Source organism: Trichosurus vulpecula, chromosome 7 (assembly GCF_011100635.1).
Source record: "Trichosurus vulpecula isolate mTriVul1 chromosome 7, mTriVul1.pri, whole genome shotgun sequence".
Lineage (NCBI taxonomy): Eukaryota > Metazoa > Chordata > Mammalia > Diprotodontia > Phalangeridae > Trichosurus > Trichosurus vulpecula.
The window spans coordinates 252,826,341-252,897,169 of NC_050579.1; the positions used below are offsets into that span (position 1 = coordinate 252,826,341).

Genomic DNA, 70,829 nt, shown 5'->3' on the forward strand with positions numbered 1-70,829 from the left:
TTTTCCAGGCTAGACACCTCCCATTCTTTTAATTGATCCATATATGGCATAGGCTCAAGGCCCTTCACTATCTTGATTGCCTTCCTCTGTAGATTCTACAATTTATCAATTGGACATTTTGTTTCAATCATGTCTGACTCTCTGTGACCCCATTTGGGGTTTTCTTGGCAAAGATCCTAGAGTGGTTTGCCATTTCCTTCTCCAGCTCATTTTACAGATGAGGAAACTGAGGCAAACAGGGTTAAGTGACTTGCTCAGGATCACACAGCTAGTAAGTGTCTGAGGCTGGATTTGAACTCAAGTCCTCCTGACTCCAAGGCTGGCACTCTATCCACTGCATCACCTAGCTGCCTGCTAGTCAGAATGACCTATTAGCTATTCCCCATACATAACAAGTCATCTCTTATGTCCATCCCTTTGAACTCACTGTCCCTCATCAATGGAATGCCTTCCCTCTGCCCTTAGAATCCTTTTCTTCCTTCAAGACTCAGCCCTTCTGACACTTTACTATAGTATATTTAAAATATTGCCCAGGAGGGGGGCGGAGCCAAGATGGCGGCTGGTAAGCACGGACTAGAGTGAGCTCCGTACCCGAGTCCCTCCAAAAACCTATAAAAATGGCTCTGAACCAATTCTAGAACGGCAGAACCCACAGAACAGCAGAGCGAAGCAGGGCTCCAGCCCAGGACAGCCTGGATGGTCTCTGGGTGAGGTCTATTCCACACGGAGCTGGGAGCTGGGAGCTGGGAACGGAGTGGAGCAGAGCCCAGCCTGAGCGGCGTGGACGATCCAGACCAGAAGCCGGGCAGAGGGGGCCCTAGCGCCCTGAATATGTGAGCTGCGGGAGTTACCAGACCCCTCGACCCGCAAACACCAAGGACTGCGGAGAAGGTTGGTGGGAAAAGCTGCGGGAGTGGAAGGAGTTCGCGGTTTGGCTTCCAGCCCCGGGGGCAGCGGAGGTGGGGCAGCTACAGCTGTTGTTACTTCCGGCCCCAGGCCCACCTGGTGGGAGGAATTAAGTGGCGGATCAGAGCAGGAGTGCAACAGCCTGCTGAAGATCTAAGCCCAGTCTGGACTGGGGGTCCTTGGGGAAGGAGGAGTGCGGCTCTGACAGAGTTGGCACCTCCCCCCCAAACGTAGAACATAGAACTCGTTAGTCTACAAGCAGTCATACCCCACTGAAAAACTCAAGGGTCAAGTTAGTTGGTTGGGAATATGGCCAGGCAGCGAAAACGCGCCCAGATTCAGTCTCAGACTTTGGATTCTTTCTTTGGTGACAAAGAAGACCAAAACATACAGCCTAAAGAAGACAACAAAGTCATAGAGCCTACAACCAAAGCCTCCAAGAAAAACATGAACTGGCCCCAGGCCATAGAAGAACTCAAAAAGGATTTGGAAAAGCAAGTTAGAGAAGTAGAGGAAAAATTGGGAAGAGAAATGAGAAGGATGCGAGAAAACCATGAAAAACAAGTCAATGACTTGCTAAAGGAGACCCAAAAAAATACTGAAAAATACACTGAAGAAAACAACACCTTAAAAAATAGACTAACTCAAATGGCAAAAGAGCTCCAAAAAGCCAATGAGGAGAAGAATGCCTTGAAAGGCAGAATTAGCCAAATGGAAAAGGAGGTCCAAAAGACCACTGAAGAAAATACTACTTTAAAAATTAGATTGGAGCAAGTGGAAGCTAGTGACTTTATGAGAAATCAGGATATTATAAAACAGAACCAGAGGAATGAAAAAATGGAAGACAATGTGAAATATCTCCTTGGAAAAACCACTGACCTGGAAAATAGATCCAGGAGAGATAATTTAAAAATTATTGGACTACCGGAAAGCCATGATCAAAAAAAGAGCCTAGATACCATCTTTCAGGAAATTATCAAGGAGAACTGCCCTGATATTCTAGAGCCACAGGGCAAAATAGAAATTGAAAGAATCCATCGATCGCCTCTTCAAATAGATCCCAAAAAGAAATCTCCTAGGAATATTGTTGCCAAATTCCAGAGCTCCCAGATTAAGGAGAAAATACTGCAAGCAGCCAGAAAGAAACAATTTGAGTATTGTGGAAACCCAATCAGAATAACCCAAGATCTGGCAGCTTCTACATTAAGAGATCGAAGGGCTTGGAATGCGATATTCCGGAGGTCAATGGAGCTAGGATTAAAACCTCGAATCACCTACCCAGCAAAACTGAGTATCATGTTCCAAGGCAAAATATGGAGTTTCAATAAAATAGAGGACTTTCAAGCTTTCTCAGTGAAAAGACCAGAACTGAATAGAAAATTTGACTTTCAAACACAAGAATCAAGAGAAGCATGAAAAGGTAATCAAGAAACGGAAATTGCAAGGGACTTACTAAAGTTGAACTGTTTTGTTTACATTCCTACATGGAAAGATGATGAGTATGATTCATGAGACCTCAGTATTAGGGTAGTTGAAGGGAATATGCATATATATATGTTTATGTATATATATAAGTGAATGTGTATGTATATATCTATGTGTATATGTATGTATGTGTATGTATGTGTATATATATATGTGTTTATATATATATATATGTAAAAGAGAGAGAGCAGACACAGGGTGAGCTGAGGATGAAGGGAAGATAGCTAAAAGAAATAAAATGAAATTAAGGGATGAGAGAGTAACATACTGAGAGAGGGAGATAGGGAGAGATAGAATGGGGTGGATTATCTCGCATAAAGGTGGCAAGAGGAAGCAGTTCTATGGGAGGAGGGGAGAGGGCAGGTGAGGGGGGAATGAGTGAACCTTGCTCTCATCAGATTTGGCCTGAGGGGGAATACCATACATACTCAGTTGGGTATCTTACCCCACAGGAAAGGAGAGGGAGGAAGATAAAAAAAAAATAAAAGGCGGGGGGATGATGGAGTGGAGGGCAGATGGGGGTGGAGGTAATCAAAACAAACACTTTGGAAAGGGGACAGGGTCAAGGGAGAAAATTCAATAAAGCGGGATGGGTTGGGAAGGAGCAAAATGTAGTTAGCCTTTCACCAACATGAGTATTGTGGAAGGGTTATACATAATGATACATGTGTGGCCTAGGTTGAATTGCTCAACTTCTTAGGGAGGGTGGGTGGGAAGGGAAGAGGGAAGGGAATTTGGAACTCAAAGTTTTAAAATCAGATGTTCAAAAACAAAAAAAGTTTTTGTATGCAACTAAAAAATAAGATACACAGGCAACGGGGCGTAGAAATTTATCTTGCCCTACAAGAAAGGAAGGGAAAAGGGGATGAGAGGGGAGGGGGGTAATAGAGGGGAGGGCTGACTGGGGAACAGGGCAACCAGAATATAAGCCATCTTGGAGTGGGGGGGAGGGTAGAAATGGGGAGAAAATTTGTAATTCAAAATGTTGTGAAAATCAATGCTGAAAACCAAACATGTTAAATAAATAAATTGCATTAAAAAAAAAATATTGCCCAGGAGAACCACAAGTCATAGTCTAGATACACAAAGAAAATTACATATGAAAGGAACGTTTTCTTTTTCTCTGTGACATAAATGATGTTGACTGTCTTACTGAATAGTCTCCTCTGAGCAATAAAAGTTCAAGCTAGCTTTCTTCATTATAGCAAACCATTTATTAGGCTAGGGATAGGACATTCATTCTCCACATAGGATATGTGTATTCCCACCCTAGTGTATGTGTGTTCCCACCCTAGTGTGTGGGTGTTCCCACCCTAGGGTATGCCTGTTCCCATCCTAGGGTATGCCTATTCCCACCCTGAGATATGTATACTCTTAGGAAGTACTAGAAGCTTGTTAAGGAGGCATGGGGAATATTTAGCAAATAATTATAACATCCTATTGAAAAATTCTAAAATTAGCTTTCATATACCCCAGGTTCAGAAACTGTAGTTTTTAATAACTTATCTCTGTGAATCAGAATTCCCAGTCCTGTTCTCCATCAAATTCAGAGCAAGAAACAATCTGACAGCTGAGCATGACATGTGAGAATCTCTTTCAAAAATTCTACCGAGAATAAAATTGATGGCTGACAAGAAACAGAATCAAGGGTCTCACTTATTTGTGTTCTGATAAATAGTTAACAACTTTGTAATATTTTATATGCTCTTATGAACTAAATAAGGTTTTATGTGCGATTAATTAATCTCTTTATGCTATTTGTTATTTATTTTTATCAACATATGCATGGTAAACTCTAGAATTTGTTTCCTTTCAACTGGAGTAAAAGATTCGAAAAAAATTTGCTAAAAGCCAAGGAGCAGAACCGTGAGGGTTGGGTCACCTTGGGAAAGGACGGGGTTGGGCCTGGGATTTCGCTGGCATAGGGAATCTTTGTCCCCCATGTCCAGCCTTCGCCAGGCTTTCCCCCATAGCTTTTAGATCTTGAAATTAGTATCTGAGCAAAGCAAAAAAAGATACTTTGCCTGAAATGGTATCTCTGAACCATTCACCTCAAAGTCATCTTCCAATAATTCCTTACTTTTCATTAGCCGTTTCTTCTTTTTATTCAGATTCTGTTGCTTTACCCCCTGGTTGTAATTGAATTATTTCCTGCCATTTTCTCCATCATCCATCATAACCAAAGCCATTTCAAACCTTTTGTCTTTTTTGTTCTCAGCTTTTTCTTCTGGAGACCTTGTGGATTCCCCCCACCCACTCACACATACATTTTGTACCAATTTTTACAACTTCTTCAGCAAAGTATGGATTGTTGAATTTAGTGTTAGAAAGAGGCTCATTTTCTTCCTTCTCTAAAAAACATTCCCAATTTGTTTTGCATACCTTCTCAATGGGTAGGAGAGGAAGAGGGAGAAGAGAATTAGAAACTGGAAATGAAATTAAATTGAGTTTAAAAATAAAAAATAAATAAATAATTATTCCCAAGGAGTTACAGTTGATTCTTTCCAACTTTATTTTGAAAATCATCTCTTCAGCAATGTCTTTAAGATCTGGAATCCATTTAATTTCCATTTTTGACTTTGCATTTATTTTGTTTTTCTTGAAATAGCTGAAAGAGTTGCCTATACTTGGCCATTTGTTCTCCATTATCCTGGATTTTCTTAAATTTCACAGTCCCACTACACTTATTCCAATATCACTGTGTTCCTTTTCTTCTGTCTCCATCATCGGAAGTCAAATAAGGCTTGAAGTCATGTCAAGTCTGAGTGTGGTGATGCATGCCTGTAATCCCTACTACCTAGGAGGCTGAGGCTGGGGAATCGTTTGAGCTTGGGAGTTCTGAGCTGCAATAGGACTAAAGCCTATTGGTGAAAACATGACATTGGGAAGGTGATGCCATGACTTGCAAGTGATTTGAATTTAAGTGAGGGAGGCTATGCAAGGTCACCATCCTCACTTTCTCCTCCAGAACCATCTAAGTCCAGTGGCAACATACAGATCGGAACGACTGGAGATGGCCCCCATCATCTATAGTACCTTTTAGCAAAATGTAGTTTTCCAGATTATCTCTTTTAATTAGATCTATTTTTGCTTTTTCCTTGTCTGAGACCACAATTACCACCCCTGCCTTTTTTAATTCAGCTGAAACATATTAGATTCTACTCCAGTCCTTTAACTATGTGTGAGACATACTTTTAAGTTTAATCTACATTATTAACATTTTCTCCATCACTCTATTAAGTCTAGAAGATCAACAAAACAATAAATTAAGACCAGACTTGCATGTTTGCCGATCTTGAAAGTATAAATGCTCACACTGAAATTTTAACAATGGCTCTCTCTGATCCCATATGAACTGGCTCCCAAATACTCCTGGATAGAGTTCTTGAGAGACTGCTGTATTTTTAGGTGGGATTAGATAGGGAGAACTAGGTTCATTTTTTAAAAGAGAAGAAAAGAGAAAAGAAATCCATGTAAAGAAACTTGTTTTCTGTAAAATTTCTTCTGACCGTTATGTCTCTCATGATCAATCTCATCCTACAAGTAATGGTCCCAACAGCAGCATGGAAAGTGGAAAGAGTTCTGAATTCAGAGTTGGAGAACTTGAGTTCAAATTCTGACTTTGCCACTTAATTGCCTGAATCACTTAACCCTTCCGAAGCTCAGTTTCCTAAACTATAAAATTGAAGGGTTGGACTAAATAGCTGCTAAGGTCCTTTAGAAGCAAACTGAGCCCTCCTTGTTCCCACTACTTATTACAAAATAATATTAGGACAGTACTTCTATATAAATTCTGTGATCAGTCTCAGTGAAAAATCCAGCTTAGCCTTCTTTTTTAATTATTTATTTATTTTATTTTTCGTTTTCAATATTCACTTTTTTAAGCTTGAGTCTCCCCCTTCTTCCCCTCTCCCTGACAAGAAGTCATGTAATCTGATATAGGCTATAGATGTACAATTATATTAAGCTTCTTTCCACATTAGTCATGTTGTGAAAGAAGACTCAGAGGCAAAAGGGAAAAGTCATAAAGAAGAAAAAAAGGTGGTGGGGGGGGTGGGGAATAGTCTGCTTCGCTCTGCATTCAGACTCCATAGTTCTTCCTCTGGATGTAGATGGCATTTTCCATCATGAGTCTTTTGGAATTGTCTTAGATTATATTGTATTGCTGAGAAGAGCCAAGTCTATCAAAGTCAGTCATCGCACACTGTGGCTGTTACTATGTACAATGTTCTCCTGGTTCTGCTCCCCTCACTCAGCATCAGTTCATGTAAGTCTTTCTGAAGTCTGCCTGCCCATCATTTCTTATAGAAAAATAGTATTCCATCACATTCATATACCACAGCTTGTTCAGCCATTCCCCAATTGATGGGCATCCCCTCGATTTCCAGTTCTTTGCCACCACAAAAAGAGCTGCTATAAATATTTTTGTTCATGTAGGTCCTTTTCCCTTTTTTATGATCTCTTTGGGATACAGACACTGTTATTATGTTCATTTTACAGATGAAGCAACTGAAGCAAATGAGGTTCAGTGACTTGCCCATATTCACACAGGTAAATATGGGAGGCTGAATTTGAACTTGTGGCTATCCTGACTCTAGGTCTCATTCTCTATCTCCTGAGCTACCGAGGTGCCTACCTAGGGAAAGAGTATATAGAAATAGGAGAGAAGAGAGCCTGAGATAAGCCTGGGGGATATCCAACCATAGAGGGCAGAAGGAGGAAGAGGAACCAGTGAAGGGGACCTAGAAGGAGAAGCAGTAGTGAATAGTGTCACTGAAGACAAGGGAAGAGTTTCTGGTAAGGGGGTGGAGAATGAAGGAGAAGGCAGTGTGATATGGTTGAAGGAGCAGTGGCTTTGAGATCAGAGGACCTGAGTTCAAATTCTACCCCTGATCCTTACTACTATACAACCTTGGTCAAGACACAACCTCCCTGGGCCTCAGTTTCCTCATATGTAAAATGAAAGGACTGGATTAAATGACTTCCATTGACCCTTCCAGCTCTATATCTATGAAGCTAGGTCATCACCAGCAATGAATGCTGCAGAACGGTCCAGGTGGATGTTGTTATTGAGTTGTGTCCAATTCTCCATGACCCCATTTGAGGTTTTCTTGGCAAAGATGCTGGAGTACTTTGCTATTTCTTTCTCCAGCTCATTTTACAGGATGAAGTGACTTGCCCGGGGTTACACAGCTAGTAAGTGTTTGAGGCTAGATTTGAACTCATATCTTCCTGACTCCAGCCCAGTGCTCTATCCACTATGCCACCTAGCTGCCTCTAGAGGGATGAAGCCTGAGCAAAGACCATTAGATTTATCAATTAAGAGGTTGTTGATGACCTCTGACAGAGTGGTTTCAGTAGAATAAGGAGTAAAAGTGTAGTAAGGAAAAGGCAAATGTAGTCTATTCTTTCTAGGAGTTCAGCAGTGAAGAAAAGAGAGATAGAGACAGACAGAAAGATAGCAAGTGGACAACAACCTCAGGCACCAACAGGGTCAAAAGAGTTGTGAGGCCCCAGTCAAAGCAAGAGTAAGTAGACATGTCGGTGATTCCACCCACACAGTTCCCTAACTGCCTCGGCTTCATTCATCAGTGCTAGAATTGGATCTGAGAAGGTCGCCAGTGGGAGTAATTCAGTGTTATGGACTGGCAGCACATGAATAATAATAATATTAATAATAGCAAGCATTTTCATAGTGCTTTTAAGGTTTGCCAGGTGCTTTACAAATACCATCTGATTTTATCCTCACAACAACCCTGGGAGGTAGGTGCTATTACTACCTCCATTTTACAGATGAGGAAACTGAGGCTGAGATTAAGTGGCTTGTCTAGAGTTGAACATCTAGTAAGGTAAGATTTAAATCAGGTCTTCCCAGATCAGGTTCAATCCTCTAGCCACAGCACCACCTAGAGGCCCTTCAGCCTAGTGAAACACAAAGAGACAAGACTCAAAGACAGTGGTTTTTTGAACTGCTTAATCCTAGAATCGAGGTTATGAAGGAAAAAAGTCAAGCTGGAACTGAAGTTATGGACTAGGAAAATAAGGAGGGAATAAAGGAGGATGAGGGGGAAGAGCAGGTTTAGCAAGAGTGAAGCAGAAGTGGAAGGAAAAGAAACTATGATCAGAGAAGGGAATAGCAGTTTTAAAGACCACCACCAAGCTGAGACCAGAACTAAGCTTTAGTAGCTTTCTTTCTTTCTTTCTCCCATATGTAGTTTGCTTTGTATATATTTGTTTGCATGTTGTTTCCTCCATTAGATAGTAAGCTCCTTGAGGGTAGGGATTGTCCATTTCCTCTTTTTATCCCTAGCACTTAGCACAGTGCCAGGAACAGAGTAGGGGCTTAATAAATGTTTACTTATTATTTTATTTCTTTTTCTTCTTTTTTTCCTTCTTCTTCAAAAAAATAGCTTTTATTACCAAGAATCACCTACCCAGCAAAACTGAGTACAATCCTTCAGGGGAAAAAATGGATATTCAATGAGATAGAGGACTTTCGAACATTCTTGATGAAAAAGACCAGAGCTGAATAGCAAATTTGACTTTCAAACACAAGATTCAAGAGAAGCATGAAAAGGTAAACAAAAAAGAGAAATCATAAGGGACTTATTAAAGTTGAACTGTTTACATTCCCTACAAGGAATGAGATCTTTCTCAGTATTAGTAGGGTAGTTGAAGAGAATATATTTATAGAGAGAAGGCACAGGGTGAGTTGAATATGAAGGGATGATATCTAAAAAGTAAAATTAAGGGGGGAGAGAGGAATATACTGGGAGAAGGAGAAAGGGAGAGGGAGAATGAAGTAAATTATCTCACATAAAAAGGCAAGAAAAAACTTTCACAGTGAGGGGAAGAGGGGGGAGGTGAGAGGGAATGAGTGAACCTTACTCCAATCAGATTTGGCTGAAGGAGGAATAACATACAAACTCAATTGGGTATGGAAATCTATCTTACCCTACAGGAAAGTAGGGGGAGGGAGATAAAAGGGGGAGGGATGACAGGAAAGAGGACAAATTCAGGGAAGGGTAGTCAGAAGCAAACACTTTTGAGGTGGGTCAGAGTCAAAGGAGAGAATAGAATAAATGGGGGGCAGGATAGGATGGAGGCAAATATATTTAGTCTTTCACAACATGACTATTATGGAAGTGTTTTACATGACTATATATGTATAACCTACATCAAATTGCTTGCCTTCTCAATGAGAGTGGGTGGGGAGGGAGGAAGGGAGGGAATGGGGAACTCAAAAGTTTTAAAAATGAATGTTAAAAATTGTTTTTACATGCAACTGGGAAATACGATATACGAGCAATGGGGTATAGAAATCTATCTTGCCCTACAGGAAAATAGAAGTGAAGGGGAGAAGAGAAGGGGGAGGTTGATAGAAGGGAGAGCAGATTGGGGGAAGGGGTAATCAGAATGCATGCTATCTTGGGGGTGGGGGAGGGGAGAGATAGAGAGAAAATTTGGAACTCAAAATCTTGTGGAAGTAAATGTTGACAACTAAAAATAAATAAATTAATTTAAAAAATAAAATAAAATAGCTTTTATTCATTTTTTGTTTTTATCTCTTTTTGTCTATTTGTCTTTATCCTAGTATTTTTCATTTCCTTCTACATCTAGATTGAACCCGCTGTTTTGACAAATAAAGACAATTAAGTACATGCTTGTGTGACAATGCATATGTAAAAGTAGTAGCTTTCTCTCTTACTTCTTCCCCCACCACCATTTTCTGAGGGCTGAGCTAGTTCTTTAGTTGAAGACATGACTTTCTCCCTAGTCACTCCTTCATCACTGAACCTCTTGAGAAAAAGTTTTCCTTTCAAATCAGACTGCAGGAATGGCAGATGTTCACCTCAGTGCCAGCCCAGCCAGTCAGCTGCTCAGGCACTGCTGACTCATTTGCTTAGAGAAACCCTAGCAAATACATTCTCTTTGTCCTGAGAAGTTAAAAAAAGATGAATCACTAGCTCTTCTTTTCAGTTCCAAGCCCCTTGTCAAAAATCTCAGTCTGATGGGTTATGGGACTGATGAGGGTTTGGGGTGAGAGGTGCTCGACACCCCAAAGTACTGAAACACCGGCCCATCTAGATACTTGACAATCCTTTCAGGGCCCAGGTCTCATCATCCCATAATTCTCTTGTGTGGGATGAAAGACCCTCACCAATTAAAATTTAATAAGGAGCCATCTCAGGGTGGGAACAGAAATAAATTTTATTCAGTTCTCTAGAACTGGGCGTCCTCTGCTAGCACAGAGCAGAACCAGCAAAGGAAGCACTTTACAAAAGGCAAAGCACCAATAATTATACCTAACACAAGAGAATTCCTGCCCACCTCTGACCCGTTCCACCATTGGCTGGGAGGTGGGCTTACCATCTGAGCACAAAAGCTAGACAAAGAACTGGGAAATCGAGGCACAGAAACTCCAATTCCCATTCCCATAGTTAATGATTACAACTGAGATGACATCTATAAATCTAAAGAAGGAGAATAGGATAAGGGGAGAGGGAGACCCTCTCCATTCTTTTACAGTACTTTTACAGTAAAGGAAAGCAGGTCACAGTGACCCTATTCTTACTGAGAAAATCTTTAAACCAGCACCCAAAGAAAGAACAAAAAGTTTCAGGGTAAACTTTCCCAGAGGCTCAGCCATCAGACTCTCACGGCCTCAGAATTTTTTACACTTCTCTATTTCCCTATTTCTTGATTTTTAAAACTTCTCTGTGAAGTCTTCACATTTTATTTACCTCACACATCTTCACCTTAATGCAGGCTGGTCCCCCTACCTGGAATGTATGTCCTCCTCACCTTGACCTCTTAGTATCCCTTAATTCCTTTGAAACTCTACCCAAGTGACACTCTCCACATGAAGCCTATCATGGTTCCCCGGGCTCCCACCTGCAGGCACCTTTTTCCTGTCCCCTATTTGCCTTGCGCTGATTTTGTATATATTTTAGTGCCGGTTGTCTTCCCTCAGTACAAGCTATGCTCCTTATAGGAAGGAACTGTGGGGAGCCAGCTATATCCTGTTTAGGCCTCTTAGACCTCTGCAAGGCAGGATCAATTGAGAATGAGTCTATGCATGGCAAGGCCAGTTTTAGGATAAGAAGACTTGGCAAAGAAAACCCGCCTTTGTAGCTGATTATCTATGCGGGAGATGACAGAAATGTTTCAGTCTGGTTATCTATACAGAAGAGAACATAAATGTTCCAATTTGGTTAGCCTTGAGGAAAAATAGTGTCTCACTCCCAGGAACAAGGAGATAAAAAACTTAACCAATGCTTTATTGTACCCTTCTTTGAAGTCAGGATGACTCAGCAATTAACCTGTATAAAATGCTGTCAGTAACTCCATTAAAATCAGTCTATAGCTTGACTATACGACTCGCCTAGCCCCATGTCTTTGTCTTTCTGTGTCAATTACTTCATCATATATTCACACCACTGCGGGCACAAGGAACTGTCTCATTGTTGTCCTTGTAGACCTGTTGCTAGTCACAGTACCTGGCACATAGTAGACACTTAGCGATTGTTTGTGGATTGATTAATGAATCCTTTCCTGATTCCTTGGATCTGCTAATGCTTTCCTCCCCAAATTCCTTCCTATTTATTTTGTATTGGGTGGGATGGGGAGTGACTTCGTAAACCCTGAGCAAATTGAGAATGAGTGCACTGATCAACCAGTTGAAATTATAAGCATGGGCCATTGTTAGCTCCAGTTCAAACCAAAGAGCCCACAAACTAAATTGATGGAACACATGAAATACCTAGTGGTTTGCTGACTTGAAGAATCAGCCACCTTCTCTTCCTGGCCTAAAAAAATAAGCTGATTACATTCTTGAAGACTAGCTCTTAGCTTTGCCCCTTGCACCTTCATCTAAAGTGCAGCACAGCCGCCTCCAATTGAGAAGGAGCAGAAACATGGGGCATAGCACCAGATTCAGAGTTCTTAACCTGTTCTGTATCATGGACTCCTTTGGAAGTCTGAGGAAGCCTATGGGCTCCTTTCCCATTCACCCAGGCTGGAAACCTTGGTGTCATCTTTAGCTCCTCACTCTCTCTCCTCCCCTACGTCCATCTGTTGCCAAGTCCTGCTATTTACTCTTCTGTTATCTCTTAAATACCCCCTTCTTTTCTCTGATGCTGTTACCATCCTGGTGCAAGCTCTCATCATATCACTCCTGGACTATTGTAATAGCCTGACCCAAAGTTGAAAAGGCTTACTTAAGAAAGGACCTCACAGCGGCACAGTCAAAATGGCAAAGTAAAGGCAGGGAGTAGCCTGAGTTCTTCCCTAAACCCCTCTAAATACCTTTAAAAATGACTCTAAACAAATTCGAGAGCAGCAGAACCCACAAAAAGACAGAGTGAAGCAAATTCCCAGCGCAAGACAACTTGGAAGGTTGACAGGAAAGGTCTGTTGCACCAGGATGAGAGAGGAGTGGAGTTTAGTGCAGGCCATGCCGGTGCAGAGTTCTGTGACAGGAACAGGTTCTACAATCTTTGATTCGCTTCACTTCAGGTATGAAGGCAGAAGGATGCCAGTGATTGTGAGCCTTGTCAAAGTTTGATTGATCAGTTTAAGCTGCATTGTGAGCTCTCTTATAAGAGGGGCAGTTCTGAAAAATCTAATTATATTCATCACACATATCGTATTATCATAAAAAATAATTCCCTTCACACGAGAAACAATAAAACAAAAGAATGAAAAAACAGAAGACAATGTGAAATATCTCATTGAACAAACAACTGACCTCCAGGAGAGATAATTTTAAAATTACTGGAGTATCTGAAAGCCATGATCAAACAGAGCCTTGACATCATCTTTCAAGAAATTATCAAGGAGATCTGCCCTCATAAGCTAGAGCCAGAGGGTAAAATAGAAATGAAAAGAATCCACCAATCACCTCCTGAATGAGATCCCTAAGGGAAAACTCCAAGGAATATTATAGCCAAATTCCAGAGTTCCCAGGTCAAGGAGAAAATACTGCAAGCAGCCAGAAAGAAACAATTCAAGTATTATGGAAACACAATCAGGATAATACAAGATTTAGCAGCTTCTATATTAAAGGATTGAAGGATTTGGAATATGATATTCTGGAGGGCAAAGGAGCTAGAATTACAACCAAGAATCACCTACCCAGCACAACTGAATATAATCCTTCGGGGGGGGGGGGGGGAGCGGAGGGAGGGAATGGACATTCAATGAGATAGAGGACTTTCAAGCATTCTTGATGAAAAGACCAGAGCTGAATAGAAATTTTGACTTTCAAATATAAGGCTCAAGATAAGCACAAAAAGGTAAACAGGAAAGGGAAACCATAAAGGATTTAATAAGTTTAAACTGTTTACATTCCTACATCGGAAGATATTTGTAACTCATAAGATCTTTTTTATTATTAGAGTAGTTAGAAGGAGCATATATAGACAAAGGGCACAGGTATGAGTTGAATATGAAGCGATATCTAAAAAATAAAATTAAGGGATGAGAGAGGAACATACTGGGAGAAAAAGAAAGGGAGAGGTAGCATGGGGTAAATTATCTGACATAAAAGAGGCACGAAAAAGCTTTAAGGGGGGGGAGATGAGGGGTAATGAGTGAACCTTACTCTCATCAGAATTGCCACAAAGAGGGAATAACAGACACATTCAATTGAGTATAGAAATCTATCTTACCCTACAGGAAAGTAGGAGGGGAAGGGATAAGAGAAGGGGGGGTGATAGAAGGGAGGGCACATTGGGGGAGGGAGTAGTCAGAAGCAAAACACTTTTGAGGAGGGATAGGGTGAAAGGAGAGAGAGAATAGAATAAACGGGGGGGGGGGGAATTGGATAGAAGGAAATACAGTTAGCAATAGTAACTGTGAAAAAAAATTTCAAAGCAAATTTCTCTGATAAAGGCTTCATTTCTCAAATATATAAGAAACTGAGCCAAATTTATAAAAATAAGAGCCATTCCCCAATTGATAAATGATCAAAAGACACAATCAGTTTTCAAATGAAGTAATCAAAGCTATCTCCAGCCATATGAAAAAATATTCTAACTCAGTAGTGATTGGAGAAGTGCAAATTAAAACAATTCTGAGGTACTACCTCATACCCATTAGATTGGCTAATAGGATAGAATAGGTAAATGACAAATGTTGGAAGGGATATGGGGAAAATGAGATATTAATGCACTGTTGGTGGAGTTGTGAACTGATCCAACCATTCTGTAGAACAATTTGGAATTATGCCCAAAAGGCTATAAAACCCTTTGACCTAGCAATACCACTACTAGGTCTGTATCCCTAAAAAGATAAACAAAAAGGAAAAGGACATATATGTACAAAAATAGTTATAGCAGCTCTTTTCTGGAAGTAAAGAGTTAGAAACTGAAGGGATGCCCATCAATTGGGAAACGGCTGAACAAGTTGTGTGGCATGTGATTATGATGGAATACTATAAATACTATTATAATACTATAAGAAATAATGAGCAGGATGGTCTCAGAAAAACCTGGAAAGACTTGCATGGGCTGATACAAAGTGAAATGTACTGTGTACAAAGTAACGGCAATATTGTAAGATGATCATCTGTGAATGACTTGGCTATTCTCAGCAATACCACTATCCGAGACAACTCTGAAGGACTTGGGATGAAGAATGCTATCCATCCCCAGAGAACTGATGGTATCTGAGTACAGATTGAAGCATACTTTTTTTGAACCTTCTTTTTCTTGAGTTTTTTTTCTTGTCTGTTTTCTTTCCCAACATGACTATTATGGATATGTTTTTCTTGACTACACGTATAACCTATGTCCAATTGCTAGCCTTCTCAATGTGGGGGGGGGAGGGGAGGGAAGAAGGGAGAGAATTTAGAACTCAAAGTTTTAAGAAACGAATGTTAAAAATTGTTTTTACATGTAAGTGGGGAAAAATAAAACACTGCTTTAAAAAAATAAAATGATATTAAAAAAAACAAAGGACCTCAGAGGTCATTTAAGTCCACTTTACATGAAGAGAAACTGAGGCTCACAGAAGTAAAGTGACTTGACTTGCACCAATCAGTCATACAGGTAGTAAGCCTCAGAGGCTGAATTTGAACCCAAGCCCTTTCATAGGTATATAGATTTAGGGCTGGAAGAGATCATGTAGGCCAGTCTCCTCATTTTACAAATAATGTAGAAAGCTAAGGAAAGCCAATGGAAGCTAATCAGCTGTACAAACAATGGGGAAGCTGGGGCCCAGAGAGAGGTTAAGTGACTCGCTCAAGGTCACGCGGTAAGCGGCAGGGCTCTCCAGGCTACGCGGTCCGGAAATCCCATACCCTGGAGCCGCACCGGGCCTCTTACCACGTGAGCAGGGAGCTCTCCAAAGTCCTGTCCTGCAGAGGTAGCGCTCTCTTGGGTATTAACCGGGACCCCGCCTACTGCACTATGCGGAGCTGCCAGTGTTTCCAAACAGCCGGCAGGTGCCACCCTTGGGACCGCAAGAGAAGCCCTGCCGAGTACCTCGGGCTAACGCCGGCCAGCTCGCAACCAAACCCAGGCTTTCAAGCTCCTCGAGCCGCATTCCTCCTCCCACGCCCAGCCTCCAGGCCCCCAGCCCCAGGCCAGAGTGGCCAGCCCGTGCCAGCAGCACCTCCCTCCCCTGGCCCCGCCCCCCTCCCAGATAGAATGGTACGGCCCGGCCCCGGCTCGGCTCCCCTCTTCCTTCCCGGAGAAACCGAGGATCCCGAAGGGGAGGGTGCAGAGGGGGAAACGCCGTTCCTCCGTCACGTGACTGGGAGTGACCTCGCGGCTGGACCCCATGGGGGCTTCTGACCCGGAAGTGGCGCCTTGGGTTCGCTGCGGCGTGGGGGGGATGGTGGGAGCAGGGCCTGGAGCTGTGGGCGCAGAACCGGGAGCCCGGCCGGGGGCCGGGCTATGGGGATCGCAGCCCCCGCGGCCTCCCCAGTCCTCGTCCCGGGGCGTGGAGGCGGCGGCCGTGGCAGCCCTGGGACCCGGGGATAGCTCGGCGGCCACTGAGGCCCTGTTCCTGGCATTGGGGGCCGGCGTGACGGCGCTGAGCCACCCGCTCTTCTACGTGAAGCTGCTCATTCAGGTGCGCCCCCGGGTTAGGGTGCCAGGAATCGGGGGGCAACAGGAAAAGGGAAGAGGGAAAGTGAGGGGAGCCCGAGGAGGAGGAGGAAGAGGAGGGTGCGCGGGGGCTAGAGGGAAGAAAGTGAGGGGAGCCCGGGGAGCAGGGGGGAATCCAGGCGGGGGGGCCAGGAGGGAAAGTGAGGGGAGAGGGTCGGGCTAGGGGGAGAAACCTGGGGGGGGCGTTGGAAGAGAGGAGGGGGGAGAAGGGGAGTGAGGGGAGGCGGCTGAGATGGGAAAGGGGGTGTAGGAGCTAAGGGGGGAACGACAGGACTGAGGAATGGAGGGGTTTGGGACTGTGGAGAGGACCTGTAAGAGGCAGATTAGGGTTAGGAGGTAGTGGGAGGAGGGGGTGGGGAATCTGGTTAGGAGAAAAGGAACAGTGATTGAGAGGATATGATAATGGCTGTGACTGTGGTTAGTGATGGGCGCTGGAGAACGGAGGGAGATGCATGTGTGAGATTTGGGGCGACAGCTGGATGAAACAGGTTCCTGGGTGACGGGGATAGGTAGATCTAGGAACAGGAAATACTGAGATCTGGAGCTCTTAAAAAATCCCTGAGAGCTGGAAGGGATCTAGTCCAGCCCCCTCATTTGAAGTTATTTTTCTCAGTTAGCAAGCATTTGGGTTTTTTCTCCCTTCCACCTCCCTGACGATTAAAAAAAATCAAAGAAAGATAAACAAAACTCCTCTAACAAATAGACACGATCAAGTAAAACTGGTTCCCCACATTGGCTGTGTCCAAAAATGTCTGTCTCATTCTACACCTCGAGTCCATCATCTCTCTTTCAAGGGATGAGTAGCTCTTTTCATTTTCAGTGCTCTGGAATCATCAACCTCCTCATTTTATAGATGGGGAAGCTGAGGCTCTGAGAGGTTAGTGACTTTCCCAACGTCACACTGGCAGTAAGCTGCTGATTATCTTGGACTGCTGACCCCATATATCCATCCAATCAGTTGCCACATCTTGTGGTTTCTACCCTCACGTCTCTCAAGTCCTAGCCCTTCACTCCACTTACACAACTATCACTTTCATCCAAGCCCTTTTTACTTCTGGCCTGGGTTATTGCATCAGCCTCCTAATACATCCCCCTGCTTCAAGGGTTTCCCCCCCTTCAATCCATCCTACACATGCTGCCAAAATGATTGTCCTTAAGCACAGATTTATGTTAACTCCCTTTCTCAATAGACTCTGGGAGGTTTCTCTTGTCCTCTAAGATTGAATATAAACTCCTTCATTTAGCTTTTAAGGCCCTTCACAACCCAACCCTAACCTATCTTTCCAGTCTAACTGGACATTACTCCCTCTCCTTGAACTCTTCTGATCTAGCCAAACTGGGGTTCCTTCTGTTCCTCACACACTGTACTTTACACTGTACGTAATGCTCATAGAGTCCCCCTATTAAACAGGCAGCTTAAACACTATCTTCTGCATGAAGCCTTTCCCAGTCCTTAGTGTCCTCCCTTCCAAACTGTTTGGTATCTAACTACTTTTTATATATTTATATTTGACTTTATACTTACGGTGTATATGTTCATATGCCCTTGTCGTCTCCCCCGTTAGAACATAGGTTCCTTGCAAGTAGGGATTTTTTTTGTTCTTTGTGATTGTATCCCCAGTACCTTGTGTAGTATCTAGCACAAAGTAAGCTCTTAATAAAAACTTGTTGATTAGTTGGCTCTAAATTTGGAGCTCTTTACACTTTGTAAGGACAGGAGCAATTAAGATTGGGGATGTGTGGAATGGATGTGAGCAAAAATTCTAGGTGACAGTTTGGGTATGTGGAATGGGGTAGAAAAATTTGGGGTGTGAGCTGGAGGTGACTAGTTTTAGATTTTAGAGTGCTGCTTTTTGAGGAATGGAAATCAGATTTGGGTGTGCAGTTATGTGTGATCAATTGTAGGAGGAAATTTGGAGTGTGAATGGAATGGGGGCAAATATTCTAGGTTGCTGGGGACTGGAGGAACTTGAATTTATGGTTGTTGGGTAATGCAGTGAGACATTTAGGTGTGAGTGAGATTTAAGGATTTGTGGAATGGATATAACATCTAGGTGTGACTAAGATTTTGAGTTACAGAGATTTGGGGAGGTATAAAATGAGTGTGACATTTGGGTTTGAGATTTTGGGTGACAGCTTGGGGGAGTTGTGAAATGGGAGAGACAACTTTGTGTTTGGGTATAGTGGGGTAGAATTCTCAGTTTGAGAATGAGTAAGGTTGGGGTAGAAAAACTTGGTGCCTAAGAATGAGAGTAATTCACATTTGAGAGTGGCATTTTTGGGTGTGGCACAAACTAGATTTGACAGATTTGAAAGTAAATTTGAAATGAACATGACTTGGGAATTGGAATAACTGGTATTTGAAGGTAATTGGAAATGTGTGGCAGAAATTTGGAGACGATTGGGAATGGAGATGACAGATTTGGTATGTTTGGAGTTTGTTATAACTAAGGTTTAGGAGTGAAATAGGAATGAAATGGTAAACCAGCTTAATTTAATTAAGTAGGGATCATTCCAAACTCACATAATTCATTTTTTTTCTAACTAGATTGGTAGATCAGGGAAATGCCATATCTGGATTTTAGCAAAACATTTGACAGTCTTGTGCTATTCCTGTGGGCCAGACAGTTTGTTGGAATCAGAACTGGCTAAGTATCTGGACATAAAAACTCCCATTGGTGGTTTGGAAGGAGGTTTCCACTTGGAGTGCCCCAGGTATTTGTGCTTGGCTGTGTGTGTGGTGTAACAATTTAAATCAGTGACTTCAATAAAGGCATGCTTATCAGATTTGCAGGTAGCATGGGACACAGAATTACTCAGCGAGTGGATACATGAGTCAGAACCTCAAAAGAGCTTGACAAACTAGAACATTATGTTGGCTAGAATAAGATAAAAATTAATAAGGATCAATGACAAATCTAATCCTTGTGTCCAAAAAATCTTCTTCATAACGTACAAGATGGGGGATGTATCACTAGACGACAGTTAATGTGAAAGATTTAAGAGTTTTAGTGGATTGTAAACCCATTGTGAGTTGACAATGAGTTATGAAGTTCAAAAAAGTTAAGAGAAGCATAGAGTTTATCGTTACAGAGGCTATAGTCCCATTGTCTTAGGTGAACCCAGTCTGGAATATTATTGTTCATGTTTGTGGACCACATTAATGTGGGGTAGGACATTGATAAGCTAGACGGTGTTCAGAAGAAGGTAGCCAGGGTGGTGCACGGCCTTGAGATCATGCTATATGAGTATTGAGGAAAGGAACTGAGGAATACTTAATCCAGAGAAGGGAAGATTTGGGAAGTGGGAGAGGTTGGGAACAACATGTTAGCCTACTAGTAATTTGAAGGGCTGTCACATGGAAGGAAGACTCTTCTACTTGGCTATAGAGGGTAGAACTAGGCACAATGTAGTTGCTGGTTGATGAAGACTCAATGGAAGGAAAATTTTCTTAGCAAGTAGGTTATTCAAAATTGGAATGGGTTACCTTGGGAGGTCATGTGTTCTCCTTCATTGGAGATTGTCAAGCTTAGGCTGAATAGACTCTTGTTGGCTATGTTAAAGAAGGAATTCTTATTTAGGGTTAGGCTAAATTACCTCTGAGGTTCCCTCAAACTGAGATTCTTAGATTTCAGGATGACTCGACTCATCGAATAACAGAGGGATCCCTCACCCCCTTAAAGATTATCAAGGCCAACCTCTTCATTTTATGGAGGTCTGGAGAAGGAAGGTGACTTATTCAAGGTCTCAAAACTAGGATTTGGGGACATGTTGGAGAGGATATGAATGGGATTTGGTTATGGTTGATATGACTGGTATGATATGATATGCATGACTGGAATTTAGGGGATGATTGGAAAGAGACATAGATGAGAAATAGATGTGATTGGGAATGAAGAAACTGGCATTTAGGATATTTGTATGTGTCTATCAGGACTAATTGAGATACTTCAAGATGCTTGGATCTTGATCACTATCTAGTGAAATTACTACCTGGAGAAATGACATATGGGTACAAGACATGGAGAGGATGGGGAATGGGTGCCAGGGTGAAGGGACAGAGCAAGGAGATTTGTAAGGTCCTTGCCACAGTTGGAGCTTAGAAAGGGAAAGAGATGCCAGGAGACAGTGACTGGGGTAAATGTTGGTTGTACATGAACCTGAACATGGATGGCCTAAGCTTGTTTTCTTTATCTGAAGGTTGGGCATGAACCACTGCCTCCTACTGTAGGGACCAATGTACTGGGGAGGAAGGTCTTCTACTTGCCCAATTTCTTCACCTATGGTGAGTGCTTTGCGTCTATGATGGGAAAATGCTTGGGAAAGAAGCCTCAGGCCCAACTATGCTCAGCTGAGATGGAAGAGGAGAAATCAAGCTGCTTACTGACTGAGTCTAATGCAGGGGTGGAGAACCTGTGGCCTTGAGGCCACATGTGGTCCTCTAGGTCCTCAAGTGCAGACTGCATGCAAACATCACAGAACAAATTCCCTTAATAAAAGGGTTTGTTCTATATGACTTTGACTCAGTCAAAAGGCCACACCCAAGGACATAAAGGGCCACATATGGCCTCAAGGAGGCAGGTTCCCCACCCCTGGTCTAGTGGGTCACAGGAACAGTGCAGTAATTCAATTTGGTTTGAGCCAGGGGTGGAGAAGGGAATTTGGAGAATGTAGCCAAAGACCAAGAAACTAGTGATATAGTGTCTGGACTGCTGGAAGTAGAAAATGAAGCTTTGGTTCCAGCTCCTCATAGCAAGGATTTTGTACACATACCAACAACACAGCCCTGCCCAGTTTATGAGGAGCGAAGTCCCCGTTGCCTTATCCACAGTGTTTATTGCAAGTACTGACTACTTTTTAGTGGCCATGCTCAATTATCATTTTGTTGTTGTTGAGTCGTTTCAGTCATGTCTGACTCTTCATGACCCCATTTGGGGTTTTTTGGCAATGATACTAGAGTGGTTTGCCATTTCCTTCTCTGGTTCATTTTACAGATGAGGAAACTGAGGCAAACAGGGTTAACTGACTTGCTCAGGGTTATATAGCTAATAAATGTCTGATGTCAAATTTGAACTCAAGTCCTCCTGACTCCAGGCCTGATGCTCTATCCACTACACCGCTTTCCTTCCTTCCTTTTCATTGGCAAAGGGAGTAAGAAGAGAAAATAAGTGCTTGTTAATTGAAAAATAATTAAACGAACGAAAAATGGGTTTCATACCTGTCATACTGTGCTTACTTGGGAGTCTCAAGTGAGATGTATTAAATGTCTGTTAAAATGCTTTGAAACCTATAGAGTCCTATCTACGTGTAAAGGCAAATCATTTCTCCCTTTGGACCTCGTTGAACTGCAGAAGAGGCAGCTTGTAGTTTAGTGGAAAGAGCCCTGGATTTGGAAATACGAAGCTCAGCTTCAAACCTGACTCACATCACTTCTCTGGGTTTGATTTCACCCTCTAGAAAATAGAAGTGTGAGACTGGGTGATCTCTGATGTCTCTTTTAGAACTGATGTTTTCTGATTCTGTGATCCTAAAATGAGGTGGTTAGCCTCTCCATGATCCCTTCTAACATCACCTACACATAACATAGCCTCTCACCGGTGTAGCCACCTAAGTGTCTCTGCTTTAGCACTACTCTGATGGAAATTCTAATTTTTCTCCCTCAGTCTTTCTTTCTAGTAATCATACTCATTTTTATTTCCCAACATTCAGAGAACATCAGGAGACGTGGATGCAACTTCTCCAAAAATGGTTCCTTTTCTCTGATTCTATAAGCCAAATTTAAGTTCAGGCTGCAGTCATCTCACACCTAATTCTTTTCGTAAAACTCTGCCTCTCTTCCCTTTGGTCAGTTCAGAATGGCTTTGGGGAAAGCTTCATTACTCACAAAAAAAACAAAAAACAAAACAACCTTAGGCCATCTGCCTCTCCCTGCCCTAGATCTTTTGACCTCCCTCTGTCACCTCCTTTCATTTCATATATTAATTGTTAGGGGAATGGAACAGATCAGTTCTCTCCCCACCCCTTCTCTTCTTGTTATTGGGAGCAGAGGAGAGTCAGGCAGAAGTAGTAGTACTTTGGGGAAGTTACTTCATTTTGTTTGTTTATTTAAGGGGTCTGCCCGCCCTTAAATGAGGATTGAAGGAAGGAATAAGAATCCTTTTTCAGTACTGGTGGTACAGGGGAGGCCAGATACCTGGGAAAATGAAAAAAAGGGAGAGAGATTAAAGATTGAGGGAAATCAGTATCTTAAAACAGAAAATCTTGTATGTTATTGGTGTGTGTGTGTGTGTGTGTGTGTGTGTGTGTGTGTGTGTGTGTGTGTGTATGCATGCAGGCACACGCAAGCTACCAGAGGCCTGGGATAATTAAATTCTTATTCACATTACCCTTAGCTACTGATAGCTCTGAAAAGAAAATAAGGAGTGCCCTTTAAGGTAACCTTTTGCCCATTTTCCCCACTTCCAAATGTCCAGTGTCCTAAGGGGCTCTATATTTGACCTGAGCATAGATGTTATGAGTAGAGAGTCAAAATTTCTGTCATTGTTGCTTTCTTTTTAATGACCGTCCAGGTCCTAGAGGGTGCTTGGAACATTTTGAGGAGTTCCCAGCTAATAATGTTAAGAATAGTAATAATCATTCACATTTCTAATAGCTCTTAAGTTTTACAAAGCACTTTGCTTATACTACACTATACTGTACTATCCAAGTTTTACAAGCACTCATTACCCTGTGAGGTAGGGAGTGAGAATGCTTTATTTTTGTTTTAAAGATGGAGAAACTGAAGCATAGAAAAATTAAGTGACTCACCTGCTTATGCTAGAATGTCTGAACTAAGATTTAAATCCAGATTTCCTAGTTCCTAGTGTAGCACTCTGTTCTATGGTCCTAAATAGTGGGAAGGGTACCTTGAGAAATGTCACAAGCAGCCCCATTAAATCCATTGCCAAGAGAAATACTTAAAATCATAGACACAGAATGGCAGAGGTGGGAGGGCGTTTAAATATCATCTAGTCCAAGGAAGAAACTGAGGCCCAGGGAGCTAAAATGCCTTAGCTCAGGTTGTAGCAGACCTGTGCTCAACACAGAGTATCAGGGATAAGGAGTAGGTAATCAGTGTTTATGGCTTTGCGTGCCCCACATACTGCCAGCTTCACTAATGACTCCCTAACGTCTAGGCATGTTCACAAACAAGGCTTTGGTTTCTCTTGCACAATCCTAGTCGCAGTCTGTTTTGGTGCCTCCTTTCCTTTCCTCTGTTCCCACATGCCTTTCTTCTAACCCTTCTTCATTTTTCTCCCACTTCCTGGTGTCTTATGTTCCCAGTATTCCTACTATGCTAAGCCCCACCCCAATTATCCCCTTTCCCATTGAAGAAATTTCTAGGGACCAGAGAAATTTCCACAGGAGTTGGTTTTGAAGGCTCCATTGGTGTTGGTTTAACCAGAGGGTGACCAGACTCCTGTCTCAGCAGCTTATCAGATCTGGAAAAGCTTTTACCCTGCTCTGAACTGGGCAGGAACTTTGTCTCATACTTGCTGTTGCTTGTTTGTAGAATTTGTCCTTTATGAGGTTAGCTCCCTATCTTTGGGGACCAAGCTAACCAGAGAATGGGGAGCATCATTAGTTTCAAGCTTACCTAGCTAATTGTCAACATTGAGGTGTCTTTGAAGAACTCTAGCTCTAGTAATCTGACAGATATTCCCTTGGATTTCTGCTTTGTTTTTCTTCAGAAAATGTGCTCTCACCTCTGATCATTTGCCCTTCCCATAGCTCTAAGAAATAAGGATTCTTATCCCCATTTCATAGATAAGAAAATTAAAGATCAGAAAGAGAGGTTAGGTGGTTTTCCCAGGGTTACCCAGTGAGTCTTTATGGAGGTTATCTGTCTCTACTATGCCATGATGCTTGTTTTTAAGGCATAATTGTCAAATGATGCCCCCTGGTTCAGGAGTGCTCCTGAACCAAATTAAAATGTAAGGTGAAAGGTATAACAAAATAAATCAAAATATATAATACAATAGAGATAGTGTTAATTTTTGGTTTTCTAAATTAATAGGTGGCCTACCAGGATCAGTTTTGGTTTGAGTTTGACATGCTGTTCTAAGGGACTAGGAAGCTATTACCGCCAGCAGTTTTTCCTCCTACTTTTACCACCACATGGAGCTAGAAAAACCCGCCACCTTAGAGGATCAGTGGGGTTTTTTTTGTTTTTGTTTTTTAGTCTCCTTAACATCTTTTGTTTTTTATACTGATCATTCCTAGATAGACACTGACTTCTCCCAAAATCCTGGTCCTCCTGAAGTGCTCTCTTGTAACAAATGAAGAAAGTTAAACAAAACTTAAGATTTAAATAATCTAGGTCTAGAATTACCTTTATAGATTTATGGCTAGAGATAAATAGAATAAATATTAATATAAACATTAAGCATTTACTATTTGCAGTATACTATGTATACTGTGCTAAGGAAGTACTAGACAAGCAGATAGTCCCAGCCCCTCACGGGACTTTCACAAAGCACTTTCCACACAACAACCATGTGAAATAAGTAGTTTGAGGATTGTGCCCATCTTACAGATAAAGACTCAGAGAAGAAGCATTTTGTTTTAAATTGAGATTCAAACCCAGACCTCTGGATTCTAAGCCTACTGCCCTAATACAGCACTCTAACCATGTAGCTGTTTCCTGATGCTCCCTCCCCTCCTACCCTTACATCTTTTTTTTTCTTTGTCTTAGTTTCCAAGTGTCAAAGTATGTGCCTGGAACAAATACACTCAGATGGTTTTTACAAAGAGTCTCCAGTCTTTCCCTGGTCAGGTCAAATTGTGAAAGCTCCTTTACATTTTCTTCTTTCATTCTTGCAGTGTATGTTCACAGCCACCAGATGTCTGTAGAGAGCCGAGCGGCCAGACGCAAAGGGGAAAAAATGTATTGGTCAGAAAGTAAGAGAACTTGTTTCTGAATGAGACTCTAGTTTTATTAAAATGACAGAAAACTTGATTAAGTGAAATAGTGAAGGGAGACCTTTCTGGAGCAACTAGAGAACCTACCTCTTGCACACTGATAGGTTTTACCATCACAAATTGCTTATGATTTTTTGAAAACAGTCTGCGGTTTTGGAGGCTGGGCCCTCTCTCCCCTACAGCCCTGCTGTACCTGATTCAGGAGCCAGTTAGATGGCTCCTCAGCTTTAGTGATTCAGTGAGAGGCCTTTGGGGGGGCACTCTTGTTCTCGCTTCTTTGCTCTCCGTCTCCCTCACAACTTGGCAGGCTCATAGTCACTGCCCAGAACTTTCTTACTGCCTTTTGAAAAACTGTTTTTTTCCTGAAGGTTTTGCACAGAGTAAAATGGGTTTCGTATTCACATTGTTTGAGTTAATGAGCTGAAACTTGGAAAGGAATGACTTATTTTAAAGTTGACTAAGGAAAATCTTTAACCTTTTTTGGTCATTTTTTTTTTTAAGAAGAAAAGGGGCCAGAAAATACTAATTCATATTACTGTTATATGGCTTTTATGTTTTTATATTATGTGTATTTTATGTGTGTTTTTATATTTACAAAGTACTTCCTTCACAACAGTCCTGTGGGGTACACGGTGCAAGTGTTATCCTTATTTTACAGATGAAGAAACGGAGTCTCAGAGAAGGGAAGTGACATACCTAGGGTCACTCCGATAGCAGATGTCAGAACCAAAACTTGAACCAATGCTCCTTCTACTATCCAGAAGAAAAGATGATTTTTTTTCTTGGTTTAAGTCCTAGCTGAAATACATATTACTCTTCATCCCAGGTCAAGGTATTTGGGGTACTGTGAGGAAATGGTTACTTGATCAGATTTAGGTCTTGGTGGCCGGAAGTGGAAATTGACATGGAATGGGGATGAAGTGTGCCTTTTCTGTTTTGTACAGCCAGATACATCGTGCAGGTGGATGGGAAGAGAGGACTGTTCCGAGGCCTGACTCCGAGGCTCCTGTCCAGTGCTCTTAACACACTGTCCCGGGGCAGCGTGAAAAAGGTGAGGCCACGGACACGCCTCCTGGCCCTGCATCACGCCGCACAGTTAATCTGTGTGGATCTCTATTGAGTCCTCTGTGACTTCACTTCAGGAACAGAACGTGCGCTGGCCGTGTTCTAAAGGGCTACGCTCTGTGTACCTTTGGTTAAAACCACTCGACCATCGATTCCTGACTTTGGAGGATATTGTCCTTGTAGAAATTAATTCTCTTGTCTGGCTATAGACTTTTCTGAAAAGTTATAACGTGTTCCTGTGTACAGTTGAGTAATAAGACAGAGAGTGACCATTCCCTGGATTAGTAGATTTAGAAGTGTCAGAGACCTTGGAGGGCTTCTCCCAGCCCCCTTATTATATAGATGAGGAAACCAGAGCCTAGAAAGGTTAAGTAACTTGCCTAAAAGGTCCCTTCTATGTTTAGTAAATGGCAGAACCCAGATTTGAACCTACCAATTCACTGTGCTGCCTGGCCTAGTTAGACCAACATAGGGTCTAGTTCAATGTATTTTTGTTTTTCCTAGTCCACCACAGATATAAACCGTGAAAGCAAATGGTTGCTTTGCTTGTTCAGGTAACCTTCAGACTAACCCTCTCCTAAGGGAATCATCTTAGACTCACCAAACTGAGCAAAGGGTAGAGTCTGCTGAAGGGCTTACTAGAACGTATTCCATCTTGGCTACCTCCCTGTGACAATTTCCTTTCTTAACAGTTGATCTTAGGGGCAAAGCTGGTAGCTACATCTCATTGCATTTAGGAGATCATTTCCTCTCTGTTCATTCTGTCTCAGGCCTTCCCTTTGGAGGAGTTAGAACATGTATCCAACAAGGATGACGTGAAGACATCACTGAGGAAGGTAGTGAAAGAGGTGAATATCACTTAAAGATTACATTGGACCAGAGGAGAGCTGGCCACCAGAGCTTTGAGCTGGGGGTGATCCCCATCTGGTGGGGGATGGGGAAGGAGAGGAAGGGTGAGTAGTAGTGAACAGTGGTCACTTCCATGACCTGTCAGAGTAAAATACTTGCTTGAGGAGGTCCAGAAGGGAAGAGAAAACTTCTTTGGTAGCTTCTCTCTCTTCAACTCATCTCTCCCTCAGTTTTATTTTGGGAGCTGGAGATCTGTTTAACTATCAACATTATAAAAGAGTATTCATCAAGCACTTATATAATATTCCACTCTATGTTGTCAATTAGACACATTCCCTGTATTCTGGAAACTGAGGATCTAAGAATGACCATTCAGGTATGGACTAAATGAGTCAGAAACATTAGTAATGAACTAAAGGGTTAGGATGTATGATGGGAATATGAAAGAAGAGCAAATTTATGAGCTCCAAATATTGCTTGGATGAAATGGGATAGGGGAATTTATTTTTCTGAAAAAGGTTAAGATTTTTTAGGAGTCCCTTGAATGATAAGCTGCCAGGGTATAAGTGGTATAAGCTTTCATGATTTAGGAGAAGGCAGAAAGAGGGTAATTGAATGAAAAGGGAATTGAGGAAATGTCCATTGGAAGAGTTGAAGGTGAAGATGGAAATGAATTTGAGTAAATTATCTGAAGTGTCTTAGAAAAGTTTTGAAGCACAGAATGAGGATCCTCAGCAGGTCCCCAAGGGAGGTGCGGCCAAGCGACCACATAGCCGATTGATTTGGAAAGCAGCATTAAGCATTAACTGGTACTAAGCCTGGTGCTAAAGGTCTAAAGTCTTGTAAGGAAGAGGTTGTGATAATCCATGCCATACTTGGCTGTGGCTAGCATTACCAAATGATAGCATGTTGGGGCTTAGAGATTATGCCAGGCTCATGGTACATTTGAGGAGGTTTAGGCCCAAAGAGTTGAATTCATTCGTGATTTGTCTAGCTCACACCAGTAGCAGTGGTAACAACAGAACCAGTACCCAGGTTTTCTGACTCCCTGTCTTGCACACTATAACCACCTTACCAGGAGAGACTGAGGGAAAGGAATGAATGTAGAAGAAGAAATAGCCTTGGCTGGATGTGTAGACTGAAAGAAAAAGATAAATTAAAAACTTTCTTTGTTATTTGAGAATTTGCTACTGTGATCTTGCTAGAAATAATGCACAGAAAGAAGATGAGTAGCTGTCTCTACTGTAAGCATGGCAGAGAAAGAATTGGTAACAGGTTATATAGAGTTTAAGAAATCTTATAGTTAAATTTGTGGGCCAAAATTGGGCCACGGAGAAAGGTTTAGGGGTAAAATGATAACAGAAGAATTATTTTGAGAACAAAAGGAAACATGTAGATGTTTCTCTGCCTATAGTAAACAGTTCAGAGAACAAAACCAATTAAGGCCTACCTATTCCTGGGACTGAAAACTTCCCCAGTTACTCCAGCCTGAAGTGCCATCTCAGTCTTCTAAACTATAGGACTTACTGTCTCAGAAACTATACTGCTCATTTTAAAATCCTCTATAGTGCCTAGCACGGTGTAAACTGCTAAATAGTTGTCTATTTAAGTGATAAGACACACCTCACTTTAGTCTTTGAATTCTCTCAGCTGAGAATTCTTCCTCAAGCCAATGTTACAAACCCCATCATCCTGGGTTGTGGAAATTTGGGGTGGAGCAGAGGAAGAGTTCTTTTTATGGAATATCTTATCTGGACTGCACCCTATGAACTGCTGATCTTGATTGTTTTCCCCATAAATGCTATTTATGGTCCATGGCCGAGTGCCTTAGGTCTTATATCCCGGGGCAAGCTTTGCTCCTAACTCCCTCCTTTTTTTCTCAGACTTCCCATGAGATGGTGATGCAGTGTGTGTCCAGGGTACTCTCTCACCCGCTGCACGGTGAGTCTGGGGAAAAGTACATTTGAAATCAAATCTAAAATAGTTCCCGTTTGGTCCAAGTCCTACAGATAAGTAGGAGGTATAAGTAAGGACTCTCCCTTTGGCCTGTCAGCTAGAGGTAGTGTGTTCAAAAGCTCATATTTCCAGGTGGTTAGTTACCTGAAACCTCCTGGTATGAACTGTAGAGCCCTTGGCACCACATTGTTAGGATGAAAAACAAGGCATCTGTCATAGGGTAACTATGATCTTTCTTGCTCAAAGAGAGTAAAGTCTCCAAGGATCTCATCCCACCCAAACCTTGTCCTTGTCCTTGTCCTTGGTGTTATGTTTGACAGATTTGTTTTTAAAGATCCTAGGCTTTAGAGGTCAAAGGAACCTTAGATATCGACTAATTCAACCGCTTCATGGAGGGATAGGGGGCAGCCTATGACATGACAATGATGACAGACTGGGCAGAGGTACAGCATAAACTAATATACAGAAATGAGAAAACTTTGGAGTATATTCAGAACCGAAAATAGTCCAATCTGACAAGCACAGGGTAGATGTGAAGAGAAGTGTCCTCTTCTCTCTCAGTAGGGAGCATAGTATAATTTTTTTAGTTGACAACAAAGTCCTTTATGCAGATATTAATGTACAATTAATGAAATACTATTCTAGAAAAAGAAATAACAAGTAACGAAAACAAGAAATTAATTTAGCATTTTGAAAAACTTCAGCTCTTTCCCTTGCATCCTCCCTCTTGTTGACTTTTTCTTAGTATAAACTAAAGAGTGTTCACTTGCTCCAGCCCTTGCTTCCTACCAGAAACTTCTCCATATTGGTTTGGCTCCTGGTTTCCCAGTCTGCCCAGCACTTTCTCCATTCGTTATTGTGATAACCAGCTGGTTGTCACATGTTTACCTGTGTGTTACTTAACCCACCAAGGCAGGATTGAGGTTGTTCTAGTGTATCTTCTCCACCTGATTCACACTAGATTGAGATAGAAAATCTTCTGAGTATCCTGGCTGCTCCCATGATAATCTACCTGCTCGTGGAGATCTTGGCATGTGATGTAAGTATAGAGCAGGAAGAAAGAGATCACCTACTCCAGCTCCAAATGAGGTGCCTGAGACCACCCAGGGATAAGTAAGGAGCAAAGCTAGAATTTGAACTTGGGTCCTCTGTTAATCTGATCCGAAATACTAACGTGTTGGGATCATAGTCTGGACCTGTGGAAATGAAGTAGAGAGGATCAGGCATGGCACGTCTGGCAAAGGAACAGTACGAGCTGAAGTTTGCAGAGGTGGGAAGGCATGGGATATGTTTAGAATCAAGTAGTCCAGATTGACCAGAAGATAGGGTGTGTGTTGGGAATTGTATACACCCCACCCCCACTTCCATCCTAAATAGAAACCACAGGATTGAGAGCAGAAGGAATCTTGGAGCTCCACTACACCCACCTCATCATTTTTTTAGATAAGGAAACTAAGGCCCACAGGAGAGACTTGCCCAAAATTCCATAGCTAGCAAGTAGCAGGTGCAGGCTTCAAATCCACATTCTCTGACTCCATTTCTACTGGTCTTGACACTCCACCACAGCTACCTTCATTCTTCCCTTCCTGTGATTCACACCAATTTCCATAATAGATATCCTGGGGCCAGGGACATTTGTGAATATGGGCATTGGTACACCTGACTACTTGTATTTAGTTCTGTTTTCCTCCCTTAGTCATCTCGATGCGCTGTATGGTCCAGTTCGTGGGGCGGGAGGTCAAATACAGGTGGGTGATTCTGAGTATCCTTTGATGCAAACATCTGTTTGCTGTTTAGCATTCTAGTGGGAATGCCCAGGTCTGATCTCTTTACCATCTCATCTAAGGTCTCCCTAGATCTCCATCGATTGCCCAAATAAATGGTGCTGGCAGCTAGTCTGAAAGAACTCAGACTGCTTCTTTCTCCAACTCGAAAGCCATATTGCTCTTATAGCTTAGAGCTCTTCTAGTCACATGAGAAAAAAGCATTATATATTCAGGTGACTGCAAGCTGCTCAGGTGCCTGTCTGTGCTTGTCCAAACTCCCAGTCAGGGTTGCCTTGGGTCTAGTCCTGAGGACAACTGAGATAGTCTTTCCAGGACCGTTAAGGACTGGAGAAGACAAGTAGTGCCCTTACATCTTTGAATCCCAGTGTTCTGCTCTAGCATGAGGTCCACTCTGGTCCATAATTTCTGGGCTCTGGAGTTGACCCAACTCACCAAGATGGCATCAGGTCCAGCGTGACCTAATGGTCAGTCTTGGCTAGATCCCCTAAAGTTCATTCTCATGCTTTTTTCCAGGCTGTCTTAAAGTTTGTTGGCAACTCCTAATAACTTGGCTTTTTCATTAACCTATATTATCACGATCACTGTGTGCTGTGGTTCATTTGTTCATTCATTAATTCACTCAGACATTTACTGAATATAGACTATGGACAGGGCACTGTGAGGTGGGTAATACAGACACAGTCCCTGCTCACACACAGTCTTTGTTCAGTGATGGTTATGAATCCTCTGCTCCCCCTGTAGCCCTGCATGTAGGAAAAAGGCTGGCTCTGGAGAAACTTTACACTGATGCAGAAAACTTCCCCACTCTTCTTCCTCAACACTTTCCTTTTCTTCTAAGCCATAGGTGCTACACTCAGGCTGCTGCATGGCTGCCATTTCAGGACAGCATAATGTTTAAGCAAGCCATGACTCATTGTCTTGGGCTGGCCACTGGGAACCTGGCTTTGGTGTGCTTGACCAAGGAGGGGAAATGGCGGGGGAGGCCAGGAGGAAAAGGTCTGGCCAATATTTCCAACATAACTTGTCGAATCCTTGTTTGGAAAGGGTAGAGAGCCCTGACAGGTGGGGAGGGTATTCTGTGGAGGAAGGAAGGGGAGGTAAACCTAATGGCTCAGCATTTCAAGGGATTTGACTCCCACTGTCTTTCTCTTTCCTAGGTTGCCCAGTCCCAGCTAGCCTTTGAATATGCTCCACTCAGGTCAGGACAGTTGATAGTTTATAGCTTTAGGTCTCAGAAGTTTCTGTTGTATCTCCTTTGCCTTTTATGTCCATGATGCTGTTGTAGCTACTACCCTGCCCCATGCCAGGCATAAACCTGGCTGCAAAAGCTGGGCATCAAAAGCTCAAGTCCTCTTTCTCTGGTAGGGCCTGATGCTCTTCCCAGAGACCGCAACTGCTTCTACCACTTGGAAGGACCTGACTGTTCTTTGAGACCTTAGAGGCAGTAGGAGGCTTGGTCAGCCTCCAGCATCATCCCCCCATTCCCCAGGCCCATGATTTTGTGTGTGCTCTCCTGCTGCTGTTGCCCATCTTTCATCATGCAGCTTCTATGTCTCCTGAGAAGGTGCCCTTCTATGAAACACAGTTCCTTGTTGTAGGATCCAGGATTTAGAGATCCCCCGATCTAACACCTTCATTTTACATATGAGGAAGCTGAGGTTAAATGTCTTTCCCAAAGTAACAGAGGTATTCAGTAATGCAGCTGGGATTCAAAGCCAGGGCTTCTGACTCCAAATCCAGTGTTCTTCCTACTCTACCCCTCCAATTCCCTTTGTCCTTTCTAGTGCCACTGTTTGACCTGCCATCCCCTCCATTGAAAGTTTGTTTAGCCATAGAAAAGTACTGTGATAAGGCTGGGTCTTTGAAATTCAGGTCTCACAGACTTGTGAATTGACCACTTCCCCAGTCCCCTAAGAGAGATTTTCACTCTCCTCCCCCCGTACCGCTTTCCCCAATCCCCGTGAACATTAGGGTTTCCCCAAATAAAAAAGATAAGTCTGTATTGTTCTCTACTTGGAGGGCTTCCTGGTAACTGAGAATTGTTCTCTGTCCACCTCTCTTATGTTATACATAATTATACATAATTTTTTCTTCTCTGCAGTGGTGTGCTGAGCTCCATTGGGAAGATTTTCAAAGAAGAAGGACTTCTGGGATTCTTTGTGTACGTGAGTTTAATTCTCCTTCCTTCAGTATGTATCATTGACCTCTGAGGCAGCCGACAGTTGAACTTTGATTGAAATGGAACTTTCGGGACTTTGAATACCAAGTATAAGCTCTTTAATTAGTCCTTTTCCCAAAAGTGAAGGATTAGAACTGGAAGGGTCCATTTTATTTTTTTAGATGGGTTCCAGAAGGCTTAACTGCTTTGTCCAGGATCACCCTGCTGGTTTTTTCCCTCCAGCCCAGGGTCTTTTGTGCTACATTCTACCTTCACTTCCCTAGGAGGTGCTTCATTTGGTTAGTTATCTGAGGGCTAACTGTATCCTGAAAATGTCTTTGTATTATTGCACGCTTAGATGTAATAAACCCCTAAATAGGGCCCCAAGGCAGGATTTTGCTTTTATTTTATGATAGGTCCAACAGTGAGGTCAGCAGTGGATGCGTATAAGATATCAGGTATTAAGGCCACCAAAAACCCTGTGGATTTTTTGTCATACCTGTATTTGGTGTGCTGGGTATTTTGTAACACTTCATGCAAGTGCCTCCCAAGTATCCGTCATGCCTTAAGAGTCCTATGCCTGGAGGTCGAGCACAAATAGACTTCCCACACAGAAATTGTTTGTTCAGTGAGTTCACCTTGAAGAACATTAGTTAAAATTCAACCCTCCTAGCAATTTGGAACTATGCTCAAAGGGCTATAAAATCATGCATATCCTTTGACCAAGCAATACCACTGCTAGGGCTGTGTCCCAAAGAGATAAAAAACAAAAAGGAAAAGGACCTACATGTACAAAAATATTTATAGCAGCTCTTTTAGTGGTGGCAAAGAATTGGAAATTGAGGGGATGTCCATCAATTAGGAAATAGCTGAACAAAACGTTGTATATTGTTATGATGGAATACTGTAGTGCTATAAGAAAGGACAAGCAGGATGCTCTCAGAAAAACCTGGAAAGATTTAGATGAACTGATGCAAAGTGAAATGAGCAGAGCCAGGAGAACATTGCACACAGTAACCCCGATATTGTATGATGATCTACTAGGAATAATTTAGCTCTTCTCAGCAACACATTGATCCAAGACAATTTTATAGGACTTACGATGAAAGGTGCTGTCCTAATCTCCAGAGAAAGAACTGGTAGAACCTGAATGCAGATCAAAGATACTTTAACTTTAGTTTATTTATTTTTCTTGGGGTTTTTTTCTGTCTGTGTTTTCTTTCACAGAATGACTTACACAGAAGTGTGTTTTGCATGACTATACATGTATAACCTATGTCAAATTGCTTGCTTTCTCAATGAGGGGGGAGGGGAGGGAGGGTGAGAATTTGGAACTCAGAATTTGAAGAAAAGTTAAAATCATTTTTACTAGTAAGTGGGAAAAAATAAAATATTAAATAAGATTAAAAAAAATTCAACCCTCCTTGAAAGGCGTTCTTAAGATTTGTAAGATATCAAAGGCAGAACATTATGGAGGGGGAAGGTGTTTGAGGAACTTCGTTTCATGTGAATTGAAAAATGTACATTTCATATGATAAAAATATTCTAGATTAGATTGCCAGTGAGAAACTGCTCAGATCAGTACAGTCTTAGGAGTGTAGGAAAACCTCAATTTTGAGAAAAGTGCATCCCGTGTAACTTAAAGGAAACTGATGCTATGAGCTAATTTGTAACCTCAGGAAGAGGAGTGAACGTTCCTCTGCAAACAGGGAAACACTGGCCATATCAGATACTGTATTTGACTTAGCCTCCTGGTCACGTTACCAAATACTTTAACTATAATGCAGGGCCTTATTTCCTCTGAAGCTTAAGTATACTAAAGCTCTGGGGAAGACTTTTCCCTTACTTACCTTTCACCTAAGATCATGGATGATAGACTGTAATTGGAAGGGACCTTGGAGATCAAGACCAGCTCCTTTGTTTTAAAGATAAGGAAATTGAGACCCAAATAGTGTTTTCCCTCAAAAGTGACCTTTAGGTTATTTGCTATAAGTCACACAGCTAGTCGGTGATAAGGTCAGAATTTGAACCCAGGCCATCTGACTCCAGAGATTTTGTTCTCTTCCATTGCGTCACACTGCCAAGACCCAGGCATTCCCCTGCCATCCCTGCTCCTTGGGACTCATCAGTGAATACTGTTTTAATGTTGGGACTCACAACTTTGGCAGAGAATGTAACATCTGGTTCTTAACTTTGTTTTCAGGGGCTTAATCCCTCACCTCCTGGGAGATGTGGTCTTCTTGTGGGGCTGTAACCTCCTGGCACACTTTATCAATGCCTACTTGGTGGACGACAGTGTGAGTCACTCTGATTGGGATTAAGGAAGGGCTAGAATTGTCTGTTCCCAGACAGGTAGAACAGGGATTCATTTGCCTTCATGTATAAAAAAACATTTAGGAAGTAGAAACCTATTTCTTAAAGGATCAGAGATTGTGGATGGAGCTTCTACAAGTCTGGATTTTGCAAATAAATGTTAGGCCTGGGAGAAGCTTTTCAGTTTGAAACAAGAACATATACTTGAGTTGCCTTAAGTTTCTCTTAACTTCTCTAAAAGACATCCTGAAATAATGTATTTTTACAAAAAGGACTGACTCCTATGCATCTAGGCTGCCTTTAAAGAGTGGCTTATCTTAAAAAAGCATCCTGGATCAGAAGGCCTCTTAAGGTAACTTCCAGCTTTGGGATTTTATGATTGTTGTGGTTCCAAAAAAAAGTTTTCCGTGATTCATTTAAAGTCCGATGTTTAAAGAACATGTTGTCTTAGAATGCTTCTCTTTGCCTCTCTCCTTAAGTTGACATGATGTTCCATGTCTAAATGCCTTTCTAAATCTTTTTAGAACTTGGCCTGCTGAATGCTATTTGGCAAATTGGTTCATTTATGTGGAAGGGTTTTATTATACCTTAAAAGGTGTTTTCTGAAGGAGAGTCTCAAGAAAGGAGGGGTTTTGATATCCTTCCCAGTCAAATGGGACTTAGGAGAAGTGGGATAGTTGGGATTTCTTAGTAGCCAGAGACACTGTAGGAAAAGACTGTATATGATTAGCCACCCTAACATTGTGGATGGAATTGGCCTTGAATTTAAGGCAGATTGAGTTGTTCCATAGAGACTTCAGACTTGATCAGGTCTGCTAAGATGGTCGATCTACTGCCAACAAGTCAATACTAAATATGTCATGCTGTGTCTGATAGGCAGTAAATACTTGTGATTTCTAATTTCCTCTAGCTTTTGGTTGAAAATGTGTATGTGATGGGAGAGGAGTGAGAGGAACAGTTTGAGGGATAGGAATTCAGGCCACAGCACTTGCAGTTAGGCCACTAAACTGGATCATGTAGGAATCAACCTGATAATCCAAAGCATGTGTTAATTAGCACTTTGTGGCCTGAAATCTAAGGCACACCAAGGACATACATTTAAACCATTGAGCAAATTTTGAACAAGGATAGTTAATGAAACCTGCAGGCACCAGAGCAAATCCTTTGGTGAATTTTAGGAGTTGTTTAGCCAAGGGGGTCTTGGTGAACAGTTGATTTTTTGTCAGGGATGAGGAATAGCAAGCAGTAGGTGTTAAAGTCCAGATCCTTAAATAGGTAACTTCTTTTTCCTTTGCTTCGAAGACCTCCACTGGGTGTTGGAAAATTATCACTCTTACATCAACCCTTTAAATTTATTCTACCAAACTTATCCTATACTGCTCTCTCTATACCTTGGCTTGGTCCTAACATAGAGTAAAAGAGGCCTGTTTTAAGGCCTTAGGAAGGAATCTGCTGAAAGTCAAAGAAAATTTAACACTTCAGGAGCCTCAATGAAGATTAACTAGAACTGCTTGTGGGACATTTTTTGAAGGGAAGGAACGCCACAGTTTAAGTAAGAGGTGGCCAGGACAAATGGAAGCCAGAGGCCTATAGTTAACTTGACTTTCTCTTCCTTTCTCGCCCTTCAGTTCAGCCAAGCATTGGCAGTTCGGAGTTACACCAAGTTTGTAATGGGGGTATGTATATAGCCAGCTCTGTGGCCCAAAACTTTGGTGGTTGAGGGTGGGGCTTGGCATCCCACTCTTTATGGGGATTTGGAGTATGGATAGCTGTCAGTACAGTTTATATCAGTAGGGCTATGCTGAGGAGAATTTTGCTTTCTCTGGGTTTCAGATTGCAGTAAGCATGCTGACTTACCCTTTCCTCTTGGTTGGTGACCTCATGGCTGTCAACAACTGTGGGTATGTATGTATGAAGAGTTCTTACTCACATTTCCTTGGAGCTGGGCTTTGAGAACCTGCAGGCCTCTGTGGCCTGACAGATGGGACTTGGGAAGTCCCAGAAAGGTTCTCCTTCTCTGGTTTTCTAAGCCAAAACACCACATCCATCCTTATCACTGGTTAAAGAGAGTTCTGGCTGGCTCCTTGCTTTCCCACTTTGTGCCTTCCTTCCCTCACCCCAGATATGGATTCTGCCATATGGTTACCAGTAGAAAGCAGGTAGAAATGTTCTTAGATCACTAATGCCTGCTCCTCTCCCAAGGCATTCCCAGCGATCTAGCCTTTATTCAGGCCATGCCAAGCCATCCTCGTTTTGCCTTCTTTTGGTTCTGATCCTTTGATCTTACTCCTGGGCAGGTTGCTGGCAGGCCTTCCTCCCTATTCCCCTGTGTTCAAGTCCTGGATTCATTGTTGGAGATATCTGAGCATGCAGGTAAATGAAGATATTTGGGGAAAATGACCTCTCTGGTTCTCTCTTTTTTTTAAAGTTTTATTGATGCCTTTTGTCATTACCAAGTTCTTTTCCTATGAGAGCAGACTTTAAAAAGTGATAGCCTTCATTATAGAAAAACAGGTGGCCTGGAAATTTGTGAATAATATAAATAAGGTGAACAGTGGACAGTAACTTAATGGGTTATTGAGGGAAACTATAGATAATAAGGGCTCATTTTTTTCCAGTTTTAAAAATAAAATTTTACTGATAAATTTGGATTTTACATTATTTGAATTTCCCCCAGTACCCTTGTTCCTCCTCCTCCCAGAGAGCCATCCCAGATAATAAAGATTTTTTTAAAAGGAAAAGAAGAAAAAGAAAATTATTGAAACTGATCAATACATTGAAAAAAACCTGACATTTTAGGCAGGCAGTGTTCCACATTCGTGGATCCCCATATCTGCAAAGGAGTTACCTGAAAAAAGACTTCCCCCCTCTCCCCCACCCCCGTCCCTTTTGTAGGGAACTACTCCCTCTACTAGGCCTCCGGGTCGTACGTGGACTACTTGATTAGGGGTTGTGTTATGGTTCTGAGGCTTGTCTTGATACCATTGTGTTAATAAAGGAAATCGCTTCCAGGCCACTTTTCTGTAGTAAGGGCTCATTCTTAAAATTTCATGGTGATCTCAAGCCGATCATCCATGTCATCCTTCAGCCATCCTCTTGTGCCCATCTCACCGTATATAGGAATCTGGATGAAGCACTGCTCTGACTCATCTGGCCATTATGTTCTCTGCCTAGCTATCTACTTACTGGCTAAAGACATCTTGTTCCTGAGAGGCCCAGTACATTGGTGAGCTTACAGAACTAGGTTCTGACTCTGACCTCGGAATAGTTCACTTTCGTTATAGTGAAATAGCTTCACTGTAAAATGGAGCAGTAACATTAACTTGAGGATCAATCCACAATTATATCCTAGGGTAGGTTAAGCAGAATGAAACCATTTCAGAGAAAGATCCCACCCAGTTATAGTTCTACTACAAGTGAGTCTGGAGAAGATACTTGTTTTCTCTGGTGATACTGGCCAGTTCTGAATGAAACACAAACTCCCTTGGCCATGGTTCCAGATTACCTGGCTACTGGTACCAAAAAAGATTAAAGAATCTTTAAAGAATTTCCTGTTGGAAACCTGGTCTCAGTAGTCCTTCATAAAGCCCTGTGACTCCATATTGACATCATCAAATAAAACTTGTAGAACACATAACTTGATAATGGCATAAACTAGTTGTAGATGGACCCTCTTTTCTGGGCGTTTATGGTCTGACTCCCTGGTTCTCAGTCTTTGCCCTTCACCAGATCTATATAGGACCTGGTTAAAAGACACCAGGAGATCATACCATACAGTGGAAAGGGGGACTGGCCATCAGGAGATTAGCTGAGCAACCTTGAGCAAATCGCTTCTTTCTGTGCCCGTTCACAGAATGGCAAGGTTGGACTAAATGGTGTCTACAGTTCTTTCCAGCATTAAAACTCCGGTCTTTTGATAGGTTTTGTTTGTTTTATTTATTTTTTTAATGCCTGCCCCAAAGCTGAAGCTGCAGTTCACTTGAGAGAGGAAGTAAGGTTTCCCTTTTTCAGGTGTCCCACTGTTTTTTCTTTTCAGGGTCAGCTTTTCCGGGGATCAAGTCTGCTTTTCCGCCGAATCTCAGCAGCATCAAACTTCTCCATTGACTAAATCAGAATAACTTGACTACAGTAATAAACACACCATCTCCGCCCAGCCTAAGTGAGGGCCTGATCATTGGGCTACCTTGTAAGATAACTGACTGTGTAATATAGTGGGATTTGGATGTTCGCCATTCTGTTGTTTATTAGTTGTCCTTCAGTTATACATACAGGAAAGGGGGAGTGAGGTTTGGTACAGTCTGGAAAAAGTCCTTACTCTATACTGATCCTGAGTTAAGATGTTCTAAGACTGCTTGGCAGAGTGAGACAAGGGGCATTGGAGTGATTTCTGGCAAACATTCCAGAGGCATTGCAAATGAAGTGGGAAGTATTACTAGTAAGGGCATAGAAGCTTACGCCATCATACCATAGCCAGGGTGGCAGCAGACTCCCCCTGTTGTCCAAAACTCAGGTAGAGAACAGATGAGCAAACTTCTGCTCTGCTTGGTTTTGTAAACACAATAAATAACAATGAAAGCAATAGCTCAAATGTATATAGCCTTTAAAAATTTATAGAACATTTTCCCCATAACAGCTGGGGAGCGGGACGGAAGGGGATAGAAGTACTCTTCTATCACTTAACTGTTGATTAATAAAGCTTGTGTAGTGTATTATAGTTCCCAGAGCATTTTATGCACCTTATTTCGTTTGATTCTCTCAACAGCCCTAAGGTGGGAAGAATTTTTTATTCCCATTTTACTGACAAGGAAATGGAGGTTCAGCAAAGTTGTCTTTCCTATGATCACATACTAGTAAGTGACAGATCTGAGACTCGAGCCCAAATGTTCTCTTAGGTAAGGGCTCTTTCTGTTCTATGTCCTGGCTTTCCTAATATGGAAATGAATTATATAGGACTGGTATTTGATTACCTGGGTAATGTTAAATACTCTTGATCAAATGTAGTCTTTCTAAATGTGCTAGAGTAGCAAATTTGGGGTCCAGATGTCTTTGTTAGAGTATTTGTTTTTCTAGTAGAGTATTTCCTGGCCTTTAGCAATACGGTTAGTGGTTGTTGCTGTTCAGTCATCCTGTTGTGTGCAGAAATGCTGGAGTAGTTTGCTGTTTCCTTCTTCAGTGTGTCCCCAGATGAGGAGCTGAGGCAAATAGGGGTTAAGTGACTTGCCCAGGGTCACATAGCTAGCAAGTATCTGAGGCTGGGTTTGAATTCAGATCAGGCCCGGTGTACTATCCACTGTACCCTCTAGCTGTCTCAACCAGGATTGGTGGAAGACGGCAAAATGATAGTGCCCAGACCACCTCAGTGTGGAGGCAGGTACGATTGTTTGGAGGTAAATCTTATAAGAAAGCATGGGGAAATTTCTGAAGTAGCCATGACTCAGCACACTAACCAGTACCCACATCCTTTTTGGGGCTTGAGAGGCAGCAGAAAGCCTGTACCTGTCCAGAGCTGCGGCAAGCAGGCTCCCCACAAATTACCCCAAACCCAAACTTTGACAGATGTCAGATTTTGTGAACACTGTGATGGGGTGTTCAGAAAGCCTTACAGGCCTCTGTGGCAGGCAGAGTCTTTGCAGATTCCTCACCCCCAGTGTGGCTGTTCATACAGTCTTATGTAAGCATAGGACAGAAGCCAGTAAACAACACTATATTCCTTGTATCTCCATTTAATGGACTTCAATACGCTGTAGCATCCAAGCCCCTTGTTATTGACTTGTGGGCTTGTGGGTAAATGGACTTCATATTTCAAGGCTGTGGTGAAGCATTGGCCTGACAGGCCCGCATTAGCGGGCCCCATGCAGACCGGTCCTGCAGCACTACCTCTGCTGGGGGTGGGGAGTGGGGGGGGGGGCGGCCTGTGGAAGATCAAGGGTGCCCAGCAGAGTGCTGTTCTTACTCTTGTAAGGAGATTTTCTGATTAAGAATCTGGGGCTCATTAACTGGGTGCTGTATATAAATGCATGTTGAATGGAACTTTCTAGGTCTCTAATAACTGCGCCTAGAGTGGATGTCTCAGGGGCTCCATAAAGTAGCATAATAACTAACGCCCTTTTCTAAGTGCACAGCTGAAATAATCTCATCTGCTCCAGATCTGTTTGTTTGGGGGTAGGGTCAGTAAGATAGTAATAGAGCAAGGGAAACTGCTCTTAAAAGCAGCCTTCTTTTTCATCTGTCCATAGACAGCATGCTAGAGGGGAATGTGCACCAGATTTGGAGTCAAGGGACCTGGATTCAAATCCTGCCTCTGCCACCTTGACTCTCTGTGTGATATTAGGCAAATCATTTAACTTCTCTGGGCCTTGGTTTCTATATCTGGAAAATAAGGGGGGAAGGGATGGATTAGCTCTAAATCTGGGATTTGGGGATATAAACGCTGCCCTAATGAAGCCCTAGTACAATAAATAGGGTGTATGAGTTCTCATGTATATGCCACTGTCCAGGATACTCCGTTAGGATCATCAAGAGAAAACAGTGACTCCCTCAAAGGCATTCTGAGAACTCTACCTGTGTTTAATAACAGACAAGGAACAGTACTAGAGTAAGCGTTCCTCTGTTCAGTCCAGGCCATGGCCTCATGTCTGTAACAATGCTACTTGCCACTACTGTGGCTGTGTAAGGCCAATAATACCAGCTAGCACAGGTTCTTTGATCTGCTTTTCTAAGGAAAGCAACTTTAAGGGGTTTACAGTCTCACTTTAATTAAACATACATGTATCATTCACTCTCAGGGGAAAAAGTCAGCACCCTGAACTTCAGAGAAAATACAAAGAGAAGTTACAAGCAGAGAAAAACAACACAGATCAACAGACAGGCTTCTAACTGTCTGACCGTAACAAAACACACATAGTTACCAGAGAGAGAAGCGCCAACATCTGGGTTTTCAAAGTGCCCGGGGCGGGGGAGGGGAGGTGGCGGCACTCCTTAACAGCTACTCAGAGTCTTGTATGGTCAAATCGCACAATATTCTTCCAGTGAGTGAGCCCCAAAACAAAAAGAGCATATATACCCTGTTTAGGGCCCTGGGGCTTAGCTCCTACTTGGCAAAAGAGTGTAGACCTGAGGCTTAGCATCTGCTTAGCAAAAGGGTGTGGGAAAGATCTTTAATCACTGGCAGCACATCATATATGTTGTTTCCAATCAATGACTCTTGATTCAAACAAAGGTGAGACTCAAAGGCACTTGATTGCCGTAGTGCTGAGAAGCACTCCAAAACAAAAGATAACAAAAAGTCTCACCCTGCTTGCCATTACAGTGTCCCATCTTTGTAGTATGAGGTTCTCCTAAGGACAGGCCGGTCACCTGAGCTAAGTAGAGCAGAGTGATCCCCAGTTCTTTGCTCACTGGGGCTGGGTGTTTGTGTCAGGCCAGTTGTCTGCATTCCTGGTCCTTTGCCTGCAGTGGGTGCTGCTGTCTGCTTAGGGAGGAGCAGATCTGGCAGATGCTTCAGCTCTTTGCTGAGCCATATCTTCCCCTTTCCTTTCACAGGCTTAAGTCCTTTAGCCCATCGCCTTTGGTACGAGCTATTAGCAGGCTCACCAAGGTTTTTCAGTCTTTGCCAGTGTGGATTACACATTAGGCGCTCACTATTTGTTGAGTGAAGTCTGTTTAAGGGGTGTGTGAGAGTTCTGCCCTACCCTCTCAGAACCCTTGTCACAGAAAAACGGGATCTTTTCAGGGCTCAGCAATCCTAGGAGTAGAATATGCTGGAAAAGAATCAGTACTGAGAATGGAAAGTGTACTTCTGGGTAGGGCCATATGATCCTGGGGCTTAGGGGAGGGAAGAGTAGAGATCCCAGTTAATGAAAATGTTTTCTCCTACATACTTGTACTTCCAGCTTCCTAGGTGGAGAGGAATTTATGGAATTCTTAAGAAGTGGCCATGAAAGGAAAATGCTGGGCAGTGGTCTGAGTATTTAATGTTTATGATTGCTCAGATGCTCAAACTGCTTGCTCCCTGCTATTGTTTGGTATTGAATTAGGGAAGAGGGCAGGTCTGGTATCCATCATTATTCCTGGATTCCCCATCACTGGCCCACTGAGCTTGTCAACACTCAGGATCAGTCCAGACAGCATTGGGATGTGCTTCATGACTTATTTCTGGGCTTTGTTTGTACAAAATTCCTGAATATAGTTATACTGCTGGGTGGGGAACCCAAGGAAGATCTAAATTTGAGTCAAGGTGGCCCTGGCATTAGGGTGAAGATATGAAGGGGTGCATGGTTCCCTGGACCAGATGCCAGGTGCTGTGCTGAGTGCTTCATAAACATGTTGTTGATCCTTAGAACAACCCTACAAGGTGGGTGCTATCATCCCCTTTTGAGAGTTGAGGAAACTGAAGTTAAGTGACTTGCCCAGGGTCACAGTAAACGTTTGAAGTTGGATTTGAACTCTGGTTGTCTCAGACCCAATTTTCTTGCCCACTGCACTACCTGGCTTCCCCAGGGGAAGGGGAGAGATACTGTCCCTGATCATATTAGTGAATCCTCTGAAGAGAAAGGCTCACTCTGGCTTTGACATTTGTTTCTAAAGCCAGGAGAATGAAGGAGTATGTATGTGTGTATATCATCCCTAAATCCAGGTTGATTCTATGTACATTAAGAGCCTTTGGAAACTCAGTCAGGTCAGCTGTGAAGGAGGCCAAGCCTAGAGTAACTTCTCTGAATGTGACTTAGGTGCATGCTGGGCAGGTGCCAATAAAAATTGTTTCAGGGCAAGTCTGAAGGCAGGGTGGGGCAGGAGGCCATGAGGCCACTGTCCAGCAGCCGCTCTAGCTGCCCACAGCCAGGCACCTCATTTGCAGTGGAGGAGGGACCTGGTGACTCAGACTGTGAGTACCTCACTGTTTTGAAGGCCTGCTTCTCACTGGCAGGGAGGGGACAACGTAAAGGGGCCATGGACCTGCCCTTCAGTTCCTGTTATAAAATCCTGATCTCCCAGCTTGGGCCTGATGCTTCCAGGGTCTTCGGAGACAGCCTGGAGTTTGATGGAGTGAGCTGGCTTTTCGCATGTTTGGAACAGTCCCTCTGAATCCCCCTTTCTACCAATGGTTTCTGTTTGAAAGTAAGTGGCCAAGCTTGCATGGCCTTGATTCCACAACATCCGTCAATCCTCATGGAAATAAACTCTTAAATCTGTAGTGTTTCTTTAGTTTTTCCTTTAGCATGAAAGGTTTCTCAAGCCATGCATTCCTCATACTATCACCATTGCTGTGAGGCAGCTGGGCGATGTGGATAGAGGGCCAAAGTGAAGAAGACCTGAGTTCTACTCCTACCTCAGACACTAGCTATGGGACCCTGGGTGAGACAGCCTCTCTGGGCCTCAACTGTACAATGAGGAGCTCGGTCTTGATGACCAATGAGATCCTGTGATTCTGGGAGCAGAGGGCTGCATGGTAGAGGAGCCTTTTGCCCCACTGCTTCCTTTGCAGGACTGGAAGGGACCTTTAAATGAGGTCCAGAAGATTAGACTTATCCAAAGTGACAGCTAATTTGGGGTAGACCAAGGATTAGCAAGCCAAGCATTCTTCGAACAACATTGCCTTCAGCATATGTTAAGCACCTATCGAGGCCACAGCGCATTTATATAGCGAGGTATGATGGTGAGGATGAATGCAGGTCTCCTGAGTCCTAGGCCGGTGGCTTGCTTGTACCACAATATCTCCTTTCTATCCCTGTTGTCTCCCACGCAGCCCCTGGAAAGCCCAGCTTGGTTGAGTTGTCATCTTCACACTTGCTCCGAGGTGTGGGGGCCATCCTGGCATATCTGAGGTCTGTTCCTAGCCATCCACCTGATGTTCAAGACCCTGTCCTTACCCAAGTTCCGGAGGCACTCCTTGGGCCGGCCCAGCTAGGGGAGGAGTGACCACTTTCAGTGCTTGCCTTGCCTCACCACAAGGCCAAGATTGAGTGCAGAGTAGTCCAGGAACCTCCGAGAAGGGGAAGGTACAAGCCAGAAGAGAAGCCCATCATGCAACTAATGTCACCCCAGGCTCCTCCTCACCCTCTAACCCAGCTATGTCTAATACTACAGTATCCCCTGCCACTAATCTTATATCTGGGTGAAGGTGGGAAAGGAACCATCATTCCTTCCTCCCCTCTCCCCACAAAAAAAGCAAATTTGGTGATGCTGTTCCTCATCCCTCAAGTTTCTGTTCTCTGCTAGTTATTAGCTAAATTGATAGACTGATTTGTAACCTCCCCTCCCCTCCCCCTTCCAGGTTTTCTGGAGACAGGGCTAGTAACTCAAAAGGATGACTTGTAGGAATTTAAGATACCAGGACCTGATGATAATAGATGTGATGTTTGGGGTCACTTGGGCATTTTGGTGCTGCTCCTCCCCTTCCACCACACCACTGTTTGGGGCATATAGCTAAGGTTTCTGGAGAAAGAATAGGGAGATCAAGAGAAAGGATGGGGGGGGCGGGCATGGAGAAAGGAACAAGCATTTATTAGGTGCCTACTTATGTGTCAGGCACTGTGCTAAGCATTCTGCTAATAGAGGCAGATGCTATTACTATATGCATCTTACAGTTGAGGAGACAGGCCAGCGGGTTAAGTGACTTGCTCAGGGTCATACAGCTAGTCCAAGGTCAGGTTTGAACACGTCTTCTCGATTCCAAGCCCAGGGTTCTGTCTACTATGCTACCTAGCTGCAGAGGAATTTGCAGAGAGGCCCTGAGGGGAATAAAGTTTGCTAGGGAGAAAATAAAGTGGAATATCTGAAGAAGGGGAAGCAATTAATGGAGAACATGAGGGTTTGTAGAGTGGTTATGGGTCCACATGGGGAGCATAGTCTGAGGTGAGTGTAGGGAAGTGGGGGGCAAGGCTACTCCAATTTTTCTTGGGACTAAACAAATGGAAGTATTATGGCTTTTTTATGCTTGGATCCTCTGCTTCTGGTCCAAGACCTGGCCCTACTACCTGTACCCTCCCCTTTCAACCCCTACCACTCATTCAAGGAGAGTTACTTCAGACTGAACTTTATTCAGGACTTTGAGATTGCTTTCTCCTGAGTCCCTGTGACTTCTCTGGCTCAGGGAGAAGCTTGTCCTTCATCTTGGCATAATCCTCACCCCAAAAGGTGAGTGAAAGATCTCACAGCACCACCACACTGCAGAAGATATCTGGGCAGAATCAGGCCTAGGGGCTGTCACCAGGATCAGTACTTATGTATGTAGCCAGGACTGCAAACCTTCATGGGCCCAAATAACCCCTCCCCCAGCCCTCTGCCTTGCAGTTCTCTGTTCCTCTTGGGTTTGGCACAGACATATATGTCTTGCCTCAACAGGTATGAGAGAGAACATCCACCAGATGGATACTGTCTTCATGCCAGAGAAGCAAAAGTCACCTCTCTGAGCAACCCCTGGAGGAGGGTGAAAAGGAGACCGAGGGAAGAGGGCAAAGGGTCTGGGCAAACCTCACTAGGGGGCCTTGAAGGGCAGGAAGAGCCGTAGACATGCTGGTCACAGCAGAACTCTTTATGACATGGCACTTCTCTTGGACCTCCACTAAGGCTTGGAGGGGGTCCCAGAGTGAAACAGATGAGGTCTGGAGGTCACTTCCATTAAGAGGATTCGGTGGTTCTAGGAGCCCCCGCTTGTTTCATGGCCTGCATATCGGGGTCTTGCAGGAACCACCTTGTAGAGTCTCCTGAAGGGGCATGTGTGCAAGGAAGGGGCGTAGCTGAAAGTGGGGCAGTGTGAGTGTGTTAGTGGGCCTCTTGGACTGGAACCCTAATTCTTTGGTTGTAGATCCAGGGTGTGTCCAGGCCCACATCTGGGCATCCATTCTTCTATCCATCCATCCATCTAATCTGCTCTATTTCCAGGGGAACACAAGGCCTGTGGTCTGCATAGTATACATTATAGTGTGGGCACAGGGTGTGCAAAGGATGATGCCTTCAGAAGAAGTATCTCAGGACTAGGCAACTTAGTAGCCCAAAAAGAGAAAACTCAGAACGACTAGAAGCACTCTGCATGGTTTTCCCAGCAACATCTGTGTCCAGAGAAGAGAGAAGTAAGGTTCAGCTGAAGCAGATTTCCTGGTGTGATCCCATCCCCGCCCGCCCCACATCTGTCTTCCACCAGACATACTTTCAACCCCAGGAAATGTACATAGGAGCACCCCACACACACATAAGGAGCCAACAACAAAAAGAACAGGATGCTGTGAGTGCCTACGTGACATGCTGACTCCATGCTCCATGCAGTTACACATGCTGGGATATTGGAGCTCAGGAATGTCCCACCACCATTCCTTGGCATCAGGCCTAAGGGTACAGTCACAAGAAATTAAAGGATAGCCGTGCAGACTGGAGACTTGACCAGGCAGGGCTGAAGCGGTAGCCCTTACCTTCTAAAGTGGAGTGTAGGGCCAGGGTGCGCCCACCTATGGCACTGGCCCCACCAGTTTGGGAGAGGCCAGCGGGGGCACTATTGGAGGTGTGCCCTATTGGCCACAGGGTGCCTGGGACCTCTTCCAGTTCATCATTAGCCAAGGAAGTGGTAGCCAGAGTCTCGGAGGAGGAGGTAGTGGAGGAGGGAAGAAACTCTTGAGGTCCATCCTGGGTGGGCTCACCTCTTTCTGGCTCTGTCTTGCTGGCCTCTGTCTCTAATGATTTCAGGGTGGTGTCAATACTTAGCCTAGGGGAGAGGGAGGTCCCCTCACTCAGGGAGGTCGAGGCTTTGGTAGCCAAAGAGGGAGGGGCCTCAGTCGCCAAGTTGGGTGAGGTCTCAGTTGCCATAGAGGGCAGGGCTGCGCCTGGTAAAAAGGATGAGACCCCAGCCTCTTCTGGGCCTATGATTGGTTCTGACAAGAAATAGACAGGGCTCGACATTAGTGCCAGTCTGTGGGGTCCTCAATCCTTTATCTGCTCCAGCTAAGATGTAATGAATGCATCATTTATTAGAAGGATGTGCATGTGAGGACGAAATGAAAGAACTCCCAGTTTGCAAGGTGGTCTCCCAAGTATTTATGAGGAAAAGGGAATAGACATCATGTTCTGTTTGAGAACCAGGAACAGCGGGGTAAAAATTGCATAGAGGACAATTAAGGCTTGATGTCAGGAACAAATTCCATTAGATCTGTCCAGACAGGGAATGGTCTGCCTGGAGAGGCAGTGGGATGGATCCCTCTGCTTAGAGGTCTTCAAGAGAAGGCTAGTGGGCATGTGAGTGTATTATAGTAAGGACTCTTTTTGTGTATGGGTTGGCCTCCTTGCCACAGAGCTTCATTCCAACTTCACTTCTGTGATTCTGTGATAGTTCCGGATCTCAATCCTAACCATTTGTGCATCAACAACCTCCCCATTCTCCATGACACACCACCACCACCTTTCTTCTCCCTTCTCCACTCATCTTTCCCCCTTTCTACCTTCCCCTCTAACCATACCCAGAACCTCTTCATCCCCAGCCACACTCTCACAGCCTTCCTTATCACCTCTACCTTTCACCCCACTGTGAGCTCCCAGACTAAGGACACAGTATCCATCAGGTCTTCATTTTTATCTGAATTTCTCTCTTTGGGGTGAAGTGGGAGGGAGTGCCTCTTTGTTAGTCTACAGAATTCCCAACTGGGACCAGGCCTATGGGGCAGGACCCAGAGGTACTTTCTAAATGCCGCATGACTGACTGACAAAAAGCATCTATGCCCCAGGCCCTCCCTTTCCCACCAGCCCCACCACTACTTACGACAGAGTTGGTTCTTACACTGGTAGCCCTCCTGGCATTGGGAACACTGTGGCCCCTCCACATAGGGTTTCTGGCCCTTCACGTTTCCTCTGGGAGAAGAGGAGGAGATGGAAAAGGGAAGCCTAATTAATTCTCTTCCCCATCCTTCCCACCCCCCACCTCCCAATCATTCCATGAGGTAGCCTGGGAAAGTGGGAAAAACTCCGGTCTGAGAGTCGATATACTTGGGTCTCACTCTTGGCCAAGCTAAGCTGTGTGACCCTGGGTGAGTTCATTTTATCCTCTAGCCTCGGTCATATTGGACTGCTTCCCTCTCCCTCTCCTCATCCCCATCCCTTCCACAGGCTCTGATGGGCACTCACGGGGGTTCATAGTTGCAGACCAGCACATGAATATTAGTCTCCATCACTCCCTCAAGCGTCTCACAGAACTGAGATCCGCAGCCAATCCTCTCCGTTTTTGCCCAGACTACCTGAAAGAAGCCAGAACAAAAGGCTTTTCTTTCTGGCAAGAGCAGGCAAGAGCCCTAGAAGCCCCCAAACGCAAGGAATCCAACCTAGGGATCAACCTGGAGACAAGACCAATCACCTAGAGACCACTCACCTTCTAACCTGGAAATGTGCGTGGTCCCCATGGGAGGCCAAGGTAGTTGTTCAGTCGTTCAGTCATGTCTGACTCTTTGTGACCCCTTGGACCATACTGTCCGTGGAGTTTTCTTGGTAAAGATACTGGAGTGGTTTGCCATTTCCTTCTCCAGTGGATCAAGCCAAACAGGTCAAGTGACTTTCCCAGGGTCACATAGCTAGTGTCTGAGGATGGATTTGAGCTCAGGTCTTCCTGAGTCCAGGCCCAGTGCTCCATAGTACTTTCTCCTTCCCTCCTCTTATCAAAGCAAGGTCTTTCATCTCCCCAGTTCAAAGCTAAGTCCTGGCTAATGGCAATGATGCATTACAGTGTTAATGACACTGTAGCACCTGTGATGTGGGGAGGAGGAGGGTGTAGTAGCGGAATAGTGGGGGTAAGATTTTCTTTTCAGGGTAATAAAAACTCTAAGCCAAAGGGCTGAATTTGCAACTCTGGAATTTTAAGCTCAATGACAGAGGTTTGGGGGAGCTAAAGGGCAGGAAGACAAAGTATCAATACCCTAACCCAAAACCATTCTCTTTCTTCTCCTCTCTGCTATGAAGTTTCCACTGTCATTGGAAAGCGTTTGAAATCATTTAGATCATTCATTCTAAGAGGTAACAGACTTCTCAGGGGTATTTGCATTTTAATAGCCTTCAGTGAAAAGGACAGATCTCTAATGTTAGACTCTTAGGCCAGGGGTTGGAAGGGGAGATATTTCTGGAGCTAGTGGCCTTACTAGTATTCTGGAGCCTGACCCAGACTGAGGCATCCCCTAGGGGTGATAATCCAATGCAGGATGGCCCCACAGTCTGGAGGTGGAGTCTTAAAACTATGTATGTGTTGAGGGACCCCTTGACCGGGTGACTACTCCAGTTTACTTTGGAACCTCCTTAGCTTTCACCCAACTCTCCAGGACATAACTGAGATGCCAGAAGAGGGAAAGGGAGATCTCTGGGTGGCAGAGACAACTGTGACAAAGCTCACGTACTCTGTAGGCAATCTTTTACTCAGAGCCTAAGGACTCTTGCTTTCTAACAATGCTAACGAGCTTGGGCAGTCCATTCTTAGCCTGGCTGAAGGTTAGATCTTGACATGCCCCTCCATGAAAAATTGGCCTAATACAACTCAGGAGAGGATTTCCCTTCTCCCCACATTTCTCCAAAGTTCTTAGCCATCCCTGGAGATGCACTCCTTCCTTACTTTCTTCCTCTGACAAATACCCCTTATTCTTGACTCCGGGGAATATGGAAGAAGAAATAAGAAAGGCTCCCAAACCCCTGACACAGCTGGAACACAGCTGGCTGGATCATAGATCTGAACCTAGGTGGTGATATTCGTGTGCTCAGATCCCGCTCTATCTAGGACATTGGCGGGGCCTCATCTGGGACCCCACAGGGGCAAGAAGGGTTTATCAGATCCCCTTAGATCTTCCTGATTATAAAGAATACAGGAATGGATGAACTCAGGAAGCTTGGGAATAACCTTCTATAAAGAGTAAGAAATAATAAACTCCATGCCCCCCTTTTCTGGCAGTCAGATCCCCAGAAGCCGAAATGGGGGTGGGGTACATGGGAAGGCTTCTGAGTGGCATAGATGTCTGACTCATGCACTTCATCTGTAGGCAAGCTTTCATGTAGAGCCTATTGACTTTTGCTTTCCATAAAATTCTAAGCTGGGGAAGGGCTCCTAGACCCAAGCATTTTGATGGAAGCAAAAAGTAACAGCTGATGTCAAGAGGGCGCAGAAATTCCCAGGACAGCATCAAGGCCGAGGGTCTTCTGCATTGCTACATCATATATAGCACAACACTATAAATGATGTTCGTAATGACGACCCTGAGTCGTCGATACAACCCAGGAGGTGGGAAGGAGAAGGCAGAAGTTGCGTCTTACGGTCTTCTTGAGGCCATCAGGCACTTCCCTACTCTGAAGCTTCCTGAAGGAAGAGAGCCAAAGCCTTTGGGCTGGTATTCCTAAACCGGCCCTTGTTCTTTGATTATAGAGTCATTTTCTTGATCGGGGAGAGAGCAGATACAAGAATTAGGTAAGATCTTGTTGTGTTAGAGCGCTGTAAGTCTGGGGAGTCTGGTTTCCTGGTGTGCCCCAAGAATTGGACCAGGCTGTAGGTTACCCGAGTTCTCAGGCATGGTGACCAGCAAAGGGCTGGGCAGTGGATGAACCTGTGTCTCCAGTCAGGGACAACCGTACCCTGGATGACACTCTCCTATTTACCTAACTTGTCTATGTCTGACCCCATGGAATGCCCAACGTCAAGCTCAGATCTGTGGTCCATCTGTCTGTGTTCTAGCCTCTGCTGAAGAAGCAGGGAAGTGTATACATTTTTAAAACACATTTTAGAAATAATTTACATCCCAAATAACTAAAACAAAAAGAAAGTTTAAAAAGTACCTGAAAGAGTAAGCTTCAGCCATCCAGAAAGTAAAGCTATTTATGGGGCTAATTTGGTGTAACCATCATTATAACAACAATAATAAAGCATAAATAATCATCTATATGTCTGAGGTGGCTTGTTGTTCAGTCCTTTTTTGGTCCTGTCTGAGTCTTCATGACCCCGTTTGGGGTTTTCTTGGCAGAAATACTGGAGTGGTTTGCCATTTCCTTCTCCAGCTCATTTTACAGATGAGGAAACTGAGGCAAACAGGGTTAAGGGACTTGCCCAGGATCACAGAGCTAGTCAGTGTCTGAGGCCAGATTTGAACTCGGGAAGATGACTGTGCTACTTAGCGGCCCATGGGATGACTTGAGCCTGGGCGAAGCCTGGAGCCCTGTCTTTTCCTCAGATTCTGTGGTCCTGATCTCTACTTCCTGATCTGTATTTCCTTTAGAGGTAAGGGTGGAGTTAACTGTTGAATTGAAAAAATTCAGGGTAGGGAGCTGGGTAAGGTTAGGGGGAGGGTAGGGAGCTGGGTAAGGTTGGGGGGAGGGTAGGGAGCTGGGTAAGGTTGGGGGGAGGGTAGGGAGCTGGGTAAGGTTGGGGGGAGGGTAGGGAGCTGGGTAAGGTACGGGGGGGGCAGGGTAGGGAGCTGGGTAAGGTTGGGGGGGGAAGCTGGAGAGTCCTTGGGCCTGGCCTGGCCCTGCTCCCATCCTAGCCTACCTGGGTATAGTGGCCACACATCTGTCCTTCGGCACAGGTGGCATTGCTGAGGTCATAGTGTTCGTGCTCATTGTACCACTGCTCCACAGCCAGCTCTAAGTCCATCTCCCCTTCTGTGATGGCAAAGAGGTTCTCTCCCCGGCGGCCTCGATCCTTGTTGTGGCCCCACACGCACTTGCTGGCGTAGGCTTTGGCAAAGGCAGCCAGATCCTCGTCCCATTTCTGAAAAGGTGGGTAGGATTAGGGAAAGAAGGAAGAAGCGCAAGATCTAGTGTTGGAAGATGAGCTTGGCCCCGGTCACTTGGTCTCTCTGGTCTCAGTTTTCTCCTCTGTAAAATGAAGACAATAATCTCTGCCCTACCGGCCTCTCTGGCTGGTGTGAGCACTTGGTAAAGGTGGGTGGCACTAGGCGGAAGGTAGATATTGTATGACCAGCATATCTCTTTAGTAGGCAGGGAGCATTCCACACACCGGCACATTACCAATGCCATGGTCCAGAAGAGGTCCTATAGTTAGCTGGGTTTGTGTCTTGTCCCTCCAGTAGACCATATCTCTCCTGGTGCCTGCCTAGCGCAGTGCTCTCTCTATACATAGTAGGTGCTTAATAAATGTTTGTTGAATTAATTAATGAATAGCTACCAGCTGATTTTGGTCTGTATTGCTGTATTGGTCTAAGACCAATTGGACAAAGCCATACTTTGTCCCCACTGCAATCTGTCTCATATAAAATCAGTGTGACCCACAAAATGGTGTTCATTTTCATTGGATACCTATGCATTTTTTCTTTCAAAGAGACCTAATTTTAGGAATTCAGCTTATAGTCTAGAGATGGCCTTGTCTAATAAATATGGTATATGTCAACCATAAGGCCAAAAACAATTAGGAAATAGGGGAGGAATGTATGTCTCAGTAAATTTAGACTTCTGCTGACCTTGTTATAAAATGTCCCTCTAACCCTCACCCCACCTCCACACCTTAAATTTCCTTCAGCAATAAGTGGGCGTTTCAGTATCCAGTTCAGGGGCGTGTGATAATGTGTTGTGTGGTACGCTTATAGGATTCTGTGCTACCCAGGCTTACATAATTTAACATAAAACCATGAAAAGTACACTAGACTTTTAGCTGGGAAAGAGCTAAATATTACCTCACGTTATCCTCCCAACAAACCCTATCACTATTTTCTGTTGTATTTGTTCAGTCATTTTAGTCATTTCTGACTCTTCAGGACCCCATTTGGGGTTTTCTTGGCAAAGATACTGAAGTGGTTTGCCATTCCTTCTCCAGCTCATTTTACAGATAAGAAAACTGAGGCAAACAGAGGCTAAATGATTTGCCCAGGTCACACAACTAGGGAATGTCTGAACTCAGGTCTTCGTGAATCCAGGTCCAACATTCTAACCATTGCATCACTTGTGGTGCAACACAAAAGTTTTGTGTGGGTCACACAATCAATATTTATCAGAGGCAGAACACCTTTGTTGTAAAGGAAAGGCTTTGTAAAGCTTTGTTGTTCAGTCATGTCCAATTCTTTCTGACCCTACTTTGGGATTTTCTTGACAAAGATACTGGAGTGCTTTGCCATTTCCTTCTCCAGCTCATTTTACAGATGAGGAAACTGAGGCAAATGGGGTTAAGTGACTTGCCCAGGATCACACAGCTAGGGGGTGTCTGAGGCTGGATTTGAACTCAGAAAGATGAATCTTCCTGATTCTAAGCCCAGTGCTCTATCCACTGTACCACCTAGCACCATTTATAAGGCTAGAAAAGAGTTACTCTTTTAATCTGCTGGGTTCTATGGGAAGGATGGGTTGAGGGCTTGGCTGTGGCCCAGGAAGGAGTCGGTCCAGATTTTTCACCCCATTCCCTGAGGCCAGCTTGGCTCCAGGCCTCCTCAAAGCTGTGGGAAAGCTGTTCTTTCTTTCGCAAATAAAGAAAGGAACGCCAAGGTGGGGGAAGCCTCTCCAAGTCTGTTGGCACCTGCTGACTGAGGCTGTCACAAGGAACACGAAGGGTGAGCATGAGAGCCCTATGATTACAATAAATCAAGTGCTAAGAAAGACCCAGAATCCACCTTCTTTCTGTTAGAGAAGATGCACATTTTGGCATTTAAAGCCCTTCATGGCCAAGTCCCATCGTATAGCAGAAAGGGCCCTGAATCTGCAGCCAAGGGGACACGAGTTCAGATCTTCCCTGTCATTTACCACCTGTGTGATTTTAGGCTTTGTAAATTATAAAGCATGACTTTTTACTACATATAGACTTAACCTCCCTGAGAGCAGGAATGGTGTCCAATCTAAAGCTTTTCATCCGCTCCAATGCCTCGTGGAATACCCTGCACACAACAGGCTTAATGAACGCTTGGTAAACCATTGAATTGGAATCCCACTGCTACCATGAAGGCCCCCGGGGCTGCACCAGCCCCCAGTGACCCCCCAGTCCTCAGCAGCCTAAAGCACTTCTGTAGAAGCACATTAGTGCCGCCCCATCTCCCTATGTCCTGTCATAGTTATCTCTTCATTCGGAGGAAGGAGTCTTATCTCCCCCACTAGCTCCTTGAGGGCAGACTTTGTGTGGCACCCCTTTGGCACTCCCTGAAGCACCTGGCACATGGGAGATACTTCAACTGTAACTGAGGCAGCAGCTCCAGATGGCAGGGAGCTGTCCGGTTGGAGAAGCTAGTCCTCTTCCCAGATCATTTACTGAAGCCTGATCCCTCTCGTGAGAAGCCTCCCTGTTGAGGCTGGAACAGCTTCCTAAGTGCCAGTTGGGGGAGAAGGGTTCATCTGACTGAAGCTGTCTGCCCTCAGAAAAGGGCCCAGCCACAGATTCTCAGAATGGCAGAACTGGAAGCTGCTCTAGAGAACATCTAGTGCCCCTCATTGTACAGGTGAATCAGGCTTAATGGGGCTCAAAAAGTGCTCATAGATTTAGAGCTAGAAGGAACCCTAGAAGCCAGTGAGTCACATCCCTCCTCCCAATGTTCAGATGGGGAAACTGAGTAACAGAAAAGTGATTTGTCCCCCAGCACAAAACTGATAAGTGTATGAAGGAGGATTTGAGCCCAGGCCTTCCCAAAATCCATTGCCCCATCTACTCTATTGTATTATTATTGTTCAGTCATTTTCAGTTGTGGTTTCAGTTGGGGTTTTCTTGGCAAAGATACTGGGGTGGTTTGCCATTTCCTTCCCCAACTCATTTTTATAGATGAGAAAACTGAGGCAAACAGGGTCAAGTGACTTGTCCAGGGTCACACAGATAAGTGACTGAGGCTGTATTTGAACTCTTGAAGATGTCTTCCCAGACTCCAGACCCAGAGCTCTATCCACCATGACACCTAGCTACCCCATCCACTCTACCATACTGCCCCTCAGAGGGAAAGACCAAAGACACACAGCTCAGACAATAGTACAGCTGGAACTCAATCAGTCAGGTCTTTCTATTCCCAGATTTTTCTACTAAATCAGTGATTCCAACCTGTGGGCCTTGGACCTTTGGGAGGCTCAGGAGTTATCCAAAGGGGTAGGAGAATCCTTATGCAAATCTATGGATTTAAACCTTCTGAGGCAGCTGTGGGTTAGTAGATGGGGAACCAGCCTCGGACTCCGGAAGACCTGGATTCAAGAACTTCCTCTGACACCTAACACCCCTGTGACCCTGCAAAAGTCACTAGAATTGGAAATCACAGAGCAGTCCACTCCTGGAACTTCCTCTCCCAGCTCTAAGTCTGTGATCCTGTTGGTAGATGGAATTTTCTCCCTGGGAGTTCCCTCCACCAATAAACTATATCTTACACACATATGTACTACCATTTTTCAAATGTACCATCATGATTAATAAAATACTAATTCGGGGTGGAGCCAAGATGGCAGCTGGTAAGCAGGGAATAGCGTGAGCTCCCTGCCGAGTCCCTCCAAAAACCTATAAAAAATGGCTCTGAACCAATTCTAGAACAGCAGAACCCACAAAACAGCAGAGGGAAGCAGGGTTCCAGCCCAGGACAGCCTGGATGGTCTCTGGGTGAGGTCTATCCCACACGGAGCTGGGAGCTGGGAACGGAGTGGAGCAGAGCCCAGCCTGAGCGGCATGGACCATCCAGACCAGAAGCCGGGCGGAGGGGGCCCTAGCGCCCTGATTCAGTGAGCTGCGGCAGTCACAAGACTTCTCAACCCACAAACACCAAACACTTCGGAAAAGGTTAGTGGGAAAAGCTGTGGGAGTGGAAGGAGTTCGTGGTTCGGCTTCCAGCCCCGGGGGCAGCGGAGGTGGGGCAGCTACAGCTGTTGTTACTTCCGGCTCCAGGCCCACCTGGTGGGAGGAATTAAGTGGCGGATCAGAGCAGGGGTGCACAGCCTGCTGAAGATCTAAGCCCAGTTTGGGTTGGGGGTTCTTGGGGAAGGAGCAGTGCTGGTGTGGCAGAGCTGGCACCTCCCCCCCAAACGTGGAACATAGAACTCTGTAATCTACAAGCAGTCATACCCCACTGAAAAACTCAAGGGTCAAGTTAGTTGGCTGGGAATATGGCCAGGCAGCAAAAACGCACCCAAATTCAGTCTCAGACTTTGCATTCTTTCTTTGCTGACAAAGAAGACCAAAACATACAGACAGAAGAAATTAATAAGGTCAAAGAGCCTACAACAGAAACCTCCAAGAAAAACAGGAACTGGTCCCAGGCCATGGAAGAGCTCAAAAAGGAGTTGGAAAAGCAAGTTAGAGAAGTAGAGGAAAAATTGGGAAGAGAAATGAGAAGGATGTGAGAAAACCATGAAAAACAAGTCAATGACTTGCTAAAGGAGACCCAAAAAAATACTGAAAAATACACTGAAGAAAACAACACCTTAAAAAACAGACTAACTCAAATGGCAAAAGAGCTCCAAAAAGCCAATGAGGAGAAGAATGCCTTGAAAGGCAGAATTAGCCAAATGGAAAAGGAGGTCCAAAAGACCACTGAAGAAAATACTACTTTAAAGATAAAATACTAATTCATTTAAGGGTTACTGAATTCTAGTAGCTTTCTGTTTGTCTCGTGTTTTCTCAGTCAATGGATACCAATAGGACAACTGCTATTGTGTGGAGGTTGGTGAAATTTTCTAATGTTATAAAGGGGTCTTCAAACTCAAAAAGGTTGGAAACCACTGGACTATACCATATTTCCTCCTCATAATGGGTGTGAACTTGGGTTGACCCTTGAGCGATAGAGGCCAGCACCTAGACCCAAACACAATTGTCATGTGCAGAGAGTTCATCAGTGGTTCTAATAGGTTCTCTTTGGTGAGTTCACATGATCTAGGCTTGCTAGGACCCCCAGATTCATCAAGAATCATTCAGAATGTCTAAAAGAACTCTAGGCTCTTGGGATATTATTTTTTCCCTTGGGTAATTAGCTATGTGCAGTCACTGCACCACCTTGTGGGCATACGTGGTAACTACACATCCTTTAGCATCCTTGTTCCCTGGGAGTAACCATGGTACCTCTCCCAACTTTCCCCACTCCCATTTCAGGGCAAAAAGCAAACCTAATTCTGTGTCTGATTTCCCACCTCCTCTTCTATCTAGATTTTTCTCCCCTTCTATCTTGGCCCTTCCCAAGTCTCTCCTTCGTTCCTGCAAGAATCCATCTCGTGTTACTCCTGCAGATGTCTTGCCCAGTTCAATGTCAGCTAATCCCCTAGGGCCATGGGAAGATGGAAAAGGCTTAAGGCCCCAAAGGAATAACTCCCTAATTGTGGAATTTCAGGCACCATAACAGCAGGTGGGGAAGGGGTGGGAATAGGGAATCTAGGAATACAGGATCATAGGTTTTAAAACTTGGAATGGACGTTAGTCCAAGCCCTCATTTTACAGAAGGGGAAACTAAATAAGTGCAATAAGAGAGAAACGATTTGCCCAAGGTAACAATGGGATTCAGAAAGAATGAGATTCAAACCCAGGTCCCCTGACTTTAAATCCTGTGCCATTTACACTTTAAAACAACAGTTTCTTTCAAGGTGTGGAAGGAAGCTGATTAGGCTTTGGATTACATGCTTTCTGCTTCAGGTATGCTTCTTGTAAACAACATATTGTAGAATTATGGTTCTTGATCCCACTCTGCTAGCCACTTCCATTTTATAAGAGAGTTCATCCCCTTCACATTACAGTTTTGGTTACCTGTGTATTCCCCTCCATGCTTTTCTTCCTCCTGTCTGTCTTCTCTCTCTCCTTTCACCCTTTCCCTTCTTACCAGTGTTTTGCTCCTGTCTACAACCTCCTCTGATCTGCCTTCCCTTCTATTAATTCTAACCCCTTCTTTATTGGATCTCCACCCCACCCCCCCACTTCCCTGCTGGGTAAATTAGATTTCTATATTCAACTTCCTGTGTAAGTGATTCCCTCTTTGAGCTAACACTTATAAGAGTAAGGTTCAAGCAATGTTTGTTGCCAACTTCCCCATCTTCCCCTCCACAGTAATAGGTCTTTCATGCCTCTTCGTGTGAAATAATTTACCCCATCCTACCTCTCCCTTCTCCACCCATTTTATTCCTCTTTTTATCCCTTATTTTTTTATGTCATTCTTTCAAATTCACCTTATACTTACACCTTCTGCCTGTGTATAGTCCTTCTAGCTGTGCTCTTAATGAAACAATTTTTAAGAATTACAAGCATCATCTTCCCAAGTAGGTATGTAAATAGTTTAGCTCTATTGAATTCCCTTATATTTTCTTTTCCCTTTTTACCTGTTTATGCTTCTTTTGGGTCTTGATATTGGGGGATCAGATTTGTGGTTTAGTTCTTGTCTTCTTCTTATGAAAGCCTGAAATCCTTCTATTTCATTGGATGACTATTTTTTTTTCCCACTTGAAATCCTTGAAGTCCATTGTGTGTTTAAGGCCAGAGGGAGGAACTTGAAGGGGCCAGAATGACTGCAGCTGGTCAGGGAGTAGGCGGAATCAAGACAAATTGAGCCAGTGAAGGAATTCACAAGACCTCCCAGCCCAGAGCTCTGGGGAAACTGGATCCAATTCAACTCCATGATCCTTTGGCTTTGCCTGCTGGGCCTGGAAAAGTTTTCTCCTGGCTCTTTGTCCTCATCTCCACCCTTGCGGGGCCATCTCCTGCTGCTCTGGCCACTGACCAAGCAGCTGGGGAGTCAGACAGACTTCCAGGGCACTGCTGAGAGAGGATCTGGAACCCTCGGAGGAGAAGAGGGCAGACAAAGGAAGATGGGATTCTAGGGGATGGCATCCACTCTCTGCCAAATACTTGTCCCCTCTGCCTGAAATCCCACCATTAGAGAGTCATTCCTTTGAGAATTAAGACATTTGGTTTCCCTGAGACCTTTACTAGACTGCAAAGTGCACAAAAGAAAACTTACAAGGAAGCAAAGAAAAGTTGGACAGCTCTGGACACAATGTGTAGTATTCATTATATAGGCTTTCTTATGGAAATTCATTGCTGTATATTTTGAATCCTTCATATGCTGCTGTGCACATCGCAATGCTTTTTTCTTCTTTTGTATTTAAGTTTATAATATGTTTCTTTTTCTTTTCTTATTGTGCAATTGTTTAAAATAAGTTAATAAAAAAAATTAAAATGCTAAGTACCCTTATTCCTTCATAACAGCTCTTAACAATCATGGCCATTAACAGGATCTTTCACAAACATTATCTTTTTGATCATCACCACAACCTTAGGAGATCATTGGTGCAAACATCCTTAACATCCTGATCTTTATAGATGAGAAGAGGGAGGGGAAGAGTGGAAAAGTAACTGCTCAAGCTCCCCTCCCTCCAACCCCGATACCTCCCACCCCCCACCCCAGGGAGCAAGTAGCTGATCTGGGTGGAGTATAAACCCAGGTCCTTTTCTCTCCAAATCCAGCTTTCTTTCAACTGAATAATAACAGTGTGAAGGGAGTGAGGACTTAACCAGCATGCAATTCAATTAAACAAGTAAGTAAGTGTTTACTAAGTGCCTACTTTGGGCCAGGCACTGGTAAAGTAAAAGAGAAATATGAAATGGTTGCTGCCCTTAATAAGCCTACATTCTACTAAATAGACTAAATAAATGATACGTATCTTACACATAGATGTATTACCTTTTTCCAAGCCCATTGGGCATAGCATGGGGGGGAGGGGTGACTTTGGGAGGGGCGGGGGAGTAAGGGGAGGAAATCCAGAGGACAAAGTCGGAGCTGAAGAGGTAGGAGGGAAGGTGTGAAGACATACTTCCTGTTCTTCATATCTTTGCCCCAGGGCTGGCCCTGGCTCTCGGTGACTAACACCTGTTTCTTGATCCTAGCTCACAGTTCAATTTGGACTGTGGGGTGAGAAACCTGTTCTGGGAATGAGGATTCTGGCTTCCATTTTTTTGTTCAGTTTGGTAGTGTTTTAGTCATGATCTACTCTTCGTGACCCCATTTCGGGTTTTCTTGGCAAAGACACTAGAGTGGTTTGCCATTTCCTTCTCTGGCCCATTTTACAGGTTGAGGAATTGAGGCAAACAGGGTGAAGTAACTTCCCCAGGGTCACACAGCTAGTAAGTGTCTGAGGCTAGATTTGAACTCAGGAAGATGAATCTTCCTAACTCCAAGCTTGGCACTCCGGCCACTGAGCCACCTAGCTGCCCTCCATTTTCTCTACCTACCTTTTATTACTCAATTAATTAATCATTTACTAAATGCTTACTATGTGCTAGGCACTGAATTTGGTACTGGAGATGCAAAGACAAAAATGAAATGGTCCGACCCTCTGTTCTACCAGGGAAACATGTACACAGAAAAGTCAATACAAAATATATACAAATGCTGGAAATAGAAAAATTTTTAAAATGATTGTATTCTTTTTTTTAATGAGAGGGTATTAATAACGGGCCAGGTAGGTGGTGAGATGCATAGAGTGCTGGGCCTGGAGTTAGGAAGACTCATCTTCTTGAGTTCAAATCTGGCCTCAGACACTTACTAGCTGTGTGACACTGGTCAAGGCACTTCACACTGTTTGCCTCAGTTTCCTCATCTGTCAAATGATCAGGAGAAGGAAATGGCAAACCACTCCAGTGTCTTTGCCAAGAAAACCCCAAATGGGGTCATGAAAAGTCAGACACAACTGAAACACTGAACAACAACTAACCATGGGGTGGGGGGAGGAGCAGAATATCAAGATAGGCCTAGTGAACAAGGTAGCACTTGAGCTGAGTCCTCAAAGAAGTCTGGTTTTCTAAGATATAGAAATGAGGGAGTGTGGGCAGAGGCGAGGTGAGTAGAGCACTGGCCCTGGAGTCAGAAGGACTCCGTTCAAATGCGGCCTCAGACACTTGATACATGTACCAGCTGTGTGACCTGGGCAAGTCATTTAACCCCAATTGCGCTGCCAAAAAACCAAAATAAAAAATGAGGGAGTGCATTCCAGACATGGAGAAGAGTCTATGCATGGGAGATACAGAAAATGTGTGAAGGAAAATAATATGTATTAATCTCAGAAAGCAAGTGACTGAGAGACTACCTAGCAACCCCCCTCTCGTTTTATGTTAGAGGAAACAGAGACCCAGAGAGGTTTAGCAATTTGTCCAACATCACACAGGTAGTAAATGAAAGGAAGGATTTGAAAGCAAGCCCATGGATTGTAGAACCAGTGACCTTCCCACTATGTCTTAGAGGATGGGCTTTAAATGCCCAAAGAGTACCCCCCCTGCATCAGGAAGAATGTGGATTCTGGGCCTTCCTTTATCTGCTGTGATCACAAGACCTTCACACTCACCCTCATGTTCCTTGTGTCACCCTTAGTTTACAGACTAGGAGAAGCTTCCCTCACCTTGGCCTTCTTGTCTGTATTTGTGAAAGAAAGAACAGCTCTCCCTCAGTCTTTAGGAAGATTGAAACCAAGTTGGCCTCAGAAAATAGACAGCTGGAAAGATTCTTTCCTCGATTACAACCAAGCCTCAGTACATCCTTCCCACAGAGCTCTCAGCAGACTGGACTAAGCCCCAACGTCTCTTCCATGTCGATGGTTAGCATCCTGGAAGGAGAAAGCTGAAACCACAACCAGGTCTGATGCCATGGCAAGATCTCCTCTCCCTAGCGCCCACCTCCCCCCACACCCTGCCCATTTCCAACCTAGCCCCAAAGTTGGACAGAGCCAAAGGGCCCTCCCGGTAACCCTGGGATTGCTTCAGTGGGGTTTAGGGATACTGGGTGAGCAAGAAGGTACAGTATGGAAAGGATGACTCACAATGGCTATTGCCCATCTGTGCCTAGAAAAGTCGGTGACTTCCCATTTCTGGCTCAAGTCCCTAGGTTTGCCTTTCCCAGCAGAGGAAGAAAGTCAAAGATGAAAGCACATAGTTGTGGCATAGGGAGGTTTAGACCCCAGTTCTTCCAGCTCACTTCCATCCTTAGTAAGATGCCATCCCACCCTGATCCCAGCTGGACCTTCCCCAGTACCATCCCTGCTCAGCCACTTACTACTTGAGTGGTCTTGGGTCAGTTACTTAACCTTCCTGGGCCTCAGTTGCCCTATCTGTAAACCAAAGGGGTTGGACTAAATGGTCCCTAGGCCCCCTCTACTTCCAGAGTCTCTGATTATGCTGATTATGCCCAGTGATCCTTGACTTAGTCCTGAATCTATCCCAGTATCTGATCCTATTCTGACCCCATCTTTCACAATCTCAATCTCACTTTGGTCCTGGTCATACCCTTTTGCTGGCTCTGTCCCCATTCCCAGCCCCCACCACAGTGCAACCCCCACCCACCTCAGCCTCAAGCTTGGGTTAGGGCCCACGGGGTCCGGAAAGTCCCTCAGTCTCAGAGATCTTTGTTGCAGGAATACACTGACTTCACTGAAGCCCAGCAGAGGCTTCTCCAGTATCTTTGGGCCCCTGCAGATTCAGCTCTTCTACCCAACATGCCCATAGTTCCAACACCCTCCCCACTCCACAGTCCTTCAGAGACAACTCACAGTTCTACATTGCTTCATTTTGCAAAGCACATCCCTTATAAAGGCCTGTAAGGTAGGGGGACGGGGGAGTGGAGGGAGGGACCATTATATCACTTTGACAGAAGAGGAAACTGAAGTCCCAAGAAGCAAAGGATGTCAGAGCAGGAAATGGTCTCAGGGAACATTGAGTTGTTATTTTAAAAGTGAAGAAACTGAGGTCTGGAGAATTCTCCAAGATCTCATATCATGTCCCTAGCAGAACGAACACTGGAACCCAGGTTTCTTGACTCTTAGTCCAAGGTTCTTTCTACTCCATTGGGAGTGGAGGTGGAGAACTGCCTCTCTCTATCACCCTCTGTGTTCACGAACTCCCGAGAAGCTAGGCACCCATCAAGCATTGGCAGAGAGACCCCAACACTCTGCAGCACCCAAAGCAGCTGTTGTATAGTGTTTGTGTTGCTTTATAGTGGTTTGTGTTCTTCAATTTCAGATTCATGATCCTGAGAGGTGGCTGGGAGATTATTATGACTTTCATTTGGCAGATAAGGATGAGGCCCGGAAAGAAGTTACTTCTCAGCTTAGTGGCCAGAAGAAACTTGGGCTGGGCCAGGCTCCTGCATGACCCTGGGCTGTTGTGTGTATTCCAAGGGCAGAGAGCACGGGACAGTTTGCCTGAGTAACAGCCCTTTATATTCAGTTGAAGTCACCTGCCTTCAAGACTGTCCCCAAGAAATAATGAGTTCATGTGTCTACAGTGATAGCTGATAATAGGTAACATTTACAGAGCACCTACTATGTGCCAGGCACTGTGCTATAATTATTATCTTGTCTGATCCTCGCAAAAAAACTTGGGAGGTAGATGCTGTTCTCATCTCCATTTTACAGATGGAGAAACTGAGGCAAACAGAGCTTCAGTTACTTGCCCAAGGTCACACAGTAAGTGCCCAAGGCCGAGTTTGAACTCCAGTCTTTCTGATTCCGGGTTCTATCTTTGAGGTAGGCAAGGCCAAACAATCTTACCCCGACTCTACGGCTGGAAATTCAGGCCCAGTGAGGTTAAGTAACTCAAGGTCACATAGCTAATAAGCAGCGAGCTGAGGCCTGGAACGTAGGATTTGTTTTGGTTTTGTTTTTTTAAGCATTTCATTTTATTATTTATTTATTTTTCTGCATTCTTTTGTTTTTAAATTTAAATTTTCTTTTTAAATTTAAATTTTAAAAAATTGCCTTTTTAAATATAAATTTCTTTTTTAAATTTAAAAATTCCAAATTCTCTCCCTCCATCCCCTCCCCTCCCACACCCACTGAGAAGGCACATAATGTGATATCAGTTAAACACACAAAGAACCTAGGTCTTCTGATTGTATTATACCCCCTAGCACCTTGCAGTCCAGTCCTTCCAGGGAAGAGAAAACCACACACCCTTATTAGAGTCTCCTTGCAGGCTTAGCCCATTTTTGGAGTTTTGCATTCTAAGTGGAGGAGGGGTCTTCCTCAGCTTACCATATTCTTCATGTTGGTCGCAGGTGGGGAGACCTGGGATCGATAGAGGTTGTGAAGTTCTACCACCATTTGCTTCTCTTCATCATTTAAGCTACAGCTCAGCTGGGCAGCTGTGAAGAGGAGGAAAACAGCTGGGAAGAAATGGAACCTCTGCATCCTGCCCTCTCTCCAGCTCTAGCAAGTCTGGGGGTCTGGCATCTGGATTTAAAAGAATCGGAAGTCCTTCCCTCCCCAAATGAGCAACACCCCTGGCTGGGATTACTGATGTGGGGCTCCTCTTTAACCAAGCCCCCTCCACTTGCAGCACACCCCGCCCAGTTCACATAATGGGGTGGGGGAAGAAGAATGGATCTTTGGGAGCCGGCCAAAGCCTTGTCCACTCCTAAGGAACATTTAACGTCCCATCAGACTCCTTGGCAAAATTTCTGGTCTTTGCGATTGGGGATGCGGGGAGGGGTGTTTGGAGAAGGAGAGGGAAAGTTCAGTTCAAGTGCTCTGAGTTTCAAAGTCCCACCCTACATTTGGGGTGCACTGGTGGATGACAAGAACCCTCCCAGCACAGTGATCTTGAGAAGAGCCATGAAACAAAGGCCCAGAGAATTCTCCAGAGCTAATGTAGGACCCCAGATTTTGTGACTCCTAGTCCAGGGCACTTTATTCCATTAGGAATGGAGGTGGAGAGCTGCCTCTCTATACCACCATCTTACATACTCGAAAATACCACTGATCCCTTAAGCACATGCCCAGGCTGAATATTTGCTACACACTAGAGGCTATGGTCCAACACAGAGTTGGGGAGAGAGATGGTCCCCACCCTTGGGGAGCTGTCAATTTCCTATCCTGGAAAGATCTATACTGAATCTGGATTTGAATCCCAGCGCCGCCCAAGACTTTCTGTATGAATCCAGACAAGCTGCCTCTCTTCTGTTTCCTCCTCTGTAAAAGGCTCTCGTTGGTTCTCAAAGTGGGGTCTGGGTGTCCGGTCAGGGGGTCCTTGAGGTCAAAACAGAAAAAAGTTTTAATTTCTAAATTGCTATGTGGAAATCCTGCCTCAGACATTTGCTAGCTGTGTTATCCTGGGTAAGTCATTCTGTCCACCTCAGTTTCCTCATCTATAGAGTGGGATAATAATAGCCCTTACATCCCAGGGTTGTTGGGAACATCGAACGAGATAAGATTTTGAATGCTCTGTATAAATGCTAGCTATTCACAGAGTAAATACCAATAAACATAACCCACACAAACAAAAGCTCTTTGGGAGGGAGAACAAAAATTAGTAAATAATTCCAGTCTCCATGTTTGGGCACTGGCTGCCTCCCACCCATTTGTATGGAATCATATTAAAAGCTCCTTTTCAGTTCAACTAAAAATATTGTGAAATAAATATTTCTCCAGGCTAAAATCCTTCTCAGACGTATTCGAAGGAAGGGAATTTAATCAATATTTAATCAAACTTCTTAGGAAATAATGTCCTCCACTAAAATCCTAACCTGCTGGTGGGGGTGGGGTGGGGTAAGTACCCCTTTGAAGGGAGGGGTCAAAGAGGGATGGAGCAGTTTTACAAGAATGAGTCTCCTGGTGCAGAGTGTGATTTGTTCTCTTGGGTCAGAAGTCCTTAACCTTTTCTTGGGGGTCATGGTCTGGACCCCCTTAGCAGGGTAGTGAACCCTAAGGACCCCTTATCAGAATATTTTCAAATGCACAAAATAAAATGCATAAGATTAAAAAGGAAACCAATTATATTGAAACAAAGCTGTAAGTTATTTCCCATCCAAGTTCATGGACTCCCTGAAATCTATCCACAGACACCCTGAGGGCTGTGGAACCCTGCATTTAATGAAGCAAAATGTTAACCCTGAGTTGTGTAAATATATTTTCTCATATTGTGAAATTTTCTTTGGTCTAAGGACATGAAGAACCTCATCAATTTGGATATTTCTCCCTTGTAACAACAATGCTGCTAGCAGCTGCTGTGGGGGTGTAAGACCCAACAAGACCAGCAACAAGAGCTGCTAGCACAAGTTCTTTGATCTGCTTTTCCAAGGAAAGCAACTTTAAGGGGTTAACAATCTCACTTTAATTAAACATACATAATTTTTTCACTTAGTTCAGGGGGAAAAGCCAGCACTCTAAACTTAAGAGCAAACGCAATAGAAATTACAAACAGAATATATCAACAGATCAAAACACACAATTCAACAGACAGGCTTTGTCTGATCAAGACATCACATACGTAGTTACCAAAAAGAGAAGCACCAATATCTGGGTTTTCTTCAAAGCTGGAGGCAGGGGGACCTCTAGAGACCACACCAACACTCTTTCAGCAAGTGAAAGCCCCAAACAAAATGCTAACCTCTGAGTATATACCCTTCTTAGGGTCCGAAGGCTTCATACCTAGTCAGCAAAAGGGTGTGGGCCTGGGGATTTGCACCTAGTAAGACTTAATCAAAGGCACTTGATTACTTTAGAATTCTAAAAGAGAAAACAGTAAAAAAAAAAAAGTCCCACCTTAATTAATATTACATCCCTCTAAGCTTTTCTCACAACAACACTGTGAAGTAAAGCAAGTATTGCCACCTCCACATTGCAAATGAGGAAAAGGAAGTCTAAAGAGAGGAGGCAACTTGTTCAAGGTTACACAGTAAGTGGCAAAGCCAGGATTTAAACCCAGGTCTTTAGCCTCCAAACCCAGTGGTCCTTCCTTTGTCCCATGCTGGCTATCTGAGTACAACGGATGGTGTTTGAACTCATGTAGAAAGACAATGGAGGAGCCGGGGCTTTGCCCCAGTGGCCAATATGGGGAATGGGGGGAATATTCCTTACCCTTGGTATATTAGCTATTGCCTCCCATTCCCTCCATTACAATGGCCCTCCTATGACTTCCTCTCCTACTGCGTCCTTTCAATGGGGCAAACTGGTCCTGAGAAGCTTTCTGACTTGTGAACCCACACTATGTGTAATACCAATTTAGATTTGAAGATCTTTCCCATCCATTAATAGGCCATGTGACCTGCATATGTCACAGGAAGCCTAAGTCACATGTGGTGAGAGGAGCTTGCTGAGAGGAAAAGGAAGGTGTGTCACAGGAAATGCTGAGAAAGCAGTTATGGCAGTTATGACAGAGCTGAGGGAAAGAGAGTCAACCTGTGATAGCTGTACTGTGTGTTTTTGGGAAGGCCCCATCAGGGGGTGGCTGGTTTTATTGATGGCAAGGCTCCATACTGTGATATTATGTATTGAATTCTTTGCTGCTGTGATGGATTGGGCAGATGGCTTACGGGATGTGATTCTCTGGTGTTTGAATAAATGGTTTACTTCTTCTACCTTCTATGTGGAGAGTCTCATATTTGCGATACAGAACCACATAGGCATTTTGACAATTATCATCTATATTGTTATTCTTGCCTTGCTGATACACTATGCAAGATGCTAAGGATCAATATGGGATGGGGTTGGGGGAAGAGGATGAGATCAGTGCCAGAGGCAATATGGACTATCTAGCCATTAGCTCCAGACCATGATACCTTCACCATCTTCTCTTCCTTTCTTCCTCCTCCATCCCCATCCCCAAGCTCAGCCTCTGAAATACTCTGGGCTTTGATAGTGAGCTTTTGCCTTATTTTGCCTGAAACAAGGACTTCACCTCACTTCTAGGGTGCCAGCTCCAAACTATATACTCTTCTTGCCTTCCCAGCTTCCCTTCAGGTTTTCCCCTACTAGAATGTAAGTTCCTTGAAGACAGGGATTATCTTTTTTTTTGTCATGAGAAACATATTTCCACATTAGCCATGTGTAATGGCAAGCAAAGTGGGACTTTTTGTTTTGCTCTTTTTTCTTTTGGAGTTCTAGTGCTTATCTCAGCACTAAGGTAATCAAGTGCCTTTGATTGACCTTGCCTTTGATTAATCAAGAGTCTTTGGCGACTTACTTAAGTAAAAGGAAGTACATGAGTTCGAGTCACATAGTTGTGACACCCTCTGTGGGCTGACCCTGAAGAAGTGTATATATACTCTGAGGTTAGCATTTTGCTTTGGGGGCTTACTCATTGGAAGAGCGTTCCTGTGATTTTGCCAGGTGAGACTCTGGGTAGCTGTTAAGGAGCCCCCTGCCCCCAGCTTTGAAAACCCAGATGTTGGTGCTTCTCTTTCTGGCAAGTATGTATATATATTGGTATGGACAGATGGTTAGAAGCCTTGTCTGCTGATTTGTGTTATTTGCTCTGTTTATATAATTTCTGCTCATAATTTCTGTTTGTGTTTTCTCTGAAGTTCAGGGTGCTGACTTTACCCCTGAACTAAGTGAATGACATATGTATGTTTAATTAAAATGAGATTGTAAATCCCTTAAAGTTGTTTCCTTAGAAAAGCAGATCAAAGAACCTGTGCTAGCAGCCCTCCTGTGTGCTGGTGTTGTTGGTCTTACACCTCCACAGCAGCTGCTAGCAACATTGTTGTTACACCATGTTGTTAAAAAAAGAAAGAAAGAAAGAAAAATAAAGTGTGTGTGGGGGGGTGGCGAGAGGGAGAAGCCTCAGTCTGCACTTAAAGTTCATCATATCTCTAGAGGTGGACAGCATTTTTTTTTATCACAATCCTTTGGAATTGTCATGGATCATTGTATTGATCAGAGTAGCCAAGTCTTTCACAGTTGATCATCTTTACAATGTTGCTGTTACTGTGTACAATATTCTCCTGGTTTTGCTCACTTCACTTTGCCTCAGTTCATGTAAGTGTTCCCAGGGTTTTATGTAATCAACTCCCTCATCATTTCTTATGGCATAATAGTACTCCATCACAATCATATACCACATCTTGTTCAGCCATTCCCCAACTGATGGGTATCCCCTCAATTACCAATCCTTTGCCACCACAAAAAGAATTGGCTATAAATATTTTTGTACATTTTTGGTCCTTTTTCCTTTTCCTTGATCCCTTTGGGATACAGACTTAGTAGTGGCATTGCTTGGTCAAAGGGTATACAGTTTTATAGCCCTTTGGGCAGAGTTCCAAATTGTCCTCGAGAATGGTTGGACCAGTTCAAAACTCCACCAACAATGTATTAGTGTCCCATTTTTTTCCACATCCCTCCCAGCATTTTGTCACAGACAATCTGATAGGCATTGAGGTGTTTTAATTTGTTTTTATTTTATTTATTTATTTAATTTGTTTTAATTTGAATTTCTCTTATTATTAGTGACTCAGAGCATTTTTTCATGAGACTATTGAAAGCTTTGACTTCTTCTGAAAACTGCCTATTCACATCCGTTGACCATTTATCAATTGAGGAATAGCTCTTAGTTTTATAAATTTGGCTCAGTTTCCCATATATGTGAGAAATGAAGGC

At 43.9% G+C, this 70,829-nt stretch overlaps 2 protein-coding genes across 4 annotated transcripts; one reads left to right on the forward strand and one right to left on the reverse strand.

Moving 5' to 3' along the window:
- The first annotated feature begins 16,155 nt into the window (after positions 1 to 16,155).
- MTCH1 (mitochondrial carrier 1) lies at positions 16,156 to 40,303 on the forward strand. Its single transcript, XM_036767984.1, has 12 exons — positions 16,156 to 16,470; positions 20,706 to 20,790; positions 26,411 to 26,517; positions 27,302 to 27,379; positions 29,264 to 29,321; positions 31,033 to 31,084; positions 33,225 to 33,284; positions 35,485 to 35,578; positions 37,223 to 37,270; positions 37,428 to 37,495; positions 37,892 to 37,967; positions 39,631 to 40,303. The coding sequence occupies exons 1-12, from the start codon at positions 16,177 to 16,179 to the stop codon at positions 39,700 to 39,702; spliced, it is 1,092 nt and encodes a 363-aa protein (XP_036623879.1). The 5' UTR covers positions 16,156 to 16,176; the 3' UTR covers positions 39,703 to 40,303.
- A 6,310-nt stretch (positions 40,304 to 46,613) lies between these two features.
- On the reverse strand, positions 46,614 to 65,740 carry PI16 (peptidase inhibitor 16). Of its 3 annotated transcripts, none has more exons than XM_036767785.1 (6): positions 65,487 to 65,740; positions 53,080 to 53,301; positions 49,701 to 49,810; positions 49,339 to 49,427; positions 48,002 to 48,457; positions 46,614 to 47,644 (listed from the first exon to the last, which is right to left on the reverse strand). In XM_036767785.1, exons 1-6 carry the CDS (start codon positions 65,640 to 65,642, stop codon positions 47,550 to 47,552), a joined length of 1,128 nt encoding a protein of 375 aa, XP_036623680.1. In that variant the 5' UTR covers positions 65,643 to 65,740; the 3' UTR covers positions 46,614 to 47,549. The 3 variants fall into 3 exon arrangements, with proteins under 3 accessions (XP_036623680.1, XP_036623682.1, XP_036623681.1); XM_036767787.1 differs by having other exon boundaries at positions 48,227 to 48,457; positions 65,487 to 65,656; XM_036767786.1 differs by having other exon boundaries at positions 48,002 to 48,259; positions 65,487 to 65,646.
- Positions 65,741 to 70,829: the final 5,089 nt, after the last annotated feature.

What these genes read in the sequence shown, in the direction of transcription:
- MTCH1 (XM_036767984.1), top strand. Translation starts at nt 16,177, where the DNA reads ATGGGGGCTTCTGACCCGGAAGTGGCGCCTTGGGTTCGCTGCGGCGTG. An exon ending in GGGCGGGAGGTCAAATACAG is followed by an intron (nt 31,085 to 33,224) that starts GTGGGTGATTCT and finishes TCTTCTCTGCAG; the next exon opens with TGGTGTGCTGAGCTCCATTG. An exon ending in GGAGATATCTGAGCATGCAG is followed by an intron (nt 37,968 to 39,630) that starts GTAAATGAAGAT and finishes TTTTCTTTTCAG; the next exon opens with GGTCAGCTTTTCCGGGGATC.
- PI16 (XM_036767785.1), bottom strand. Translation starts at nt 65,642, where the DNA reads ATGCAGAGGTTCCATTTCTTCCCAGCTGTTTTCCTCCTCTTCACAGCT. An exon ending in GTCTGCAACTATGAACCCCC is followed by an intron (nt 49,428 to 49,700) that starts GTGAGTGCCCAT and finishes CTCTTCTCCCAG; the next exon opens with AGGAAACGTGAAGGGCCAGA. An exon ending in GTGTAAGAACCAACTCTGTC is followed by an intron (nt 48,458 to 49,338) that starts GTAAGTAGTGGT and finishes ATTTCTTGTCAG; the next exon opens with AACCAATCATAGGCCCAGAA.